Genomic DNA, 72,089 nt, shown 5'->3' with positions numbered 1-72,089 from the left:
TAAAAAAAAAAAAATCTTTTTATATTAACACTAAAATGTTTACTGTTTACAGTCCTAAAAGTCAGTAAACAGTAATCAATAAGCAACAAACTGCATGAAAATTATCTCTGTTCTTACACCTCATTCAAAACTCATCTGATAAAAGAAGAGCAAAAATATGTGATGTTAAATTTCAACACAAGCATTAAATCATTAAAGTTGGAGTGGCATGATATGTACTGCTTCTCTACAGATGGTACTGGGGCAAAACATGCCATTAACAAGTTTAAAGCCAAAAATTATATTCTGAACCTTAAGGAATTCAAGACTGCACAGCAAATTAAAACAGACATACACCGATCAGACATAACATTATGACCACCTCCTTTTTTCTACACTCACTGTCCATTTTATCAGCTCCACTTACCATATAGAAGCACTTTGTAGTTCTACAATTGATGGTCAGGACCCCCACAGGACCACTACAGAGCAGGTATTATTTAGGTGATGGATCATTCTCAGCACTGCAGTGACACTGACATGGTGGTGGTGTGTTAGTATGGTATGAGTGGATCAGACACAGCAGCGCTGATAGAGTTTTTAAACACCTCACTGTCCCTGCTGGACTGAGAATAGTCCACCAACCAAAAATATCCAGCCAACAGCGCTTAATGGGCAGCATCCTGTGACCACTGATGAAGGTCTAGAAGATGACCAACTCAAACAGCAGCAATAGATGAGCGATCGTCTTTGACTTTACATCTACAAGGTGGACCAACTAGGTAGGAGTGTCTAATAAAGTGGACAGTGAGTGGACACAGTATTTAAAAACTCCAGCAGCGCTGCTGTGTCTAATTCACTCATACCAGCACAACACACACTAACACACCACCACCATGTCATTGTCACTGCAGTGCTGAGAATGATCCACCACCTAAATAATACCTGCTCTGTGGTGGTCCTGTGGGGGTCCTGACCATTGACAGGGGGCTAAAAAAGTATGCAGAGAAACAGATGGACTACAGTCAGTAGAACTACAAAGTGCTTCTATATGGTAAGTGGAGCTGATAAAATGGACAATGAGTGTAGAAACCAGAAGAAGGTTTTAATGTTGTGGCTGATCGGTGTAAATTTATAATTTCTGTTTAGTTAAATATATTCAACTTAATGGCTAATTGTTTGTTAAGAAACAAATTGCTTAGTTGCAGCCATTACAATTTATTATGCAAAACTTAACATTTTAAGTGTCAGAACTTAAGGAAACGGACAGTTAAGTAGAAAAACAACAAAAAAGTTTGAGTTGGTAAATGTAATTGCTATAACACATTAAATAATTCATTAACTTCATATGCTGAAGGTAAAACAGTATTTTATTTGTAGTCTGTTTCTGTAAAGAGACTCCAACAGCCTGATACAGCATAACACCTTTTATTCTTAATCAAATTAACTATATTGTTACAGGTAACCTTTATGGACAACAGCACTGGGACACCCTTTCTAATTATTAAATTCATGTGTTTCTGCCACAACACTTGCTTACAGGTGTAATACATTCAAAGCAACCTTTATAAAGACATTATAAAGTCCTGACCTCAAGCCCACTAAACAACTTTGGAATGAACTGAAACATCAATTGAGGCTTTCTTGACCAACATCAGTGCCCAGCCGCACAAATGCTCTTTTGACTGAATGGGCACAAATTCCCAAACACACACTTCAAAGTCTTATGAGAAGACATAGGGGGCACTTTAATACCATTTGTTTTTTAAATGGGATGTCCAACAAGCTCATGGTCAGATGTCCAAATATTTCGAACTAGAACAATGTTCCTCCACAACAATTACTAATAGATCACTTCAAGTTTTTGCAAATGTTTTATTGCAGATTTTAGTTACAAGAACGGCACAACAAATTATTAGGTTTAGCGGAACAATTGCTATTTTACACAAATATTTTTTTAATACTTTTCTTTAATTTAAATAGAATGTTTATTTAAAAAAAATGATTGGGTGGTGGAGTGGTAAATTACAGTAGCCCACAACTGCTGGGACTGGAAAAATGAGATATTATGTTTGCTATCACCTGAATATTAGTATTTTGCTGCTTGTGCATTTGTTAAATCCTTATGTGGTTGCTTGAAGTAAGGCTAGGAGTCTAAAGTACAGAGATAAGCAATGTCTGTCATTAAGCTGTCATAAAGCTGTTGCAACTAGATAAGAAACCACACTTAACACAGAATGGAGGTTCCAAAGTCTTACACCCAATGTCATGTGACTAGAGCAGTATAAAGAGATGGCCATAGTATCTGTTCCTGGTTCTTCTCCAGATACACTGCTGTAAGAACCCACGATCGTGCCAATAAATTCTCAACAGTAATCTTTGTTTTCATTCATCATCTCACCTTATTTTTCCACGACAGGACCAAGGGTTTGAACCCTTAGCAGTGCTCTTATGTCTGCATACAAATATGACTGGCTAGGTCTGAGGGGTGGCCGAGGTCCTATGTATTGGCGTCCTGCCCCGTGTATCCTTGACCAGGATAAAGTGGTGGTAAAAACATGAAGATTAAATAAAATCAAATAGAAAAAAAGAAAATGTTCTCAAATTTTCTACATTTCACTTTTCATCCATCATCCACAATGGGCATGAGATAGTAAAGGTTTACATGATTTTGTGCAGTTTGATTAAGCTAATCAGTTCAAGCCCTGGGTGGTATACCCTATGTGGTATAGTCTGCTAGTCCCAGATAACTGCAGTGTGTGTTTTTAAATCTCTGTGTTTAAAATTAATGTGAGGGCTTGCAAACCAAAACAAACCAGTGAAGTGTGAAGTGATTTCTATGTGTTGTGAAAAGAGAATTATTCACACAGCAATGCTGTTTACAAAATTATACACAAGATGGCGACTCCATCTAAATCTTACTAAACACTGAAACAGCTGCACAGTTTAAACAGGAAGTCAAGTTCAGTGGTTCAAATTAAAAAGAAATGATTGCAGGCTGAGCAAAGTCATACTGAGGTTCAGTCATGACACTGTTTGCATATCTTTGGCTTCTTCATATTCTGTTAGGTGAGAAATAACTTTAACTTGTGTTTTTTTCTTTTTTTATATTTTTACACTATACTTAAAAGAAAAAAAGATTAAACTGATTTATCCTGTTCTCTTTTAAACAGGTTATTATTCAGCAGTGGAAATTAAATCAGTCTCTATAAGTGAAAATGTCTTGGAGAAAACATCTGTTACTCTGTCCTGTAATTACAAAGGAAATAATGTAAACGATTATCTGTTCTGGTATCGTCAGTACTTAACATCCAGACCAGAATTCATCTGATGTTCGAGTGGATCTGAACATCTCCTCTGCTGCAGTATCAGATTATGCTCTCTACTACTGTGCTCTGCAGCCCACAGTGACAGGAACTCATACTATTCTGTACAAAAACTAAACACCTAAATTAAATGTTTTTGCTGGTGCAAATACATAGCAAATACATAACCAAAATAGCATTACTGGTGCAATTATAGTCCTTTATTATTTCTCTAGGTTTGTTTTATTATACAGTACAGGCTAGTTCTCTATTTTCATGAGTCAAAAATTATTTCTGGGAATGTCCTATTCTTCAATCTAAGTTTGTTAGTCTTGCTTAGATTACGGTATATTAATAATCTATATGTAATATGGTTTCATATCATTTGTATATTTTGCAATACAGTGCATCTGGAAAGTATTCACAGCACTTCACTTTTTCCACATTTTGTTATGTTACAGCCTTATTCCAAAATGGATTAAATTTACCCTACCAGGACTCTTCCTAGACCTGGCCGCCTGGCCAATCTGAACTCTGACAGAGCTCCAGCGTATCCTTGTGGAGATGGGAGAACCTATCAGAAGATCAACCATCCAGGCAGCACTACACAAATCACTCCTTTATGGTAGAGTGGCCAGACAGAAGCCACTCCTCAGTAAAAGGCACATGACAGCCCGCTTGGAGTTTGCCAAAAGGCACCTGAAGGACTCTCAGACCATGAGAAACAAGATTCTCTGGTCTGATGAAACCCAAATTGAATTTTTTGGCCTGAATACCAAGCGTCACGTCTGGAGGAAAACAGGCACCATCACCTGGCTAATGCCATCCCTACAGTGAAGCACGGCGGTGGCAGCATCATGAAGTGGAGATGTTTTTCAGTAGCTGGACCGGGACGACTAGTCCTGATAGAGGGAAAGATGGATGCAGCTAAGTACACTGAGATCCTTGAAGAAAACCTGCTCCAGAGCGCTCTGAACCTCAGACTGGGGTGAAGGTTTACCTTCCAACATGAAAATGACTCGAAGCACACAGCCAAGAGAACAAAGGAGTGACTTTAGGACAACGCTGTGAATGTCCTCAAGTGGCCCAGCCACAGCCCAGACTTTAACCTGATTGGACAGTTCTGGAGAGATCAATGCAACAAATGGGTACTGCACATCAACTGGCAAACACCATCACTACAGTGAAATTTAGTTGTGCAAGCATCATGAAGAAAACCTTCTCCAACTCATAAGCAAACCTAAAATGGGGTGACAGTGGATTTGATTCTCCAGCTGGGTGGCTGTGGTCCTCTCGGTGTGGAGTTTGCATGTTCTCATTGTGCCTGCATGGGTTTATCTCCAGGTGCTCCGGTGAATCAGACCCACTGCAACCAGGACAAAGACAAAGTGGTTGTACAACAAAGAATGAATAAATGACAGATCTGAAACCTATAAATGTGACAAATATGCACAAATATAAGACATTGGGAGGGGGCAAATACTTTTACAGCACTGTATTTAGGAGTACCTTCAGTCACCAAAACTAACCACCAAGAAGCTCTAAGAGGTGCTTGTAAAGATATTTTCTGCCAGTTGTTATTTTCTGTTCAGCAACATAATGATTACCCTAACTGATGGAATTTTCTCTGTGTAAATGTTTTAATATGTTTAGTACATATGAGAAGTGACACTGTGTACAAAAATTGAATACACCTAATATTTTATAATGTTTGCACTTTAATATCCTGGGGGGGGGGGCTAAAGTACAAAATCTATTCCTTTAGTTGGTATTTAATATGTAAAATGCAAAATATTAATAAAGTTTTGAAAAGATTGGAAAAATCTGGAGAAATCTCAGTCTGTATAGGGAAACGCTGAAAACACCAATTCATGATTGTTTATTGTTTATTAGGATTTTAATGTCATGTTTTACACTTTGGTGACATTCATAACAGGAAACTGTAATACATTTTATTTATATAGCGCTTTTCAAGATACTCAAAGACGCTTTACATAAGACAAATAATCAAAACAAATACGTACATACACCATACAAATCATAGTACAAAATCAAAATAGTACATCAACATCAAGAATAATTAAGATAAAAACAAAGAGAGCAGCATAAGACAGTTCATTAAAAATTAGCTAAATTATGAGAGAGAACAACAAATATAGAACAATTTCTTAAAATTAGACAGAAGCAGGACAGATTTACATGCAATCAGGAAACTGAAAACTTTACAAGTTTTAGGATCTAGGACTTCACATTTCTGTCGTGATCTAAGTATAAAAACTATTAAAAAGAATAGCAAAAATAAAAGCATTTATTTTGTGTTGTTACAAGTTAAATGCCACTCTGAATAGATGAGTTTTGAGAAGTGACTTGAATTTGGACAGGTCAGGACAATCTCGTAGGTGTTTGGGGAGAGCATTCCATAAAGATGGAGCAGCTATGGAAAAGGCCCTGTCACCCCAGGTCCGGTGCTTGGTCCTAGAGGGTATGGACAGTAGGTTAGCCTCAGAAGAGCGAAGGCTACGGGAGGGAATGTGCTGATGGAGCAGGTCGGTGAGGTAGGATGGGGCCTGATTATGGAGAGCTTTGTGAGTGAATAGAAGAATTTTGAATTGAATGCGTTGAGCAACGGGAAGCCAATGAAGTTTTTGTAGAACAGGTGTAATATGATCACGGGAGCGAGTATGAGTAAGGAGGCGAGCAGCTGAATTCTGGATATACTGAAGTTTTTTTAGGATTTTGTTAGATGTACCATAAAGGATGCTATTGCAATAATCAATTCTGGATGTAATAAAAGCATGAATCAAGGTTTCGGCGGCAGAAAAGGAGAGTGATGGACGTAGACGTGCTATGTTTTTTAGATGAAAGAAAGCAGTTTTGGTGATGTGATTTACATGGCGGTCAAAAGAGAGGTTGCTATCAAAAATTACACCAAGATTTCGGATGTTAGAAGACGGAGACAAAGTGTCATTATCAATGGTAATTTGAAAATTTTTTGTGGTTTTTGCCAGGGTTGTAGGACCTACGATGATCATATCTGATTTTTCAGATTTTTCTGATTTTTCATGTAGTTACTCATTACACAAGATACATCAGTTCACAAGGTTATATCAAACACAGTCATGGACAATTTTGTACAACCCCAATTCCAATGAAGTTGGGACGTTGTGTAAAACATAAATAAAAACAGAATACGATTATTTGCAAATCCTTTTCAACCCATATTCAATTGAATACACTACAAAGACAAGATATTTAATGTTCAAACGGATAAACTTTATTGTTTTTTACAAATATTCACTCATTTTGAATTTGATGCCTGCAACACGTTCCAAAGAAGTTGGGATAGGGGCATGTTTACCACTGTGTTACATCACTTTTCCTTTTAACAACACTCAATAAGCGTTTGGGAACTGAGGACACTAATTGTTGAAGCTTTGTAGGTGGAATTCTTTCCCATTCTTGCTTGATGTAGAACTTCAGTTGCTCAACAGTTCGGGGTCTCCGTTGTCGTATTTTGTGCTTCATAATGCGCCACACATTTTTTATGGGAAACAGGTCTGGACTGCAGGCAGGCCAGTCTAGTACCCGCACTCTTTTACTACGAAGCCACGCTGTTGTAACACGTGCAGAAGGTGGCTTGGCATTGTCTTGCTGAAATAAGCAGGGACGTCCCTGAAAAAGACGTTGCTTGAATGGCAGCATATGTTGCTCCAAATCCTGTATGTACCTTTCAGCATTAATGGTGCTTTCACAGATGTGCAAGTTACCCATGCCATGGGCACTAACACACCCCCATACCATCAGAGATGCTAGCTTTTGAACTGCGCTGATAACAATCCGGACAGTCCTTTTCCTCTTTGGCCCGGAGGACACGGCGTCCATGATTTGAAATGTGGACTCGTCAGACCACAGGACACTTTTCCACTTTGCGTCAGTCCATCTCAGATGAGCTCGGGAACAGAGAAGCCGGCGGCGTTTCTGGGTGTTGTTGATATATGGCTTTCACTTTGCATGGTAGAGTTTTAACTTGCACTTGTAGATGGAGCGACGAACTGTGTTCACTGACAATGGTTTTCTGAAATGTTCCTGAGCCCATGTGGTAATATCCGTTACAGAATGATGTCGGTTTTTAATGCAGTGCCGCCTGAGGGATCGAAGGTCACAGGCATTCAATGTTGGTTTTCGGGCTTGCCGCTTACTTGCTCAGATTTCTCCAGATTCTCTGAATCTTTTGATGATATTATGGACTGTAGATGATAAAATCCCTAAATTCCTTGCAATTACATATTGAGAAACGTTGTTCTTAAACTGTTGGACTATTTGCTCATGCAGTTGTTCACAAAGTGGTGAACCTTGCTTGTGAACGACTGAGCCTTTCGGGGATGCTCCCTTTATACCCAATCATGACACTCACCTGTTTCCAATTAACCTGTTCACCTGTGGAATGTTCCAAACAGGTGTTTTTTGAGTATTCCTCAACTTTTCCAGTCTTTTGTTGCCCCTGTCCCAACTTCTTTGGAACGTGTTGCAGGCATCAAATTCAAAATGAGTGAATATTTGCAAAAAAAATAATAAAATTAAGTTTATCCGTTTGAACATTAAATATTTTGTCTTTGTAGTGTATTCAATTGAATATGGGTTGAAAAGGATTTGCAAATCATCGTATTCTGTTTTTATTTATGTTTTACACAACGTCCCAACTTCATTGGAATTGGGGTTGTATCTCCAATTCACCTCACTTGCATGTCTTTGGACTGTGGGAGGAAACCGGAGCACCCAGAGTAAACCCACGCAGACACGGGGATGCAAACTCCACACAGAAAGGACCCGGACCGCCCCACCTGGGGATCAAACCCAGGACCTTCTTGCTGTGAGGCGACAGTGCTACCCACTTAGCCACCGTGCCACCCCCAATTCATGAGAAACCCTCATACCGCTGTCATAAATATAGCCACATGTCCAACCATAAACTACAGTGACAATTGAATTACATAAAGCTTTAAAAGAACATCAAATAAAAACAGCAAATGAAGACTACACCAAATCAAACCTAACCTCTCACACAAAACTAAGATAACCAGACTAAAGCTCTCTTATTTTGGACAGATTGAGATTAGAAGAACCAATTCAGTAAAAAAAAAAATAATAATAAAAAAAACAATTATGCTTAGAAGAGTTGATAAAGGTAAAGGGGGATATTATTTTAATTACTAACTCACATCACAGCCCACTAACTCCAAAAGCCTACAGCAGTAATTTGGTGAACAATGGATTCTGTAAACTAATGATGTGTGTAGTTATGCTGCAGCATCTGCACTTCCTGTATGTGGCTTTCTAGATACTTGTCTGCTGAGTTTAATACAGAGTGCTCACAAAGCTGTGTTCAGAAATGTCTCAACAACGCAACTTAGTGCACATTGGGAGATACATAACACTGATTCTTACTGTAGCATCAGGTAATAATAAATCTATTTATTATTAAATAATAGTTATTACTTTATCTGTACCATTTTATTTTAAAATGACACTTTTTTTTTCCCAACAGGTGGTTTTGCAGATGAAATTGGGCCAATAGATGCCAACATTGTTGCAAAAGAAACAGAGACTGTTACTCTAAAATGTTCATATCAGTCCAGCAGCAGCTACATTTTGCTTTACTGGTACAAACAAAATCCTAACAGCACACCACAGTTTTTACTTTTAAAAGGTGCCAAATCACGTAGTGGTGAGGAGCGCAAACCTACTGACTCTCGATTAGAGTCAAACACAGGCGATACATCTACTGTACTCACCATCAACAATGTAAAGCTGACAGATTCTGCTCTCTATCACTGTGCTCTTAGAGAAGCCCAGTGATACAAAGCTATTGAGATGCTGTACAAAAACTCACTTATATGAAGTTCCTCAAAGCTCAGAAGATCAAAGTTTATTTTTTCTTTTTACTTGTTATCAGTTAACCACACACACACACACACACACACAGAGAGTACAATATAAACAGCACCTGCTCTCTCTGATTGAGTGTTCGTATCTTGTATTATTTAACAAAACATGAAATGTAACACCAATAACAACCTTGTAAACAGTGATTGTTCTGTTAATTAACTTGTATTTAACATAGTAAACTACAGGGGTTGGACAATGAAACTGAAACACCTGGTTTTAGACCACAATAATTTATTAGTATGGTGTAGGGCCTCCTTTTGCAGCCAATACAGCATCAATTCGTCTTGGAAATGACATATACAAGTCCTGCACAGTGGTCAGAGGGATTTTAAGCCATTCTTCTTGCAGGATAGTGGCCAGGTGGAGGAAAACGTTTCCTGACTCGCTTCTCCAAAACACCCCAAAGTGGCTCAATAATATTTAGATCTGGTGACTGTGCAGGCCATGGGAGATGTTCAACTTCACTTTCATGTTCATCAAACCAATCTTTCACCAGTCTTGCTGTGTGTATTGGTGCATTGTCATCCTGATACACGGCACCGCCTTCAGGATACAATGTTTGAACCATTGGATGCACATGGTCCTCCAGAATGGTTCGGTAGTCCTTGGCAGTGACGCGCCCATCTAGCACAAGTATTGGGCCAAGGGAATGCCATGATATGGCAGCCCAAACCATCACTGATCCACCCCCATGCTTCACTCTGGGCATGCAACAGTCTGGGTGGTACGCTTCTTTGGGGCTTCTCCACACCGTAACTCTCCCGGATGTGGAGAAAACAGTAAAGGTGGACTCATCAGAGAACAATACATGTTTCACATTGTCCACAGCCCAAGATTTGCGCTCCTTGCACCATTGAAACCGACGTTTGGCATTGGCACGAGTGACCAAAGGTTTGGCTATAGCAGCCCGGCCGTGTATATTGACCCTGTGGAGCTCCCGACGGACAGTTCTGGTGGAAACAGGAGAGTCGAGGTGCACATTTAATTCTGCCGTGATTTGGGCAGCCGTGGTTTTATGTTTTTTGGATACAATCCGGGTTAGCACCCGAACATCCCTTTCAGACAGCTTTCTCTTGCGTCCACAGTTAATCCTGTTGGATGTGGTTTGTCCTTCTTGGTGGTATGCTGACATTACCCTGGATACCGTGGCTCTTGATACATCACAAAGACTTGCTGTCTTGGTCACAGATGCGCCAGCAAGACGTGCACCAACAATTTGTCCTCTTTTGAACTCTGGTATGTCACCCATAATGTTGTGTGCATTGCAATATTTTGAGCAAAACTGTGCTCTTACCCTGCTAATTGAACCTTCACACTCTGCTCTTACTGGTGCAATGTGCAATTAATGAAGATTGGCCACCAGACTGGTCCAATTTAGCCATGAAACCTCCCACACTAAAATGACAGGTGTTTCAGTTTCATTGTCCAACCCCTGTACTTTAGCTAATTATACACAACCAAGCACTGTGTCCCCTAGACCTTTAAAATAAAACTCTTAGTATATAAATAAATAAACTGTTGGAAAAGGAACTTCATAGAACTACTGAGTTATTATCTCTGAATAGAGAAAACTTAAGGATTAAAAAAAACTAGTCCAGGAAATCACAAAAGATACCAAAAAAACAACTATAAAACTGCAGGTGTCTCTAGTATCATCTAAAGTCAGGATTCATCTCAGATTGACTGAAAGACAGTGGAAACGTTTTCTTTGGTCAGCTGAGGATCATCTTGTTTCATCTTGTTTTCAAAAACAGAGATCCACTTCTCCCTGGCAAAAATGAAAAGGAAGATACACAGTGCTGCCAGCAAAAGGCGCAGAAGCCAACATCAGTCATGGTTTGGGAGTTCATCAGTGCTCACAGCATGGGTGACACATATAAAAGCATTATTGGAACAACTAATCACTGTTTTTCACTACAAACATGATCAGCTATTAGATACTCAACAATAATGATCAGTTCCTTTTCTCTTAATGTTCACTTTCTGTTTTTCAGCATCAGCACAGCAACAACAATAATGAATAACAGCTCAAATAAAATCTGTTACTGTAGTAAAAAGACTCCTAAGTGGTTATACTGGAGAACAATGATGTTCAGTAAGAAAACATAACATAGGTGTTGTTAGGGTACATGCGGCGTCTGGTGAACGCACCACCAGTTCCCAGCGTCGCAGGAATTACAGAAAGCCTCAAACTAAGGCCTCATGTAGGAGGCCTGCTAATGAGGGCTGACAACCTGCAGCTGCGCCTCGCCTATTTAAGTAGGCGTTGCACGGACGCAGGTTGTCGCACCTTTTGTTTGCTTTGCCGTGGGTTGTGTGTGCACTCACCTTTAGGGCAAGAAGGTAAACCCTGGCGTCTCCTAGGACGTTCGGGCTTGTAATCTGCAAGGCTGAGGTAGCAAGGGATTTTTGCTTCTCCTCTTTTAGGGAAAGTGGTGCGACATCGCGCAGCCCTCGCGCTGTTGTTTGTTTGCCGTCTTCACTAACCCTTCCCTGCTTTGTTAGCAGGTGGCTAGCCTTAGCAGTGCCTCTTATTAATACGGCGTTTATTAGCCGACCGTTTTCACGAGCATTCCTACTGACGGCGTAGCCGTGTGGGTTAAGTCATTGCCTCTGATCCCCCACTTCATCAGTTCAAATCGCCTCGTGACTAATGTGCTTTTTTCTCTTTATTCTTTTCTCACAGATCGGCTCTTCCCAGCACCAGTGACCAGTGTCTGGTGACACGACCGATCCAATTAACCCGAATCGCATTATAGCGAGTTTCGCTTTGCCCGGACTTGTGAGTCCGGCGCACAGTACTACCACGCTTTATAAGCGCGAAGTTCCTTTCACTCTTTTGTGCTGAAATAGCACAGTGGGGAACGCAACCGCCTCGCACACCGGGGTTCGCGACTCCACGCTAGTACGTTTTGTGTTTTCTTTCCCTTTTTTTGTTTCTCTCTCTCTTTTTGTTCTAGATTGCCTGCGGCTCCAATCGGGGTTCACCCGATTTGTTTTTTGTTTCTGTTTTTGCCTATTCTGTTGTAATTTATCTTTGAAAAATAAAACATTTAAGTTATTCTCTGCATTCTGGGTCCTGATCCTTTCTCCCCATAATAGGTGTAATGCCTAATTTACAAATGTGTGTGTGTGTCGGTGTGCAAATAAATGATGATGCGTACGATTAAACTGTACTTTTCATTTACACTTTACGCTTTGCCTTGTTAGTCTACAAAAGACATTTCCACTGCCCGTTGGTCTAGTGGTTAAATAAAGACATAAAAGCACGAGGCAAACATGCATACTTATGATTTTATTATTGATGCTGTTATTTCTTTTTGTATTGTACTGAATGTTTGTATTATTGTTATTGTTACTGGTCGCAAGGGCCTTAATCTTATGGCATATAAAGGTGTTCCATTAGTATCTACTCTACTACAGTATCTGACTCTTGTGCTACTGCACCCTGCAGCTCACAGTGCCACACTTTACAAAAACACAACTTTGACAGCACCTGCTTTACTCTGCTTTGTCTGTTTATAGTTCACCTCTAATCCACCTAGATAACAAGCTGTTAAAGTCCCAAGTTTTTGTAACACCAGTTGTCCAATTATACAGTACAATACAGTAATAAATAGAGATAAAAAATTATTGTTTACATGTACATCTCAAGCAACTTACAATTGTGACAACATACATTATACAATGTAAGCGATTGATGGTTAAGGGCTTCGTTTAAGGGCCCAACAGTGGTAACCTCACAGCAGTGGGGTTGAAACCCCTTCAATTACTTCAGATTACTAGACCAGCATCTTAACAACTAATGTACCACTGCCCCTATTTACATAAATTGCCATTTTACCTGAGTTAGTTAAGATCTATATCCTGGGAAGGTAGAAAAGAAAAAATAGGGTCAATTAATCATCAGCATTATTATGAATAAAGCAATAACACAATAAATAGCAGCATTTGAATGTACATGCTACTGATTAATCAGGCTTTTGCTACACCACTGTATTAACCACAGTACCTTTTTAACTACTACTTATAAATACAGTGTATCACAAAAGTGAGTACACCCCTAACATTTCTGCAGATATTTAAGTATATCTTTTCATGGGACAACACTGACAAAATGACACTTTGACACAATGAAAAGTAGTCTGTGTGCAGCTTATATAACAGTGTAAATTTATTCTTCCCTCAAAATAACTCAATATACAGCCATTAATGTCTAAACCACCGGCAACAAAAGTGAGTACACCCCTAAGAGACTACACCCCTAAATGTCCAAATTGAGCACTGCTTGTCATTTTCCCTCCAAAATGTCATGTGATTTGTTAGTGTTACTAGGTCTCAGGTGTGCATAGGGAGCAGGTGTGTTCAATTTAGTAGTACAGCTCTCACACTCTCTCATACTGGTCACTGAAAGTTCCAACATGGCACCTCATGGCAAAGAACTCTCTGAGGAGCTTAAAAGACGAATTGTTGCGCTACATGAAGATGGCCAAGGCTACAAGAAGATTGCCAACACCCTGAAACTGAGCTGCAGCACAGTGGCCAAGATCATCCAGCGTTTTAAAAGAGCAGGGTCCACTCAGAACAGACCTCGCGTTGGTCGTCCAAAGAAGCTGAGTGCACGTGCTCAGCGTCACATCCAACTGCTGTCTTTGAAAGATAGGCGCAGGAGTGCTGTCAGCATTGCTGCAGAGATTGAAAAGGTGGGGGGTCAGCCTGTCAGTGCTCAGACCATACGCCGCACACTACATCAAATTGGTCTGCATGGCTGTCACCCCAGAAGGAAGCCTCTTCTGAAGTCTCTACACAAGAAAGCCCGCAAACAGTTTACTGAAGACATGTCAACAAAGGACATGGATTACTGGAACCATGTCCTATGGTCTGATGAGACCAAGATTAATTTGTTTGGTTCAGATGGTCTCAAGCATGTGTGGCGGCAATCAGGTGAGGAGTACAAAGATAAGTGTGTCATGCCTACAGTCAAGCATGGTGGTGGGAATGCCATGGTCTGGGGCTGCATGAGTGCAGCAGGTGTTGGGGAGTTACATTTCATTGAGGGACACATGAACTCCAATATGTACTGTGAAATACTGAAGCAGAGCATGATCCCCTCCCTCCGGAAACTGGGTCGCAGGGCAGTGTTCCAGCATGATAATGACCCCAAACACACCTCTAAGACGACCACTGCTTTATTGAAGAGGCTGAGGGTAAAGGTGATGGACTGGTCAAGCATGTCTCCAGACCTAAACCCAATAGAACATATTTGGGGCATCCTCAAACGGAAGGTGGAGGAGCGCAAAGTCTCGAATATCCGCCAGCTCCGTGATGTCGTCATGGAGGAGTGGAAAAGCATTCCAGTGGCAACCTGTGAAGCTCTGGTAAACTCCATGCCCAGGAGAGTTAAGGCAGTTCTGGGAAATAATGGTGGCCACACAAAATATTGACACTTCAGGAACTTTCACTAAGGGGTGTACTCACTTTTGTTGTCAGTGGTTTAGACATTAATGGCTGTATATTGAGTTATTTTGAGGGAAGAATAAATTTACACTGTTATATAAGCTGCACACAGACTACTTTTCATTGTGTCAAAGTGTCATTTTGTCAGTGTTGTCCCATGAAAAGATATACTTAAATATCTGCAGAAATGTGAGGGGTGTACTCACTTTTGTGATACACTGTACATTACCATTAAACTCACCTGTAAACATACATCTTAAAACAGTCATCTAGAGATTCAGAATCAGTAATATAAAACGAACAGATGGATGGATGGTGATATGTCTAAAGTTCAATTAATTAATAGTGTTTCAGTAATGTGCCAATAGAAATATTAGTAACATCTGTATGCTGTTGAAGTGTAGCAACAAACACATCATAAACTGCACCTATACTTTATTATCTACATAAAGGTTTTGTTTTTATTTATATACAATGGTTTGTTAGTTTATCTTCACAATATCAGATAAAGGTTGACATGAGTTGACATGGATGTAACTGGATTGGGGGTGGGGAGCCAGATGTGGTTACATACAGCAGAGACACTTTCAACTCTGGATGCCAGATCTGAATCAGACACTCAGCACAATGATGTTACTCCTCTTCTTCATTTTCATTATTGTTGATGATAATGGTAAGTGATATACAATAGACATCATATTTAAATATGTCTGTATTAATTTTCTACTATTAGAATCATAAATTCTATATTTAGAAATAAAATGTGTTTAATATGGTATCAACTAAATGTATTAAATTGTTATAATGTTTTATATCAGAAGCTGCTGAGAGCATTAGACCAGATCAAACCAGCTATTCTTCAGCTGAAGGAAGCAACATCACACTGTCCTGTACAAATGATGGATCGGTTCGTAGTCTTCACTGGTATCAACAAAAACTTGGATCAAAACCAGAGTTTTTAGTGCTGATTATTGGAGATGGTGAAGATGATGAAACAGCTCAAGCCTCTGACCCAAGAATCTCAATGAAACGCTACAAAACAAAAACAAAAAAAACAATAGATCTGAAGATCGTCTCAGCTGCAGTATCTGATTCTGCACTGTACTACTGCGCTCTGCAGCCCACAGTGACAGGAAATACAGCTATACTGTACAAAAACCTGTTATCAGAGGAGGGAGCTATTGTCATGTTTACATTTTATCACTTGCTGCTTCTTGTATCCCAAGTCTGTTTATCTAATAAACAATCAGTGTTTTAGCTCAGTGGTTCTTAAACGATATTGTCTTTCTTCCTGCAGACACTTCTGAAGGTGTATAACAGCACAGGATGTTGTTCATTCTCTGCACATTTGATATTGGGGAAAGGTTAGGACTGCAGACAGGCTGCATGGATGTCCCTACACAAGATGTCCTCTTAAAGGCAGCAGATGTTGCTCTAAAATCTCAGTGTACTTTCCTGCATTAATGCTGCCATCAGAAAAGTGTAAATGATATTGTACTGACACAACACCATATCATGACAGATCCTGGCTTTTGGATTGTCCCAACTTTTTCTGATTTGGGGTTGTATTACGTTACGGACTTATTCCATATTAGATTGAGTTCTTTTTTTGCCTCAAACATCTAAACACAATCACCAATAATTACGAAATGAAAACATCTGTACCTGATATCTGTACACACACTTAGCCTAATACTTGGTTGATGCACCTTTAGCAGCAATTACAGCTTCAAGGCATCTTGGGAAAGAAGCTATGAGCTTGGTACACTTGTTTCTGGACATTTTTCTCATTCCTCTTGGCATATCCTTGCAAGCTCCATCAGGTTGGATGTGGAGCGTCGGTACACAGCCATTTTCAGCTTCTTCCACAGATGTTCGATTGGATTCAGGTCTGGGCTTTGGCTGGGCCACTCAAGGACATTCACAGACTTTTTCCAAAGCCACTCCTTTGTTATCTTGGCTGTGTGCTTCGGGTCGTTGTCATGTTGGAAGGTAAACCTTCACCCCAGTCTGAGGTCCAGAGTGCTCTCAGTGTACTTAGCTGCATTCATCTTCCGCTCAATCAGGACTAGTCGCCCCGGTCCCACTGCTGAAAAACATTCCCACATTATAATGCCTCCACCGCCATGCTTCACTGTAGGGATGGCATTAGCCAGGTGATGAGCGGTGCCTGGTTTCCTCCAGATGTGACGCTTGGTATTCAGGCCAAAAAGTTCAATTTTGGTTTAATCAGACCAGACAATCTTGTTTCTGATGGTTTGAGAGTCCTCTAGGTGCATTTTGGCAAACTCCAAGCGGGCTGTCATGTGCCTTTTACTGAGGTGTGGCTTCCGTCTGGCCACTCTACCATAAAGGCGTGATTTGTGAAGTGCTGCCTGGATGGTTGATCTTCTGATTGATCTTCAGCTCTGTCAGAGTGACCCTCGAGTTCCTGCTCACCTCCCTGGTCAAAGCCCGTCTTCCCCGATCGCTCAGTTTGGCCGGGTGGCCAGGTATAGGAAGATTTTTGGTGGTTCCAAACTTCTTTCATTTACGAATGATGGTGGCCACTGTGCTCTTATGGACCTGTAAAGCTGCAGCAAATCCTGTTTCTGAGATCTGCATATAATTCCTTTGACTCCATGGCTTGGAGTTTGCTCTGATATGCACTGGCAACTGTGGGACCTTATATAGGCAGGGGTTGGCAATCCCCAATCATGTCCAATCAATTGAATTTACCACAGGTGGACTCCAATTAAACTGTAGAAACATCTCAAGCAGTATCAGTGAAAACAAAATGCACCTCAGCTCACTTTTGGGTGTCATATCAAAGGGTGTGCACACTTGTGTACATATGATATTTTACATTTAGATTTTTTATTAAATTAGTACAAATGTCTAAAAACCTGCTTTTATTTTGTCATTGTGAGTTATTTTGTGTAGAATTTTGTGACAAAAAATGAACTCAATCTATTACAGAACGAGTCTGTAGAGAAGGTGAAAGGCGTGTGCAGACTTTCGGCTTGACTGTATATATATAATGTAACTTCAGTTACATTTACAGTAGAAATGCTTTGGTGTTTGTGTGTGTGTGTGTGTGATCTCTGGGAGTGTCCACATACTTTTGGCTATACAGATCTACACTGGGCGTGTCCACATCTGAAGTGAATGTTAAAGACACTGAGTGGTGCTGTGATCATCAGCTCTGCTCTCAGCTCCAGCAATTGTGACATCATGATGATGTCACAACATTCTACAAGCTCTGATCTGAGCTCCTGTGCTGGTGCTGCTTCACTTTGAGACGGAGCATCGAAGCAGCAGCAGCTAAAATGTTCTGGTTTAAGAAGTTGTGGTGTTGTAGCGCCCCGGCTAATGACGAGGAGCTGCGCAGCCTCAGACCCAAACCTGAGAAGAAGGAGAAGAAGAAATGGTGGCAGAGACGCAAAAAGAAAGAGCGGCAGGAGGAGTCGAACGTGGAGGAGAATCAAATTATGGGAAATGAGAAATATGCAGGGATGAGTACCCAGGTTCTACTGGACCAAGGGCAGGCACCAGAGGTACAGATGATACAGATAGAAGAGAAGAACCAGGTGGAGCAGAGCATGGAGGAGAAGAACCTGGAGGAGAAGAACCCAGAGGAGCAGAACCCCGTTGTACAAGGGATTGAAGGTACATCTTGAGGGAGTTTTTGAGCTGTGTGGTGTTTAATCCATCATGTTGCTGAATTGGGTTTCATTTCTCCAGCAGATCCATTTGAGGCTGTTCTGGAGAAGATCTTCAGGTCCTCATCTGATGAAGTGGTGCAGCAGCAGAACGTCCAGGACGAGCAAGTTCTGATTGCTCCCACATTCGTAATCCAACCTGAAGGGTGTGAGAGACTGATGGAGACCACGGTGGAGAATCAAGGTGGATTATTTTCAGATCTAGATCTTCATCCTAGTGAGCAGATGAAGGCTGTTGTGTTCCTGTAACGTGTGTGTGTGTGTGTGTGTGTTGTGTGTAGGCATGTCCATGCCCGCTGGTGCTCCCGTGCCCCCGGTCTACATGCTGAAGCTGAAGAGAACGAGCCGCTGGACCGTGCGCCCTGTACTGGCGCTGCCGTCCTCAAAATACGTCTCATCGGCTCTGCTGTGTTCTGCAGCGCTGTGGTGTCCTTCAGAACGTCCTCGCTCCACAGGGATCGTTCCTCCTGTTCATCTGGAGAACCTGAAGAAGATGGAATGAAGAACCTCTGAACAACACGATGAGCACCAGACACTTTTCCTTCATCAAAATAAAAATAAAAAAGCATTAAAAATAAACTGCTGGTTTAAGTTTAGTTGCTTATTAAAGGTGAAATGATGAATGTTTACTGGCTCCTGGGATCGTAAACAAGGTGGAAACATCTGAAGAACATGGAGGAACCAAACTGAACTGCCACCTTCAGATGTTCTTCTGCATTTTTCTCAGTGGTGCTTCCGTCTCGCGGCTCTGTATAAAGCTCGGATCTGTGAAGGCTGCAAAAATAAGCATCCGTTCAACAGGTTCTCCCATCTCAGGACCTTCAGAACTTTTTTAGAGGGACCGCTGGGTCCTTCTTTACCTCCCTGATTTAGGAGGGTTTAAAGTCGTGCTTGTAATGATTTTGGGGTAGACGGGACAAGAGGGGGGCATACACACAGAGATGTTTCAACGAAGAGTTTAATAATAATAAAATACCCAAGACAGGTTTAAACCAGACAAGACACATAAAACAAGACCTATGCTAAATGCTAATCTAAATGCTGAATGCTAACGCTAATCTAAACACATGAAACATGAACCTAACTAAACCTAAACCCTAAGCTAAGCTAAATGCTACACTAAACACACCTGAACAAAACTAAACAATAACTAGACTAAGACAAACAGAACATAACCATTTCCACCCCTACTTCCAAGGTATCTGTATAAGGTTCTTGCCTAGTCAAATATCCCAAAACTCTGTCCAAAACAGAGCATATGTTAGCCTGTTAGTGGAATGCAGATGCTGCCCGTGCAAAAAGCTGGAGAACATATTGAACACTGTATAAGAAAACATTCACATTTTCCCAGTGTGCAGCCTTATTTATTCAGAGGATTCCACCCCACCCCCACCCCCACCCCCACCCGAACCTGCTGATAGTAGTTATATAGTTTGGACACATACAGCAAACAAGTTCTGATAAACAGACCAAGGTCAAAACCCAAGCAGATCACGGTTAAAGCAAACAGTCCAAAGAGAGTTCCAAAAAATCAATCCACCTGTAACAGGTAACTTCCACCCACTTCCTCTCTCAGCAGGACTCATACATTTTCTGTCTGTAGTCCTAACAAGACTTAAAAGCCCAAAAGCTTCAGCTATGTCAGTAAAGTAGATGAAATCTCTCCCATTTAATCTACATTGACGTGCCAAAGCATCTTTTTAATCATGCTTTACACCTTATTTAAAGCCTTCACAAGAGAATCAATTGTTCACCTGATTCCTCATTCTTCATGTTGTCCTTTTTTTTGAAGCTAGGCAGAATGGGAACCTTGGAACCTTCATGAGCGGAGTCGACTCCATGATCTCATTCTGTTTTAACTAATAGTTCCGTTCTTTCACTCAGCTTTACAGGCAGCCAAATAACACAGGCTATAGAGTAGACATTTTTGTTTGCACATCCTTACTAGCACCTTTACAGTATAGGTTACTTACTCTAGTGTCATTTTGTTTGATTAAGTTAATCAGTACATGTTTTTGTGGTATAGTCCAGTAGCCCCAGCCCACTGCAGAGTGAGTTTAAATCTATGTTAAATATTTTAACATAGGCAGGAGAGAAGCCTTGTGTTGAAAATAAATATAAGGACTTACAAACCAACACAAACCACAAAAAGTAGTGAAGTGTTTCCATTCATGTTGTGTCAAGAGAATTATCCACACAGCAGCGTTGTTTACATAATTGTACACTAGAGGGCAGAATCATCTACATCTTACACAACACTGAAACAGCTGCACAGTTTACACAGGAAGTCAAGTTAAATGGTTCAAATGTAAAAGCAATGATTGCAGGCTGAGCAAAGTCATACTGCAGTTTAACCATGACACTGTTTGCTCATCTTTGTCTTTTTCATATTCTTTTAAGTAAGACATAAATTTAACCTGTCGTTCTTTTTTCTGCATCATTTTTACACTACAGTTCAGACTGAAACATTAAGAGATAGAAATAAGATTAAATTGATGAATATTTCTCTCTCAAACAGGTTATAATTCTGCAGCAGACATTCAGCCCGTCTCTCTAATTGAAAATGTCTTGGAGAAAACGTCTGTTACTTTATCCTGTAATTACAGTGATGTTAGTTCAGATGATGAACTATTGTGGTATCGTCAGTACTCAACATCCAGACCAGAATTCATTATTTTGATTAGTGAGAGAAATTTTGAAAGAAAAGCTGATCCTCCAGTTCCAGGGTTTTCTGCAAAGATAAATGAAGATAAAAATCGAGTGGATCTGAACATCTCCTCTGCTGCAGTATCAGATTCTGCTCTCTACTACTGTGCTCTGCGTCCCACAGTGACAGGAAATCATAACATACTGTACAAAAACCAAACACCTACATTTAATCTGTTTTGCTGTTATATGAAAAATGTTTAAATGTTTAAGTCATGAATATTACTGTCCTTTGTTCTTTCTCTCCCCACATGGATCCAATGCTCTGGTTCGTTGTGGAGTTGCGCAGCTGGACCCAGGCTGACGTGTCCCATTCATCCTTTCTGATACCAGCCTCCACACGGGACAGCGATTTATTGGTTACATACCTGTTGCAGAAATGACACAGATACAAAAAAAAAAAAACAATACGCCAACACCCCCACCCACAAAACAAAAAAACACTCAACAACAACACCAAACAGAATTTAACAACACCAATGAGAAAGTGCATCAGCCACTACGTTGTCACGTCCTCGCTTGTGCATAATCTCAATGTTATACCCCTGTAAAATTAGTGACCATCGCATGGCCATCCTATTTAGAAATAGCAACAGGTTGTGATCTGTATAAATGTGAATGGGGCAAACACTGCTCCCTAAATACACTCGAAGTGCAGTGTAGAAGTAATGCGAGTGCTTCCTTTTCTATGGTGCTGTATGCCAGCTGGTGTTTGAGGAATTTCTTGGAAAAATTAAAAACCAGATGATCAATTTGCAAATAATCCTCCTGAAGTAGGACAGCACCTGTATCAACAATGCATGCATCAACCTCCAATTTAAACGGTCAGTCAAAAACCGGGGCAGCTAGCACCGGGGATTCACTAAGCAGCTCCTTAACAGCTGAAAAGGCATTCTGCGCATCTGATGACCAAGCAAATTAACACGTAACAAATTCGTGAGAGGACTCACAAGCACGGACCAATTTTTACAAAAACATCGGTAATATCCCGCCATGCCTAAGAATCTCCGGAGTTCTGTATTGCACAGACTTTAGCATCGAGCGGTTTCAATTGCCCATTTCCCACCACTTTTCCAAGATAAGATATGACATCCGTACCGAATTTGCACTTGTCCAAATTTAACACAATATTCTTTTTTTAAACGATTAAACACAGCTTTTAGCACAGATAAATGTTGGTCCAAAGAATCTGTATAAATAACCACGTCATCCAGGTACGCAGTGACATCCAATTTCAGGGAAGAATACGTTGATATGTTTACCTAAATGACCTGGACATGGATGTTAATGAGCTAGATCGAGGACTTGCAACCGGTAGGACTGAGGCACCACCACATCAAAACAGTCAAATAGAGAAAATAGAAGGGGACCAATGTTTCATTAGCACATTATCTTTTCAAATAATATCCATGTCCATTTCAAAACAGATTTTACAGGTCGCCATTTCAAAACAATGTCTCAAAGTCACATGATCCTTCTGAGCCACCACCAGTTTTTCTCTATTGACATGTAAATCAACCCTTAACCCATCAGACAAGCTTCTTGGCATCTCTAAATTTCTGCTGATATACTTTCGGCACCAGTTCATATGGTCTTAATACTGCCACTTTCGAAATCTTGTACTCCATACACTCATCAAGAGATAAAGCAGAGCAAACGTCTTGAGCTCTACCGACCAACTTGCACTGGAGTAACAAAGCCCATAAGCTCCTTGGCCAATTTAAGGTAATAGCTATTTTCTTGAATGTTGGAAAATAAGCATCCACCTCATTCTCTTTGAACTGAGAAACCAGACCAATGTGCTTGCTCACGTCAGTGCTTCTGGACAATACCGGGAAAGCTTCTGGAGGCAATGCCAACAGGAATAAAGGGCACCATCTACTGGATTCTGGACCTGATCAGTCACCGCTTTGTCGGTTAAACTTGGTGCGATCTTCACCGCGTGAAGTTTTAACTCCCTGAAACGGATCTCTTTTTCAGTGTCCAGTTCCATTTTCTGTATTGCCAACCTCAACTTCCTTTCAACCTCTGATGCCCTAGAAGACGCTGAAGCAAGTGAGTCAAATATAGGCAAGGTTTGTTTCATCTGAGGTGAATCTTTAGCTTCATCAGCTGTAGAAGTATGCAACTCCATCTCCCTAGACCCCACTGTGGTGTCTGCCACAGTGTTTAATTGCAGAATATTTAACTTCAGCAACCTGTCCACAACTAATTACGACGGCCATATACCGACACTAATTAAAGTAAAATGTCTTACTTTTTATAATTTCAACTTCCAAGAAAACATGTTTACCATGGTCTTTCATCCTCTCATTCACAAACCGCTGCTTGAATCTCTAACATTTCTTTACAGTACTGGTAACTTTACTGTTATTATTGTTATTCTAAGATTTCTGAATCTCACAGTTCAGTGTCAGTCTCAGAGGAGGTTTGGGTTCCTCTTGTGAGCTTGGTTACTATCAAGATTTCAAATTTGTTAGGATTTCACAATGTCTATTGTTAAAAATCTTACACAAATAAAACTAATATTAACTGTATTACTTATTGCAGTGCAACAAATTCATAACCTAAACACAGAGAGTTTAATATACACTAATCTTTAAATAATGACTAATAACAAGGCACATAAACTTTATACAGAAAACACTCCACCAGTGTTTTGGTAAATAATAAATAGTTTAAAATGACACACCTGCACTTCCTGTGTGTGGCTTCCTAGAAACTTGATTCTTCATGTGATGAAATCAACACATACAGCACTATTATACAGAGTCATCACAAAGCTGTGTACAGAAATGGCTCCACTATGTAACTTACTGCACATTGGGAGATACACAGCACTGATTCTCACTATATCATCAGGTAATTTATTAACATTCTAATTAATGCCATGTTATTAAAAGTCAAGATTCTACTTTAGTTTTCTTACAACATTTTTTGTCTTTTAACAGGTGGTTTTGCAGCTAGAATTGGTCCAACAGACAACGATTCCAACATTGTTTCAAAGGAAACAGAGACTGTTACTCTAAAATGTTCATATGAAACAAGCAGCAGCTACATTCGGCTTTACTGGTACAAACAAAATCCTAACAGTGCACCACAGTATTTACTGTATAAAGGTGCAAAAAGTCTTTCAGCCCAGAGCACTCCTGATGACCCTCGATTAAAAATAGAAACAACCGGGGACTCAACTGTACTGACCATCAACAATCTAAAGCTGACAGATTCTGCTCTCTATCACTGTGCTCTTAGAGAAACAGCCCAGTGATACAAAGCAGTGTATGAGCATGTGTCATTTTTGTTTGATCATTAGATTTTAACGGAACACTTGATAAGTTTTTTGTATAGTTCAACGAAGCATTCGACTAAACAAGGGCTCGTCCGGGATTTGAACCCGGGACCTCTCGCATCCTAAGCGAGAATCATACCCCTAGACCAGTGATTCTCAAACTTTTTAGACCAAGTACCACCCATTATCAAACCAAAAGTTCCAAGTACCACCTATGTTTCTCATCACAGAACCACATATGGCACACATTAATTAGGTGTGTGTGTGTATATATTAGTGATGGGAATTATGGCTTCTTGAAGGGAGTCGGATCTTTTGGCTCGGTTCCTTTTAAAGAGCCGTTCAAAAAAATGGCTCTTCGTTCTTCGGGAGGCGCTACTAGGTAAACTATAAGACAGCCCCGATATTAATATCAAATTTTGCTACCTTGCCTTAAATGTATTCCTAATTCAAACAACACTCAAATGAGAAAAAAAGATTTATTTCAAAAGGAAAAAAAAACCACAGGGAAGAGACAAACTGTGGTTGCATTTCATTAAGTTTCAGAAAAATCCCCTTTTGTGCAGAGATGCGACTGTTTGTTTCTGCTTTAAAACATAAGCACGATGAAATAACCATTATATGTCATTATACTACTAGCTCTAACTCTGTGTGTCTGTGTGTGTGTGTTTGTGTGTGGTGTTAGTGTATGTGAATGTGTGTATGTGTGTGTGTGTGTGTGTGTGTGTGTGCGAATATTTTTAAAAACACATTCGTTTTAATTAAACTGATTTTATTAAAACAGAATTATAAGAACTTTGAAACAGATTTTATTAGTAATTTACACATTTTGTTTTATATATTTTTTTATTTATACAGTGGGGTCAAAAAGTATTTAGTCAGCCACTGATTGTGCAGGTTCTCCTACTTAGAAAGATGAGAGAGGTCTGTAATTTTCCTCATAGGTACACTTCAACTATGAGAGACAAAATGAGAAAAAAAAATCCAGGAAATCACATTGTAGGATTTTTAAAGAATTTATTTGTAAATTATGGTGGAAAATAAGTATTTGGTCACCCACAAACAAGCAAGATTTCTGGCTCTCACAGACCTGTAACTTCTTCTTTAAGAAGCTCTTCTGTCCTCCACTCGTTACCTGTATTAATGGCACCTGTTTGACCTCGTTATCTGTATAAAAGACACCTGTCCACAGCCTCAAACAGTCAGACTCCAAACTCAACCATGGCCAAGACCAAAGAGCTGTCGAAGGACACCAGGAAGAAAATTGTAGACCTGCACCAGGCTGGGAAGAGTGAATCTACAATAGGCAAGCAGGTTGGTGTGAATAAATCAACTGTGGGAGCAATTGTAAGAAAATGGAAGACATACAAGACCATTGATAATCTCCCTTGGGGTCAAGATCTCATCCTGTGGGGTCAAAATGATCATGAGAACGGTGAGCAAAAATCCTAGAACTACACGGAGGGACCTGATGAATGACCTGCAGAGAGCTGGGACCAAAGTAACAAAGGCTACCATCAGTAACACACTACGCCGAGAGGGACTCAAATCCTGCAGTGCCAGGCGTGTCCCCCTGCTTAAGCCAGTACATGTCCAGGCCCGTCTGAAGTTTGCCAGAGAGCATATGGATGATCCAGAAGAGGATTGGGAGAATATCATGTGGTCAGATGAAACCAAAATGGAACTTTTTGGTAAAAACTCAACTCGTCGTGTTTGGAGGAAGAAGAAGAACCCAAGAACACCATACCTACTGTGAAGCATGGGGGTGGAAACATCATGCTTTGGGGCTGTTTTTCTGCAAAGGGGACAGGATGACTGATCCGTGTTAAGGGAAGAATGAACGGGGCCATGTATCGTGAGATTTTAAGCCAAAACCTCCTTCCATCAGTGAGAGCATTGAAGATGGAACGTGGCTGGGTCTTCCAGCATGACAATGATCCCAAACACACCGCTCGGGCAACGAAGGAGTGGCTCCGTAAAAAGCATTCCAAGGTCCTGGAGTGGCCTAGCCAGTCTCCAGACCTCAACCCCATAGAAAATTTGTGGAGGGAGTTGAAAGTCCGTGTTGCCCAGCGACAGCCCCAAAACATCACTGCTCTAGAGGAGATCTGCATGGAGGAATGGGCCAAAATACCAGCTACAGTGTGTGCAAACCTGGTGAAGACTTACAGGAAACGTTTCACCTCTGTCATTGCCAACAAAGGTTATGTTACAAGTATTGAGTTGAACTTTTGTTATTGACCAAATACTTATTTTCCACCATAATTTACAAATAAATTCTTTAAAAATCCTACAATGTGATTTCCTGGATTTTTTTTTTCTCATTTTGTCTCTCATAGTTAAAGTGTACCTATGATGAAAATTACAGACCTCTCTCATCTTTCTAAGTAGGAGAACTTGCACAATCAGTGGCTGACTAAATACTTTTTGACCCCACTGTAATTATTAAATTATTTATTTTTTCGGTGCATGTAATTACTTTTCAGAGATTATCTGGCGTACCGCCTCGTGCTGCTTCACGTACCACCAGTTTGAGAAACACTGCCCTAGACCAACGAGCCAGTGGGAACAAGAGGCTTTTTGACAAGTCAACATTCTTTAGTGAAATAGCAGGGAATTGTGGGTCTAGCTGGACAATCTGGAGGTAGTATGTGAGAGGAGAACAAAGGACAAAATTAGGGCCATCCTGGATAATCCTTCTCACCCTCTCAATGAGGAACTATGGCGGCTGGGCAGTTCTTTCAGTCATAGACATAGTCCACCGAAGAGCAAGATGGAGCGCTTCAGACGTTCTTTATGTTTATATTCAACATCAGCTAAATACACACTAATATTTTACATTCATTTTACATTTATATCTGATAGAAATAAAGAAAAGAAAGAAATCTGATTTATCTCTTTCCTTTTATACAGGTTATAATTCTGCAATGTCCTGGAGAAAACTTCTGTTACTTTATCCTATAATTACAGTGGTGATGGTGCTGATGATGGACTGTTGTGGTATCGTCAGTACTCAACATTCAGACCAGAATTCCTCATTTTGATTACTGAACTAAAAACTGAAGTAAAAGCTGATCCTCCAGTTCCAGGAATATCTGTAAAGATAAATGAAGATAAAGATCGAGTGGATCTGAACATCTTCTCTGCTGCAGTATCAGATTCTGCTCTCTACTACTGTGCTCTGCAGCCCACAGTGACAGGAAATCTTTCTATACTGTACAAAAACCAAACATGTAAATAAACTTTGTCATTTCATTAAGGGTATTCTCTTTTGTCTGAGTTTCAATACAAGCTTAAACTTCCACAACAAAACAAAACATTTCTTCTATTGATGCTTCACTCTTTCTTCTGAATTTGTCACTTTTCTTCTTTTAGTGGTATTCTTTAGATAATAGTAAGGCAATGGTAAAATCATGGTAAAATCATGTATTATTTAAGCATTTAGCCATACGTACATTTGGAATACATTCTTTGTGGTAATACTGAACAATTAACAACACTTAAATACTTTTAACAGAATAATGACAATATACAAATCAGCAAAATATTTTAATTTTATGTTCATAGACCAAGTCTGATAAGTCTTGTGGTTTGTGACATGGTGCATTACAATGCAGTAGTCATTATACACACAATACATTAGCAAAAATATCATTAGGGTTCCACATTGTATTCTAAGCTAAACCGACTAAGAAATAATTATAGATTCTTTATATGGTCATTGTACTTTTGTATTTTTTGTTTTAAAATTCTCCACACATTCTCTATTGGGGACAGGTCAGGCCTACAGACAGGCCAGTCCAGTACCTGTACCCTCTTCTTCCACAGCCATGCGTTTGTAATGTGTGCATCATGTGGTTTTGCAGCGTATGTTGCTGTAGTTATACTTATCTGCATCAAAGCTGCCATCACAGAAGTGTAAATTACCTTTGCCAAGAGCACTGAGACAGCCTCATACCATGATAGAACCTACCATTTGAACTTGTTGCCGATATCAGTGTTTTTTGTAAATGTAACTCTGGATTGTACGGAAGCGTATTGCTGCCACACAGATAAGTATGTTGTTATAACGAGAAAGTATGTTATAACGAGAAAGAATGTCGTTATAATGAGAAAGTATGTCGTTATAAAAAGGGGAAAGTATGTTGTTATAACGAGAAAGTATGTCATTATAACGAGAAAAGATGTTGTTATAATGAGAAAGTATGTCGTTATAATGAGAAAGTATGTCGTTATAACAAGAAAAGATGTCGTTATGAAAAAGTATGTCGTTATAATGAGAAAGTATGTCGTTATAATGAGAAAGTATGTTGTTATAATGAGAAAGTATGTTGTTATAACGAGAAAAGATGTTGTTATAACGAGAAAGGATGTTGTTATAATGAGAAAGTATGTTGTTATAACGAGAAAAGATGTCGTTATAATGAGAAAGTATGTCGTTATAATGAGAAAGTATGTCGTTATAACGAGAAAGTATGTCGTTATAATGAGAAAGTATGTCGTTATAACGAGAAAGTATGTCGTTATAACGAGAAAGTATGTTGTTATAACGAGAAAGTATGTCGTTATAATGAGAAAGTATGTCGTTATAAAAAGGGGAAAGTATGTTGTTTTAACGAGAAAGTATGTCATTATAACGAGAAAAGATGTTGTTATAATGAGAAAGTATGTCGTTATAATGAGAAAGTATGTCGTTATAACAAGAAAAGATGTCGTTATGAAAAAGTATGTCGTTATAATGAGAAAGTATGTCGTTATAATGAGAAAGTATGTCGTTATAATGAGAAAGTATGTCGTTATAACGAGAAAAGATGTTGTTATAACGAGAAAGGATGTTGTTATAATGAGAAAGTATGTCGTTATAACGAGAAAAGATGTCGTTATAATGAGAAAGTATGTCGTTATAATGAGAAAGTATGTCGTTATAACGAGAAAAGATGTCGTTATAATGAGAAAGTATGTCGTTATAATGAGAAAGTATGTCGTTATAATGAGAAAGTATGTCGTTATAGCGAGAAAAGATGTCGTTATAATGAGAAAGTATGTCGTTATAATGAGAAAGTATGTCGTTATAATGAGAAAGTATGTCGTTATAACGAGAAAATATGTCGTTATAATGAGAAAGTATGTCGTTATAATGAGAAAGTATGTCGCTATAACGAGAAAAGATGTCGTTATAATGAGAAAGTATGTCGTTATAATGAGAAAGTATGTCGTTATAATGAGAAAGTATGTCATTATAACGAGAAAGCATGTCATTATAACGAGAAAGTATGTCATTATAACGAGAAAATTGTTGTTATAACGAGAAAGGATGTCGTTATAATGAGAAAAGGATGTCGTTAAAACGAGAAAAAGATGTCGTTATAACGAGAAAAGTTCATTACCTCAGATGCTGCATAGCTGATGGAAGAGTATCTGCTGATGGAGAGACAGTTTGCACACATGCATGATGCTGTAGTTTGTGTAACCTGCAGCTTGCCGTGCCGATCAAGATTCTCCTTTAGGAACAACAATGTCTAAACTTACTTCATTATTCAACATTTGTCTGACATTCGGCATTCCGATCTAAATAAGTGCTTCAAAAAACACCTCAGACCTTTTTTTATGATTTCTTACACGAATGAAAATAGTCAACATACTACAAAAACAATTTTATGCTAATTTTAAGATTACGTCTATTTATCTAAAGAAAGGTCATAATGAAACCGTTTATCAAGCTCCCACTTCATCTAATGAGTTAGGGACCGTCATGAAACTAACGGTGAAACGTAGGAGACATGAACTCTGCACTTATCCAGACTAATAAATCAATTTAAATCTTGTATGAATTGATGAATTAATGTCAAACAATTTTTACACAAACACATCAATGTTTCTCACCTACTACACACACCTTATTTTTTGAAATAACATAGTATTTATTTTACATTACATTTAAATAAAGATAAATACATTTGTAATAAATTTATATTTCAAATATACAAATTATATTTCCAAAAATACAATTCATACAAGATTTAAATGGATTTATTAGTCTGGATAAGTGCAGAGTAAATGTCTCCTACGTTTCACCGTTAGTTTTATGACGGTCCCTAACTCATTAGATGAAGTGGGAGCTTGATAAACGGTTTCATTATAACCTTTCTTTAGATAAATAGACATAATCTTAAAATTAACATAAAATTGTTTTTGTAGTATGTTGACTATTTTCATTCGTTTAAGAAATCATAAAATAAAAAGCTACAGCATCACGCATGTGTGCAAACTGTCTCTCCATCAGCAGATACGCTTCCATCAGCTATGCAGCATCTGAGGTAATGAACTTTTCTCATTATAACGACATCCTTTTCTCGTTATAACGACATACTGACGGTATTTTTTTTTTTATCTGTGTGGCAGCAATACGCTTCCGTAGGATTGTAGGACTGGACAAAGGTTTGCCAAAGTAATCCCTTGCCCATAAAGTGTACATGAACTATTGATCAATAACAGTTCTTGATACAGTGTCGCCTGAGAGATTGGACATTACAGGTGTTCATCCTAGGCGTGCGCTCTTGCTCTTTACGCACTAAAATTCCTCCAAATTCTGCCAACCTTACACTGTAAAAAATGAGGTGTTGAAATTACTTAAAAAAATTAAGGCAAGTGTTTGCATGGATCTTTTTGAGTTGAATTAACTTTCTGTTCTATTAAGTAAATGAAACCTATCTATGCCACTATGCCATAAAATATACTTAAATAAATTATCACAGTATAACTAAAATCACTATGTTGAGTCAACTTAAATATTTTGAGTTGATTTTTAAGTTGAATCTACTCAGGTTTTGTAATAAATACAACTAAATAAAGTCAAAATGAAGGACTACAAATTCAAGTTGTACCAACTCATTTTTTAAAGTTCTCCCAACATAGAAAGATCCATGCAAACTATTGCCTTAATTTTTTTGCTTTTGTATTACTTAAAATACAAGCACACTTAACTACCACTCAAATAAATCAATTTCCAGACATCAAATACAATATCTGCATTTATTAAAAGTGCAAACAATTAACAAGCAGCAAAAGGGCTTGCACACACACACACACACACATATATATATATACAGTGTATCACAAAAGTGAGTACACCCCTCACATTTCTGCAAATATTTCATTATATCTTTTCATGGGACAACACTATAGACATGAAACTTGGATATAACTTAGAGTAGTCAGTGTACAGCTTGTATAGCAGTGTAGATTTACTGTCTTCTGAAAATAACTTAACACACAGCCATTAATGTCTAAATAGCTGGCAACATAAGTGAGTACACCCCACAGTGAACATGTCCAAATTGTGCCCAAATGTGTCGTTGTCCCTCCCTGGTGTCATGTGTCAAGGTCCCAGGTGTAAATGGGGAGCAGGGCTGGTAAATTTGGTGTTTTGGGTACAATTCTCTCATACTGGCCACTGGATATTCAACATGGCACCTCATGGCAAAGAACTCTCTGAGGATGTGAGAAATAGAATTGTTGCTCACCACAAAGATGGCCTGGGCTATAAGAAGATTGCTAACACCCTGAAACTGAGCTACAGCATGGTGGCCAAGGTCATACAGCGGTTTTCCAGGACAGGTTCCACTCGGAACAGGCTTCGCCAGGGTCGACCAAAGAAGTTGAGTCCACGTGTTCGGCGTCATATCCAGAGGTTGGCTTTAAAAAATAGACACATGAGTGCTGCCAGCATTGCTGCAGAGGTTGAAGACGTGGGAGGTCAGCCTGTCAGTGCTCAGACCATACGCCGCACACTGCATCAACTCGGTCTGCATGGTCGTCATCCCAGAAGGAAGCTGACGCACAAGAAAGCCCGCAAACAGTTTGCTGAAGACAAGCAGTCCAAGAACATGGATTACTGGAATGCCCTGTGGTCTGACGAGACCAAGATAAACTTGTTTGGCTCAGATGGTGTCCAGCATGTGTGGCGGCGCCCTGGTGAGAAGTACCAAGACAACTGTATCTTGCCTACAGTCAAGCATGGTGGTGGTAGCATCATGGTCTTGGACTGCATGAGTGTTGCTGGCACTGGGGAGCTGCAGTTCATTGAGGGAAACATGAATTCCAACATGTACTGTGACATTCTGAAACAGAGCATGATTTCCTCCCTTCGAAAACTGGGCCTCATGGCAGTTTTCCAACAGGATAACGACCCCAAACACAACCTCCAAGATGACAACTGCCTTGCTGAGGAAGCTGAAGGTAAAGGTGATGGACTAAACCCAATTGAGCACCTGTGGCGCATCCTCAAGTGGAAGGTGGAGGAGTTCAAGGTGTCTAACATCCACCAGCTCCGTGATGTCATCATGGAGGAGTGGAAGAGGATTCCAGTAGCAACCTGTGCAGCTCTGGTGAATTCCATGCCCAGGAGGGTTAAGGCAGTGCTGGATAATAATGGTGGTCACACAAAATATTGACACTTTGGGCACAATTTGGACATGTTCACTGTGGGGTGTACTCACTTATGTTGCCAGCCATTTAGACATTAATGGCTGTGTGTTGAGTTATTTTCAGAAGACAGTAAATCTACACTGCTATACAAGCTGTACACTGACTACTCTAAGTTATATCCAAGTTTTATTTCTATAGTGTTGTCCCATGAAAAGATATAATAAAATATTTGCAGAAATGTGAGGGGTGTACTCACTTTTGTGATACACTGTATATATATATATATATATATATATATATATATATATACTGTATATAACCACCATATATATTTCAACACCATCAAGCTTAATTAATCTGAATCTATTATGCTGAATATTATGAAGCTTAGTTAATTTGGACCTAGTTAACAATTTAAATCGTTCTAACATTAAATTGTATTTCTGTTCTACTTAAAACTGTATATGTAACCTTTTTTATTAATTATATGACAGTTCAGTTAAAGAAAATGAAAGGCACCTTTGGAAATTCCATGTTTTGTTATGCAACAACAAATTAAAGCATCTGCTTTGGCAACCAGCTGCCTCACTTTTCTGAGTTTTCTCAACTTCAGGCATTCGTACTTATTTTCTTTAGTTTCCCTATAAGTTCACTTAAAATAATTTTTTTTCAGAGTACAATCAAATAGTAATTGTAATTTTGTCCAACTTTAAATAGTGATTTGAGTGAACTAACAACCTAACTTAGCAAAGCAAGTTGCACAACTGCTTGGGCTCCTGAAGTTGAGAAAACTCAAAAAGGTGAGGCAGCCGGTTGCCTTAGTCAGCTTAACCTTTAGATTTTTAAGGTTGACTAAACATTTTACTTTTAGTTTACTAAACTGTGTTTTTTTTAACTAAAAAAAAAAGCAGTTACTAAAATGTTTTTTACAGGCAAAAGTTTTTTTTTTACATATCTGAACTGGCAGTTGGTAGCTCAGTGGTTAAGGTACTGGTCTAGTATTCAGTGGGATGCTGGTTCAAGCCCCACCACCACTAAGTTGCCACTGTTGGGGCCCTGAGCAAGGCCCTTAAACCTCAATTGCTTGCATTGTATTCAGCCACAATTGTAAGTCTCTTTGAGTAAAAGCATCTGCAAAATGACAAAAATGTAAATTAATATGTTACGCTCTTAACAAGTAGCTATGAAAGAAATTTAAGACAATTTAAGAAAATGTTATTAAAATGTTTATTTGACTTTCACAACATACATGTATTTTAAGCCATAAACCTGTGCCACTCCAGCAAAAGTATAATTAGCATCAATAAACAAACTGGATTTCCAGGTAAGCACAGTCAGGATACAAACAGGGCAATGGCCAGGAGCGCCCTTGGTAATGACACAATCTGTAATGTTTCAGTAGTACTTCTGGACTGGGATTGCATTGCATATCAATCTGCAAAAATAACACAAACAATTTTAAAATAATATATTTAAATTTAAACAATATGATGATTTAGCTCTCGTTTAATAATCAATTAAGACATGCACAGTAAATCAGCTAAAGTTCAAGTATGTACAAAATTCCAATAAATTGACAATAAGCATATTAATGTTTAAGTTTGCAACTATAGCTAACTATGAATACCATGAATGAGGCCTTACCTAATTCACAGCCATTAAAATCACATCAAATGAGCCGCTTACTTACAATCATACTGCATCATAATTAAGTGTAACAGACTGTTTTCTGGTGTGCTGTACCACAGACAAGTTTAGCTTACTAAGCTAACACAGTTAGCCCCAGGCCATTCAAACCAATGGGCATCATAACTCGCTAGCATGTCAGCTAACAGCTCTCTCTGTGTACCGAAAATGGTTAAATTGTCACCGACAAGCCCAAATTTGCAAATAGTTTACACTTGTACACCTTTATATAAATTAAAATTTTGAAAAGAACTAGCACTCGTCTGCCATACAATATTTGAAATCTTTGGTTGAGAAAATACGTGAAACTAAAATGCTAGTCATTCCCCTCGTTATTCAGTCAGTTTATAATTTATGCATTTGTTAAGTTTGAAACATAACTTGTATTATGTTGAATAGTTGAATACCTACCTCAGGGCAGGTCAGGGCAAAATCCAAAACTTCAGCGCGTTCTCAGGGTCGTCCTCAGAGTCGTCCTCGACCGTTACAACTCAACTCGGAGAAGTGCGCATGCGCGGTGACAGAAAGTAGAGCTTCTGATGCTCTTCTCCTCTTTGCTTCGTTCAGACAACTCTGATATTTTAGTTGGCTCAACTCAAAATTGGTATGATGTTGTACTAAAGCAAAAATAATGCGTTGAAAAAGTTTACAATTTTGAGTTTGTCTAAAATAATGTCTTTTTAAGTTGCCCAAACTCAAACATTTGAACAAATGTAACAACCTTAATTTTTTTTTGTTGAACTGACTTATTATATTACGTTTAATTTACTAATGTGCTGAATCATTTTTTAGAGTGTACATAAATGGCCAGACAGTGGATCTTTACTGCTGTATCTTTCTTTGCAAGATACACCTGCACACTGCAGTCTATAGTGACAGTGTCACGCTTGGAGCCTCAGGGTGATCCTGTGCTCCAGTGTGCCACGCCCTTCTCTCCCCAGTCTCCGGCCAGCCTCCCTCTCCTGATTGGTTAGCTGGGGCTAATTAGCCCCAGCTGCTACTATTTAGGAGAGGCTCAGGGAAAGGCTGGTTGGAGACTATTTTCATGGTAACTCTGTTTGCGTCTGTTTTCTCTGCTCCTGGTACTCTGTCCGTTTGCTCTGTTTGCTCTGTTTGCTCTGTTTGCTCTGTTTGCTCTGTTTGCTCTGTTTGCTCTGTCTGACCTGTCTGACCTGTTTCGTCGGTTTAGCCTGTCCGTTAGCCTGTTTAGCCCCGTTAGCCTGTTTAGCCTGTCCGTTAACCTGTTTAGTCTGTTTAGCCTGTTTGTTTGCCCCGTTAGCCTGTTTAGCCCCGTTAGCCTGTTTAGCCTGTTTGTTTGCCCCGTTAGCCTGTTTAGCCCCGTTAGCCTGTTTAGCCTGTCCGTTAGCCTGTTTAGCCCCGTTAGCCTGTTTAGCCTGTCCGTTAGCCTGTTTAGTCTGTTTAGCCGGTTTAGTCTTTGTTTCGCCTGTCCGTTAGTCCTGTTCAGTCCTGTTCTGTCAGTTTACCCTGTCTTGTCTTTATTATTATTAAATATAGTTTCTATTCCACATCTCCGCGTTTGTGTCCGCCCCTCCTGTCCGTCTAGCCCACAAACCGTTACAGAATAGTCTCCCTTATAGGACACAGCGAGATGTTACTGGTTCATACTTTCCCAGACTTTGGCTCTATGAGGTTTCCTCAAGTCTTCCCGCTTAGTAGGCCGGCTCCTTATGATGGAAGCAACCATAGGGTTGAAGGCTTCCTTCTACAGAGCCAGCTCTACCTGCAGAACCTTCTGGACCCCCAGCCAACTGAAATCGACAAGGTTCGATTTATGATGTCTCGGCTGAGGGGTGCTGCTCGTGAGTGGGCTAAGCAGCTTTGGTCTGACAGGGGAGTTGAGCTGAACTCGGTGAAGGATTTCGAGGGCCTCATGAGAACCAAATGTTCATGCAGCAAAGCGCCCACTGCTAATGTGGTCCGGGTTCCAGTGTCTCCAGGGTCCAAACAGCTGACTTCTGACGCATATCCAGGGTCCAAGCAGCTGATTCCGGACGCCTCTCCAGTGTTTTCGCAGCTGACTCCAGTGTCTCCAGGGTCCAAACAGCTGACTTCTGACGCATATCCAGGGTCCAAGCAGCTGATTTCGGACGCCTCTCCAGTGTTTTCGCAGCTGAGTCCAGTTTCTCCAGGGTCCAAACAGCTGACTTCTGACGCATATCCAGGGTCCAAGCAGCTGATTTCGGACGCCTCTCCAGTGTTTTCGCAGCTGAGTCCAGTTTCTCCAGGGTCCAAACAACTGGCTTCTGACGCATATCCAGGGTCCAAGCAGCTGATTTCGGACGCCTCTCCAGTGTTTTCGCAGTTGAGTCCAGTTTCTCCAGGGTCCAAACAGCTGGCTTCTGACGCATATCCAGGGTCCAAGCAGCTGATTTCGGACGCCTCTCCAGTGTTTTCGCAGCTGAGTCCAGTTTCTCCAGGGTCCAAACAGCTGGCTTCTGACGCATATCCAGGGTCCAAGCAGCTGATTTCGGACGCCTCTCCAGTGTTTTCGCAGCTGAGTCCAGTTTCTCCAGGGTCCAAACAGCTGGCTTCTGACGCATATCCAGGGTCCAAGCAGCTGACTTTGGACGCCTCTCTAGTGTTTTCGCAGCTGACTTTGGACGCCTCTCCAGGGTCCTCGCAGCTGTATGACGTTTCTCCAGTGTTTTCGCAGCTGATTTCGGACGCCTCTCCAGGGTCCTCGCAGCTGAATGACGTTTCTCCAGTGTTTTCTCAAGTGACTTCGGACGCTTCTCAAGGGTCCTCGCAGCTGACTCCGGACGCCTCTTCGCCAGGGTCCTCGCAGCTGACTCCGGACGCCTCTTCACCAGGGTCCTCGCAGCTGACTCCGGACGCCTCTTCGCCAGGGTCCTCGCAGCTGACTCCGGACGCCTCTTCTCCAGGGTCCTCGCAGCTGAATGACGTTTCTCCAGTGTTTTCGCAGCTAACTTCGGACGCCTCTCCAGGGTCCACGCAGCTGAATGTTTCTCCAGTGTTTTCCCAAGTGACTTCGGACGCCTCTCCAGGGTCCTCGCAGCTGAATGATGTTTCTCCAGTGTTTTCGCAAGTGACTTTGGATACCTCCCCAGGGTTCTCACAGCTGAATCAAGTAGATTCTCAAGGATTTGTGCAGCTGATTAATGACGTTTCTCCAGTGTTTTTGCAGCTGACTCCGGACGCCTCTTCTCAAGGGTCCACGCAGCTGACTCCGGACGCCTCTTCTCAAGGGTCCACGCAGCTGACTCCGGACGCCTCTTCTCAAGGGTCCACGCAGCTGACTCCGGACGCCTCTTCTCAAGGGTCCACGCAGCTGACTCCGGACGCCTCTTGTCAAGGGTCCACGCAGCTGACTTCGGACGCCTCTTCTCAAGGGTCCACGCAGCTGACTCCGGATGCTTCTTCTCAAGGGTCCTCGCAGCTGGCTCCCGAAGCCTCTTCGCCAGGCTCACCGCAGCTGACTCCCGAAGCGTCTTCGCCAGGCTCACCGCAGCTGACTCCCGAAGCCTCTTCGCCAGGCTCACCGCAGCTGACTCCCGAAGCCTCTTCGCCAGGCTCACCGCAGCTGACTCCCGAAGCCTCTTCGCCAGGCTCACCGCAGCTGACTCCCGAAGCCTCTTCGCCAGGCTCACCGCAGCGGACTCCCGAAGCCTCTTCGCCAGGCTCACCGCAGCTGACTCCCGAAGCCTCTTCGCCAGGCTCACCGCAGCTGACTCCCGAAGCCTCTTCGCCAGGCTCACCGCAGCTGACTCCCGAAGCCTCTTCGCCAGGCTCACCGCAGTTGATTTCTGTTCCTGAGTTGGCGCATCCCGATGGCGCTCCTGTTCCTGAGTTGGTGTCCTCCGACGGCACTTCTGTTCCTGAGTTGGTGTCCTCCGACGGCACTTCTGTTCCTGAGTTGGTGTCCTCCGACGGCACTTCTGTTCCCGAGTTGGTGTCCTCCGACGGCACTTCTGTTCCCGAGTTGGTGTCCTCCGACGGCACTTCTGTTCCCGAGTTGGTGTCCTCCGACGGCACTTCTGTTCCCGAGTTGGTGTCCTCCGACGGCACTTCTGTTCCCGAGTTGGTGTCCTCCGACGGCACTTCTGTTCCCGAGTTGGTGTCCTCCGACGGCACTTCTGTTCCTGAGTTGGTGTCCTCCGACGGCACTTCTGTTCCTGAGTTGGTGCCCCCTGATGGCGCTCCTGTTCCAGAGTTGGTGTCCTTCGAAGGTGCTTCTGTTTCCTCATCGGCACCCACCGACGGCGTTCCTGTTTCCTCGTCGGCACTCCCAGATGGCGCTCCTGTTTCCGAGATGACGCCCCCAGATGGCGCTTCTGTTTCCGTGTTGGCGCCCCCCGATGGTGCTTTTGTTCCCACGTTGGCGCCCCCCGACGGTGCTTTTGAACTCTCGTCGGCGCTCCCCGACAGCGCTTCTGGTCTCCTATCATGCCTACCGCAAGGCATATTGAATGACTTCGAATTTGCCCCTCAAGGTCCAGGACCTCCTTTTTTGTTTTTGTATTTGGGCACGCCAGGAGTCGTGCCTTCGGGGAGGGGCCTACTGTCACGCTTGGAGCCTCAGGGTGATCCTGTGCTCCAGTGTGCCACGCCCTTCTCTCCCCAGTCTCCGGCCAGCCTCCCTCTCCTGATTGGTTAGCTGGGGCTAATTAGCCCCAGCTGCTACTATTTAGGAGAGGCTCAGGGAAAGGCTGGTTGGAGACTATTTTCATGGTAACTCTGTTTGCGTCTGTTTTCTCTGCTCCTGGTACTCTGTCCGTTTGCTCTGTTTGCTCTGTTTGCTCTGTTTGCTCTGTTTGCTCTGTCTGACCTGTCTGACCTGTCTGACCTGTTTCGTCGGTTTAGCCTGTCCGTTAGCCTGTTTAGCCCCGTTAGCCTGTTTAGCCTGTCCGTTAACCTGTTTAGTCTGTTTAGCCTGTTTGTTTGCCCCGTTAGCCTGTTTAGCCCCGTTAGCCTGTTTAGCCTGTTTGTTTGCCCCGTTAGCCTGTTTAGCCCCGTTAGCCTGTTTAGCCTGTCCGTTAGCCTGTTTAGCCCCGTTAGCCTGTTTAGCCTGTCCGTTAACCTGTTTAGTCTGTTTAGCCTGTTTGTTTGCCCCGTTAGCCTGTTTAGCCCCGTTAGCCTGTTTAGCCTGTTTGTTTGCCCCGTTAGCCTGTTTAGCCCCGTTAGCCTGTTTAGCCTGTCCGTTAGCCTGTTTAGCCCCGTTAGCCTGTTTAGCCTGTCCGTTAGCCTGTTTAGTCTGTTTAGCCGGTTTAGTCTTTGTTTCGCCTGTCCGTTAGTCCTGTTCAGTCCTGTTCTGTCAGTTTACCCTGTCTTGTCTTTATTATTATTAAATATAGTTTCTATTCCACATCTCCGCGTTTGTGTCCGCCCCTCCTGTCCGTCTAGCCCACAAACCGTTACAGACAGGAAATCCGAAACACTGTAGAAAAAGCAACTGGCAGATCCTGCTTTTGTCAAAAGAGGGAGCTATCTGTCTATATTTTACATGTTTAATAATAAAAAAGATTTAAAGCTGTTTTAAATTTGAAAGCTTCTGTTACGCCAGGATTTACAATACAGCATAAATAAGAAATATTATTGATACTTTAATTGTTGAAGGTCTGTGCACTGGTGACTTTGTAAATCATTCATTGTCTCTTTTATCACCACTTTATCCTATTCAGGGTTGTGATGGGTCTGATTCAGTGGGCGAAAGGTAGGAAACATCGTGGACAGGTTGCCAGTCCATCACAGGGCACACACACACACACAGGGCAATTTTCATAAGTTCAATTAACCTGACCCTCAAACAGATAAGGACAGAACTGTCTGGGAGAGCATGGAAACTCCACACAGAAAGGACCTGGACCTGGGAATCAAACCCAGGAGCTTTGGTCTATGTGAGGTGACGGTGCACCATCTAAAATGCTAATGATGAATGAAGACTTTTATTTACCGGTTGTATTAACAATATTTATTTTAATTAATTACCATCAAATTTTACATCAATCTTTTCACTAAATCTTGCACAATCAATTACTGTAAACTTCACTTTGAACCAACCAATAATCGACAGATCTAGGATCTACAATCCAAAACAAATGAGCCAATAGAAATATTAGTGGCATTTAATTGTGTTTAATTAATTCAGAGCTAATTAATTCTGTATGCTGTTTAACTGTGTAACAACACATACCAGATGATGGCAGAGTTAACATGAATGTAACTGGATTGGGGGTGGGGATCTAAATGTGGTTATATACAGTGAAAACAATTCTATTCTACATAGATCTGAATCTGACACTCAGCACAATGTTACTCCTCTTCTTCATTTTCATCATTGCTGATAATAATGGTGAGTGTTATATAATAAGCATCATGTTTTACTGGTTCTTCGCTATAACTAAACTATTGCACAACTTTTTATTAGTATTTAGTATTAACTAAATGTTATAAATTGCTAAATGTTTTTATAGCAGAAGCTGCTGAGAGCATTACACCAAACCAAACCAGCGTATCTTCAGCTGAAGGCAGCAACATCACACTGTCCTGTACATATAATTATCTCAGTGTCAGTAATCTTCAGTGGTATCAACAAAAGCTTGGATCCACACCAGAGTTTCAGCTGCTGATTGTTGAAGGTATTAAAGATGTTGCTACAGTTCAAGCTCCAGACCAAAGAATGTCCATGATACTCTACAATAAGGAAAAGAAAATGGATCTGAAGATCGTCTCTGCTGCAGTATCTGACTCTGCGCTGTATTACTGCGCCCTGGAGCCCACAGTGACAGGAAATCCAACTTTGCTGTACAAAATGCCATTTTTAAAGGAGTTGGCTATTACACTTACATTTACAATTTCCAGTCTATAATGTCAATGTATTGTGTACATTAAAAAGGCCTTTGTGAAATAACTTCTGAATAATCCCAATTAACATCTTAAAACAACCAGTCCAATTATAAATAGTTTATCTAATACACAACCACTTTGTGTCAAACTTTGTAAAGGATTGCTAATCAGTGTAAGAACACATTTCTCAACAGATTGCAATATTTTAGGTTTTAACATAAATTCTGCAAACTGAATAAAATCTCAATCAATGCGGAGCAATTCATGTGCCCTCAGCGCTGCATAAAATATATTGTATAATAATTAGGGCTGTCAAACGATTAAAAATTTTTATCGCGATTAATCTCAGAATTTCATATAGTTAATCGCGATTAATCGCATTTTTTTTTTTTTTTTTAAAGGAGGTGGTTTTAATGTTATGGCTGATCGGTGTACATACACTAACACACAAAAACTTATTCACAATCAACACAGTCTTGTTCCCTGGGTTCTGACAACTCATACTAGTGACTATATTACTTGCATCTTTGCACAATATTGCATTGTTTTTGCACCTTATTCTCACCTTATTCTACCTGCTGCTATATAAACCATACGCTGCTAACTGGATATCAGAATACGTTTTTATTAGGGCTGTCGAAGTTAACGCGATAATAATAACGCGTTCCAGTGTTGCCAGATTGGGCGGTTATCCGCCAAATTGGGCGGATTTTGTTGGAAAACAATTTAATAGCATTTAAATAACACTTCTGTTTAAAAGAAAATATTCAGTTTTAAGAAGCACCAGCATTGTAGAAGGCTATTAAAAGTAAAGTCAATTTTCAATGCTGATTTGGCTTAATAGTGTTGGTCAGTCTGTTTCATATTCTTAAAATGATAAAGTATTGCAAAGGAATATCTTTGAAATTCTTCCTCATAATGTTAAGGTTGCTATATTTTGGTTTTTCACTTGTGAGGGAAAATTAAGAGAGAAAAAAGCTTATTATTATCATGCGTGTGATATATATCATTTACGTGATCTGCGTATCACGTTACCACTGTACGTCACTGAGCTGATATGTGTATCAGGTGACCAGCGGGTAACGGTGTGTTATGTTTAAGTGTGATGCTCCAAGTTGTGGATTAAGCAATAAAGACAAACTCGTTCTCCACATAACTAGTGTCATTTGTATTTCGTGGTTAAGTACAAAACATAACAATGCGGGTCTTCGTGATGTAATTCTACATGGCACTCACTGCCTGTATAAGTAAATTTTTAATCGCGTTAAATTGAGTTCGCGTTAATGTGTTATTATCGCGTTAACTTCGACAGCCCTAATAATAATGTTTCTTAAAGACCCATTACGCTGCCATCAAGGCAACATCTTTTCCAGAGAAGTCTCCTATTGTAAATAAATGCTGCATCATGAAGAGGTTGATTAACGTAGCACAATCTGGTGTCCTTAATTAAACCCCCATCTACATTTCATGCTTTTTTACAGTACAGTCGACCCTTGAGTTATGAACGGTTTACCATATGAACATTTTGGGTTACGAACGATCTTTTTCAACTTAGCATACGAACAAATTTCGGATTACGAACAGAAATTCGCCACGTCACGAACAAGTTCACTCCAACCATCTCTCTCTCTCTATATATATATACAGTGTATCACAAAAGTGAGTACACCCCTCACATTTCTGCAGATATTTAAGTATATCTTTTCATGGGACAACACTGACAAAATGACACTTTGACACAATGAAAAGTAGTCTGTGTGCAGCTTATATAACAGTGTAAATTTATTCTTCCCTTCAAATAACTCAATATACAGCCATTAATGTCTAAACCACCGGCAACAAAAGTGAGTACACCCCTTAGTGAAAGTTCCTGAAGTGTCAATATTTTGTGTGGCCACCATTATTTCCCAGAACTGCCTTAACTCTCCTGGGCATGGAGTTTACCAGAGCTTCACAGGTTGCCACTGGAATGCTTTTCCACTCCTCCATGACGACATCACGGAGCTGGCGGATTTTCGAGACTTTGCGCTCCTCCACCTTCCGCTTGAGGATGCCCCAAAGATGTTCTATTGGGTTTAGGTCTGGAGACATGCTTGGCCAGTCCATCACTTTTACCCTCAGCCTCTTCAATAAAGCAGTGGTCGTCTTAGAGGTGTGTTTGGGGTCATTATCATGCTGGAACACTGCCCTGCGACCCAGTTTCTGGAGGGAGGGGATCATGCTCTGCTTCAGTATTTCACAGTACATATTGGAGTTCATGTGTCCCTCAATGAAATGTAACTCCCCAACACCTGCTGCACTCATGCAGCCCCAGACCATGGCATTCCCACCACCATGCTTGACTGTAGGCATGACACACTTATCTTTGTACTCCTCACCTGATTGCCGCCACACATGCTCGAGACCATCTGAACCAAACAAATTAATCTTGGTCTCATCAGACCATAGGACATGGTTCCAGTAATCCATGTCCTTTGTTGACATGTCTTCAGCAAACTGTTTGCGGGCTTTCTTGTGTAGAGACTTCAGAAGAGGCTTCCTTCTGGGGTGACAGCCATGCAGACCAATTTGATGTAGTGTGCGGCGTATGGTCTGAGCACTGACAGGCTGACCCCCCACCTTTTCAATCTCTGCAGCAATGCTGACAGCACTCCTGCGCCTATCTTTCAAAGACAGCAGTTGGATGTGACGCTGAGCACGTGCACTCAGCTTCTTTGGACGACCAACGCGAGGTCTGTTCTGAGTGGACCCTGCTCTTTTAAAACGCTGGATGATCTTGGCCACTGTGCTGCAGCTCAGTTTCAGGGTGTTGGCAATCTTCTTGTAGCCTTGGCCATCTTCATGTAGCGCAACAATTCGTCTTCTAAGATCCTCAGAGAGTTCTTTGCCATGAGGTGCCATGTTGGAACTTTCAGTGACCAGTATGAGAGAGTGTGAGAGCTGTACTACTAAATTGAACACACCTGCTCCCTATGCACACCTGAGACCTAGTAACACTAACAAATCACATGACATTTTGGAGGGAAAATGACAAGCAGTGCTCAATTTGGACATTTAGGGGTGTAGTCTCTTAGGGGTGTACTCACTTTTGTTGCCGGTGGTTTAGACATTAATGGCTGTATATTGAGTTATTTTGAGGGAAGAATAAATTTACACTGTTATATAAGCTGCACACAGACTACTTTTCATTGTGTCAAAGTGTCATTTTGTCAGTGTTGTCCCATGAAAAGATATACTTAAATATCTGCAGAAATGTGAGGGGTGTACTCACTTTTGTGATACACTGTATATACAGTGAGCAAACATTCGGACAGCAGACGGTGTTTTTCCAGTGTTTTCTTTATATTTTGTAAAATTCTGTATTAAAATGTCCCCAAAGAATGTGCAAAAGAAGCACAGTGCTGAGAAACAGCCCTTTGGAACCAATTAAATTCATAAGTCAAGGGTCTACTGTATATGGGATTTTAAATATATGGTTACTAAATTATTGTTTTGAAGTAAAAAAAACATAAGCTGTTATACTGAAAGCTTGTATTGTTTACATTACTGAGACAGCCTTGTTTCAATACTTAAACATAAAACACAACAATACAACATATGGCCTTGTCCTACCCACCAGACATACCCAATCATGTCTGCATGTGGACCTGTGAGTTTATCAAAATAAACAGAATTATGTTTTTTTCAAGTCCTGACTTGACTTCAGCAAGATGTTGTGGAGTTTCTGTGCTGAGTTTGCGTTGAGTTTCTGCACTCGGTCTCACTGATCTCATTTGCAACATTTTCTCTTGATAAACATAAAACTAATATTCACTGTGTTGTTTATTATGGTGCATCTACTGAATGACCCAAAGAAGATTTTGTCACATACAGTTATTTAAATCATGACTAATAACAGCATAATAACAACATTAAAGTTCCCAGCAGTGTTTTGATAAAGAATAGATACTTTACAATAATGATGTGTATAAAGTTGCTGCAGCACCTGCACTTCCTGTGTGTGACTTCCTAGAGTCTTGTTTCCTCATGTGGTGAGTTCAGCACTATTATACAGAGTCCTCACAAAGCTGTGATCAGAAATGGCTCCACTATGTAACTTACTGCAGATTGGGAGATACACAGCACTGATTCTTACTGTAGCATCAGGTAATTCATTATCATTCTAAATAAAGCCTGTGGTATTACGATGTAAAATCTTAGTTTATCATTACAACATTTTTATATTATTTTAAACAGTTTCTCTTTTTATTTTCTCTTTGATAGGTGGTTTTGCAGATAAAATCTGGCCAGTAAGTTCCAACGTTATTGCAAAAGACACAGAGACTGTTACACTAAAATGTTCATATGAGTCAAGCAGCAGCAGTATTGTGCTTTTCTGGTACAAACAAAATCCTAACAGCGCACCACAGTTTTTACTGTATAAAGTTGCAAAAGGTGGTTCAGCTCAGAGCACTCCTGATGACCCTCGATTAAAGATAGAAACAACCGGGGACTCAACTGTACTGACCATCAACAATCTAAAGCTGACAGATTCTGCTCTCTATCACTGTGCTCTTAGAGAAGCCCAGTGATACAAAGCTATTGAGATGCTGTACAAAAACTCACATACATGAAAGCTTAGAAGATCAAAGTTGTTTATTCCCACAGCTTGTTATCAGTTAACCACATACACACACACACACACACACACACAGTACAATATAAATAGCACCTGCTCTCTCTGAGTGATTGTTAGTATCTTTTTTTGTAATCATGCTCCTGTATTCTCTTCTACTTTTCTCAGCTATACAATGTAAGTCCATCTCATTATACTTCATGCAATCACAGAACGTGTTGTGTAAGAGTGTGAGCATAACTTCGTTTTATTTATCTTACATAAAACATTCTGTTTATCTGATTTGCAGGGAAGAGTTTGGCACAGTCAATAACACCACTGAGCGCCACCTGAGCGCTTTTTACATTTTTAATAGCAAAAAATTATCCATCATTAACTGGCTGGGTGTCTCACAACAGGGGACACATGAACCCAATACACTGTGGTGGGCATGAATATAGTTTCAAAGGGGACACTACCAACATCAGGATCCTGCTGCTGAGCCTCACAAACAGATTCCTTGGTGTCCCCATGGAAGGGCTTTGTGATCCCAGGATGATGGGTACATGTGCATTTACTAACCATAGAAATGAGTTACATTGTCATGGATCAAAACACAGCAAAAAAGGTTTAGAAGCAATTCACAATTAGTAATTAGTACAAAATTGAACAAAAATATTTATTTCTGTTTCTACATGAAAAAATAACACAACACAGAGGAAAGATACCACCGATAGGGGGCAGCATGACACCTTGCACTGAACTTGGGTTACAGTAAGATAATGGTAAAGTAATTGTACAATCATATATCATTTAAGTATTTTTCCACATATGAATTTGGACTAGATTCTTCCACTTACACTTCTGATCTTCTCTGATAAAAAATGCTAATGCTAAACAGATGTGTGTATGTATACAGTACCAGTCAAAAGTTCATGAATTAATCTACATTGTGTAATTATGTTGCAAACAAAAATGTATATAATGTAATTAGATAGAATGTTTTTATCTATGTGAAAAAATACAGTGTATTCAGTTAAAATATTTAGTATGGCTGTGAGTGATTAATGTAAAGTTCTGATTTCATTCCCCACTCATATCAACTAAATATAGGAGGAGTTTGTATAGAACTGTAAAGTAGTACAATCACCCCGTCCTTCCTTCACTTCTCACAATACAAACATGATGTTCCTGTGTTCTCTTCTTCTCTTCTCAACTATACAATGTAAGTGCATCTCATTATTAATGTCACAGTACACAATGTGTTTTAGTTTTGCTGTTTGACTATTTATTTATTACATCACATAAAACATATTTATCTGATTTGCAGGGAAGAGTTTGGCACAGTCAATAACATCACTGAATGATACATTAAATGCAGCAGTGGGTCACAGCATTGTTCTGTCTTGTGAATATCAGAGTGCAACTAATCTGCAGTGGTATCGTCAGTATCCTGGATCTACACCAGAGTTTATTGTTCTTATCGGTGCATTTGGATCACAGCAGAATTCTAGCATTTCTCGTTTATCAGCTACAGTTGATGGAACAAAAAACCTTGTGAATCTGGAGATCTCCTCTGCTGCAGTATCAGATTCTGCTCTGTACTACTGTGCCATGCAGCCCACAGTAACAGGAAACTCCACAATGCTGTACAAAAACCAGTGTATACAGATCACAGACTGAGTATCACATGGTTTCGTTTTTTAGATTCACGACAGACTTATAAAGTCATATTATTTATATTAAATACAAAGATACTGACAAACTTTATAGCATAAAGTATAAAAATAATAAAATTCTGCATCAAAAAATGGGACACTTTATACATTTTATACACTAATACTAATACTAATTGTTGCAGTTTTGCTAATTAATTTTTGCCCATTCTTGCTTGATATAAAAGCTTCATCTGGAATAAAAGCCGGCCAGTCAAACACAAGCACTCAGAGTCTACAAACCTACACTGTTGTAGCACATACAGAATGAGGCCTGGGATTGTCTTAGTGAAATAACCATGAACCTGCTGGGAAATGATATTACCTTGATGGCAGCACGTGTCTCTCTAAAACCTCAACATACACTTATGCATCAGTGGTACACCACTCAATGTGTGGTATGAAAGCACAATGCTATGGGTACAGATGCACCCCCATAACATCACATTTTTATTTATAACATTTAATAGCGGAGCAACACTTATGTTATGCCTGATCGGGGTATTTTGCCACTTAACACAGCCAACCACTGCATTAAGAAATGATGAATTAAACTCACATCAGTTTTATGCAGTAGCAATTCCATTTGCTAAACTGCACCAGTTAAACTATTGTTAAAACAGAGGTTGTGCGTTAAAAATAAACGTAAGGACTTGCATGCCAACGCGAACTACAAGTAGTAGTGAAGTAAAGTGTTTTCCAGTGTTTTTATAGTTTTTACAGTGTTGTCACAAGAGAAATTATACACCAGATGGCAGAATCCATCTACATCTTACAAACCACTGAAACATCTGCACAGTTTAAACAGGAACTACGCTGTACAAAAAGCCACTAAGACTCACTCTGCTTTTCTCAGAAGAGGGAGCTATTTGCCTTTCTTTTACAGTTTTTCTCAATCGCTAAAACACTAAACCCCATTCTTGAAACACATCTGTCAACTGCTAAAACTTGTCTATTGAATTAATTACTCTTTTCACAAAACCTTAAACTATTTTATCCTAGACAGTTTTCATATCTGATTCAACCTTTTTGCAAAACTCTAAACACATTCTCACTGACAAACAGGCATTCTGCATGGTAGTGCACTTTAATGCAAAATTCTTCTCAGCATACCATATCTACTCCAGTCAATGGATGCAGCATGTGATGACATTAAAGTGGATTCTTTTCAAGCTTGAATTCTGCATGCATCCTGTTGTCTAGATAGGGAGAATATTGCCTGTGATGTAGATGAAGTCCTGTGCCTTGACCCAGCCCAGAGACATGATCCTGAGGGAGAATAAACAAATGATTTTGCAAACTGTATATACAATAAATAAATATACTACAGTTCATATACTGTATGTCTTTGTTGGTTATCTAGTATATAAATATATAAACACATCGGTAAATATGTTTTCATGTATACAAAAAAAATTCCTGAATAAAGATGGCTTTGCTATAATAAAGGCACAGCGTTTTGTATTGTTTTAAGTAGTGTAATGACTGTTGTGTAGTGTTCATGTACCATTTTATGTAGTGTGTAATAACTGCTGTGTAGTGTTTATGTATTGGCTGGATTTGTGTGTATTTTGACAAGCAGCGTTTTATTTTGAGCAAAGATAAAATAGTTGATTGTTTGATATTGCAAGACAAGTCAGATGTAGCTTACATTTTGGGTTTTGTGTTTAATGTTTTGAGAAAAGTAGAGTAAATTTCAATTGTGACCATATACATTTTACAATGCAAGCGATTGATGGTTAATGGCTTAATTTAAGGGCCCAACAGTGGCAACCTCGCAGCAGTGGGGTTTAAACCCCTTCAATTACCTCAAATTACTAGTCCAGCATCTTAACAACTAAAGTACCTCTGCCCCTATTAATATCTATTGACATTTTACCTGAGTTAGTTATGGTCTATAAACTGGGGTAGGTAAATTAAATGATGATTCAATTAATCATCAGCATTGTTATGAATAAATCTGTAACACAATATACCATTAAACTCACCTGTAAACATACACCTTAAACAGTCATCCAAAGATTCAAAATCAATAATATAAAACTAACGGATTGATGGATGGTGATATTTGTAAAGTGCAATTAATGTATATAGTATTTCAGTAATGTGCCAATAGAAATATTAGTATCATCTGTATGCTGTTGAAGTGTAGCAACAAACACATCATAAACTGCAGCTATACTTTATTATCTACATAAAGGTTTTGTTTTTATTTATATACAATGGTTTGTTAGTCTATTTTCACAATATCAGATAAAGGTTGACATGAGTTGACATGTATGTAACTGGATTGGGGGTGGGGAGCCAGATGTGGTTACATACAGCAGAGACACTTTCAACTCTGGATGCCAGATCTGAATCTGACACTCAGCACAATGATGTTCCTCCTCTTCTTCATTTTCATTATTGTTGATGATAATGGTAAGTGATATACAAGAGGCATCATATTTAAATAAGTTTGTATTAATTTTCTACTATTAGAAGCATAAATTCTATATTTAGAAATAAAATGTGTTTAATATAGTATCAACTAAATGTTATAAATTGTTATAATGTTTTATATCAGAAGCTGCTGAGAGCATTAAACCAGATCAAAACAGCTCATCTTCAACTGAAGGAAGCAACATCACACTGTCCTGTACATATGATGTATCGGTTGATAGTCTTCACTGGTATCAACAAAAACTTGGATCAAAACCAGAGTTTTTAGTGCTGATTATTGGAGATGGTGAAGAAGTTAAAACAGCTCAAGCCTCTGACCCAAGAATCTCAATGAAACGCTACAAAACAAAAACAAAAAAAACAATAGAACTGGAGATCGTCTCTGCTGCAGTATCTGATTCTGCACTGTACTACTGCGCTCTGCAGCCCACAGTGACAATACAGCTATACTGTACAAAAACCTGTTATTAGAGGAGGGAGCTATTGTCATGTTTACATTTTATCACTTGCTGCTTCTTGTATTCCAAGTCTGTTTATCTAATAACAATCAGTGATTAACTCAGTGGTTCTTAAATGATTTTGTCTCATTCTTCCTGCAGACACTTCTGAAGGGGTACAACAGCACAGGATGTAATTCATTCTCTGCACATTTGATATTGGTGAAAGGTTAGGACTACAGACAGGCTGCATGGACGTCCCTGCAAAAGACGTCCTCTTAAAGGCAGCAGATGTTGCTCTAAAATCTCAATGAACTTTCCTGCATTAATGCTGCCATCAGGGAAGTGTAAATGATATTGTACTGACACAACACCATGTCATTACAGCTCCTGGCTTTTGGATTGTCCCATGTTTTTCTGATTTGGGGTTATATTAGATGTTATATTAGTTATATTAGATATTTATATTAGGGGCTATATTAGATTAAGTTCTTTTTTCGCCTCAAACATCTAAACACAACCACCAATAATTATGAAATGAAAACATCTGTATCTGATATCTGTACACACCCTTAGCCTAATACTTGGTTTGGCAGTAATTACAGCTTCAAGGCGTCTTGGTAAAGAAGCTACGAGCTTGGCACACTTGTTTCTGGACATTTTTGCTCGTTCCTCTTGGCATATCCTTGCAAGCTCTGTCAGGTTGGTTGGAGAGCGTCGGTACACAGTCATTTTCAGCTCCTTTCACAGATGTTTGATTGGATTCAGGTCTGGGCTCTGGCTGGGCCACTCAAAGACATTCACAGACTTTTTCTGAAGCCACTCCATTGTTCTCTTGGCTGTGTGCTCTGGGTCTTTGTCATGTTAGAAGGTAAACCTTCACCCAAGTCTGAGGTCCAGAGTGCTCTGGAGCAGGTTTTCTTCAAGTATCTCAGTGTACTTAGCTGCATTCATCTTTCCCTCTATCAGGACTAGTCGCCCCGGTCCCACTGCTGAAAAACATCCCCCCATCATGATGCTTCACTGTAGGGATGGCATTAGCCAGGTGATGAGCGGTGCCTGGTTTCCTCCCGACATGAATCTTGGTATTCAGGCCAAAAATGTGAATTTTGGTTCATCAGACCAGATAATCTTGTTTATCATGGTTTGAGAGTCCCCTAGGTGTCTTTGGGCAAACTCCAAGTGGGCTGTCATGTGCCTAAGGAGTGGCTTCCATCTGACCACCATGAAAGTGACTTGTGGAGTGCTGCCTGGATGGTTGATCTTCTTATAGGTTCTCCCATCTTCACAAGGATACGCTGGAGTTCTATGAGAGTGATCCTCCGGTTCATGTTCACCTCCCTGGCCAAAGCCTGTCTTCCCCGATCGCTCAGTTTGGCCAGGCGTTCAGGTCTAGGAAGATTTTTGGTGGCTCTTTGGGACCTGTAAAGCTGCAGCAATTTTTCTGTACCCTTCTCCAGATCAATGTCCTGACACAATCCTGTTTCTGAGGTCTGCAGATAATTTCTGTGACCCCATGGCTTGGAGTTTGCTCTGATATACACTGTCAACTGTGGGACCTTATATAGGCAGGTGTTGGTAATCCCCAATCACGTCCAATCAATTGAATTTTGCACAGGTGAACTCCAATTAAACTGTAGAAATTTCTCGAGCAGTATCAGTGAAAACAAACTGCACCTCAGCTCACTTTTTTAAATTTAATATACTTCTCAAAAACTTGTTTTCAAAAAGATGTTTAGTATATTTTTGCAAAGTATGTTAAACAATTGCTGAAGTAATTTACTTAAAGCACACTTTAAATACCATATACAAAGGTTTACTTAAGTGTGTTTTTCATAAAGCTATAAAGTAGACTTAAGTATACTAATCTTCAATATGCTACAGTGCACTAAAGTGTATTTTTGTCACACTAGTGATCAATACACTTAAAGAGTGCTAATTATACTGTAACTGTACAAAAATAATACAAAAGCTCCATAGGGTAGGTGTTATTACATGTGTGGTTAAGGTGCTTCGGTGGCACAGCAGTAAAACATGCTAAGATGCATCTGCTAAAAGTCTCCAAACTACCTCAAAACATAAAAGTTTTTACCCTCACTGGTTGATAGTTACAATTTAAGTAACAGAGATCAGTACGTGGCTGATAAATCTGGCTATGAACTACAAAGAATCGGAAAGTCTACAACTGGATGAACAAGGCAAAGGATGGATAATTCATTGTGCTCTGCACGCATGGTTTCGAATTCCATCCTCGTCGAAGTAAACACTTTTAAAAACCCTCGTAAATAACCTCAGTCTGCTTTGAAAACATTGGAAATAACTAACACGTACTGAATTGCTACTCCTACGTCTATTTGTTCTTCCTTATATGGTCAATAGGCAGCAGTGTTTTCAAAGCAGACCAAAGTAATTCAAGAGAGCTTTTAAAAGTGCAGGCAAATCCCATCCTCGTGGGGCTGAAAGTACTTTTAAAAACTCTCTCAAATGACCTCAGTGTGCTTTGAAAACATTGCAGCCTATTGACCATATGTGGAAAAGCAAACGGACATAAGAGTAGTAGTTTAGATCGTCTGTGTTGCCCTTTTTCCACCCATTTTCAGGCCAATCCAGCCCTCTGAAGCTCCTCCTGCCACACTTGATTACAAATGACACACCTGCAATCAGACCAGAAGAGCATTCCTCATAGCTTGACCAGGCGAGGTGGCCGAGTGGTTAAGGCGATGGACTGCTAATCCATTGTGCTCTGCACGCGTGGGTTCAAATCCCACCCTCGTCGAAAACAACACCTTTTAAACTCTTAATGCATGCTCCACAAATCCACAAAGTGGAGACCGTTAAACAATGTGTGGTTACTAATCTGTATGTCATTAACATTATATTAAAAGAACGGCTGTATGAGATGAACTGTTTCTATTTGGTGTTACAGTTGTGATTTTTTTTCTTATACCATCTTATACAGCCGTTCTTTTAATACAATGTTAATGACATACAGATTAGTAACCACACGTTGTTTAAAGGTCTCTACTTTGTGGATTTGTGGAGCTGGATTTTTGTGCATGCATTAAGAGTTTAAAAGGTGTTGTGTTTGACGAGAATGGGACTCAAACCTACACGTGCAGAGCACAATGGATTAGCAGTCCATCACGTCCACTGCTTCCTGATAGACTGCAGTCATAGTCCCAACAGAACAAGCCTCTTCAGAAACAGAATCAGCTTTATTCGCCAAGTATGTTTACACACACAAGGAATTTGTTTCAGGCTGTTGTTAGCTCTCTACAATTTACAACAATACAATATACAGACAAGACTATGTAGACTCTTTACAATTTACAAACAATACAATATACAGACAAGACTATGTAGACTCTCTACAATTTACAAACAATACAATATACATACAAGACTATGTAGACAGTGTAAAAATTTACATGTTCAGCAGAATTTGCATATGTACAGAAAATATAAAAATAGTGTAAGATAAATAGTTGAGTAAGGTAAGATGCAGTTACGGTATTATACAGCATGTATAAAGTGCAGTGTGGCATGTAAACAACAGTAAACAGTAGTTCAGTTTTTGTTATTAATGAGTTTGATGGCATTTGGAAAGAAACTGTTACAGTGTCTGTTTGATTTAGTGTTCAGGGCTCTGTAGCACCTGCCAGAGGGTAGGAGGTTAAAGAGTTCGTGTCCAGGGTGTGCAGAGTCTGTGATAATTTTTTCTGCCCGGTTTCTTGTCCTTGTTGTGTATAAGTCCTGGAGGGTAGGCAAAGGAGCACCGATGATTTTTGCTGCTCTATCCACCACTCTTTGCAATCTGCATCTGTCCTGTTTTGTGGCTGAACCGAACCACACTGTGATGGAAGTGCACAGGACAGATTCAATGACTGCGGTGTAGAACTGTTTCAACAGCTCCTGTGGCAGACCGTGTTTCCTCAGTTGACGCAGAAAGTACATCCTTTGCTGGGCCTTTTTGAGGATGGAGTTGGTGTTGGCCTCCCACTTTAGGTAATTGGAAATAGTAGTTCCCAAGAACCTGAAGGTCTCCACGGTAGACACAGTGCTGTTGAATATGGTGATGGGGAGCAGTGTCGAAGGTTTCCTTTTAAAATCCACTGTCATCTCTACAGTCTTTAGTGTGTTCAGCTCTAGGTTGTTCTGACTGCACCAGAGCACCAGCCGATCAATCTCCTGCCGATATGCAGACTCATCTCCATCCTGGATTAGTCCAATGATCGTAGTGTCGTCTGCAAACTTTAGAAGTTTCACTGTTGGGTCTGTAGAGGTACAGTCATTAGAGTAGAGAGAAAATAGCAGTGGAGAGAGGACACAGCCCTGTGGTGCACCAGTGCTGACTGTTCTTATGTCAGAGGTAATATCCCCCAGCCTCACCTGTTGTGTCCGGTCTGTCAGAAAGCTGGTGATCCACTGACAGATGGCGAGGGACACACTGAGCTGAGACAGTTTGAAGTCAAGGAGTTCTGGTATGATGGTGTTAAATGCAGAAGTAAAATCCACAAAAAGGATTCTTACATAAGTCCGTAGGCTGTCCAGATGTTCTAAGATGTAGTGCAATCCCATGTTGACTGCATCATCCACCGACCTGTTTGACCGGTAGGCAAACTGGAGAGGGTCCAGCAGGGGGCCAGTGATGTTCTTCAGATGTGTCATAACCAGTCGTTCGAAGGATTTCATGACCACAGATGTTAAGGCAACCGGTCTGTAGTCATTAAGTCCTGTGATGGAGGGTTTCTTGGGGATTGGGATGATGGTGGAGCGTTTGAAGCAGGATGGGACTTCACACAGCTCCAGTGACTCGTTGAAGATCTTTGTAAAAATAGGAGCCAGTTGGTCCGCACAGGCTTTGAGACATGACGGTGAGACTCCATCTGGGCCTGGTGCCTTCCTGGTTTTTTGTCTTTGGAAGAGTCGTCTCACGTCCATCTCACCTATTTGTAATGCAGATTGTGTATCCATGGAAGAATGTGTGGTGATAGCTGAAGGTGTGATATGGGCTGTTGATGTGCAGGGGTGAAGGGTGGGTGTGAATGTTTCCTTATCAAACCTACAATAGAAAACATTGAGGCAAACAAAGTCTCAAAAACACTCCAATCAGTACAGTCAAAACAGTCCTGTAGTTCCTGCTTTGCCTCACTGGTCCATTTCTTCACAGTTTTAACCACAGGCTTAGCTGATTTTAGTTTCTGCCTGTATGTCGAAACAAGATGAACCAAGCAGTGATCAGAATGTCCCAGAGCTGCATGGGGCACAGAGCGGTACGCATCTTTAATTACAGTGTAGCAGTGGTCCAATGTATTATTGCCCCTGGTGGGACAATTAATGTGTTGTCTGTATTTTGGAAGTTCGTGGTTCAGTTTTCCCTGTTAAAGTCCCCAAGTATGATAAAAAGTGAGTCCACATATTTCTGCTCCAAACAGGTTATCTGGTCAGCCAGGCTTTTCTGTGCAGCATCCACATTAGCCTGAGGTGGGATGTAAACACCGACCAAGATAAAGGAGGAGAACTCCCGCGGTGAATAAAACGGCTTGCAGTTAATAAACAATGTTTCTAAATGCGGGCTGCAGTGTTTGTTTAATACTGTGACATCTGTGCACCAGTTTTCATTGATGTAAAAACATATTCCACCGCCTTTAGTTTTACCTGAGAGTCCCGTTACGCGATCCGCTCGGTGTAGATGAAAGCCCGGCAGAAGTAATCCACTGTCAGGAACGGATTCGCTGAGCCAAGTTTCAGTAAAACAAAGTGCAGCGGAATGTGCAAAGTCTCTTTTAATTTTGTTCAGGAGAAGCAGCTCATCCATTTTGTTGTTTAGAGAGCGGAGGTTCACCAAGTGAATCGATGGAAGCGCAGTTCGAAATCCTCGCTGTCTGAGTTTCACTAGCGCACCGGCACGCTTTCCCCGTCTGCGTCTCCTCCATTCCACACAGAGAGCCGCTGCTCCACAAACAAAAATGTCCATAAAACTATCCGAGTTTGTAAATATTGGCGAGAAACTGTTAGCGGTAAGCTGCCCGATGTTAAGCAGCTCTTCCCTGGTGTATGTTATCGGGTTTGCATGACAAAACACACATAAAATAAACAAAAACAAAGAAAAAAGCAGAGAGCGCTGTGCCGAGGCTGCCATCTGCGGCGCCATCGTTAACGTTAATCGCAACATGGCACAGGTGAACTAATAGGCAAAGTTTTGCTCGAGTCCTATCATAATGATGAGTTCCCATACCGGGAGTCGAATCTGGGCCACCTGGGTGAAAACCAGGAATCCTGACCGCTAGACCATATGGGAAACTGAAGATCTTGCCATCGGCTGACGCCAGCATCAGTCACTTCTTTCCACTTTGACAAGAGCTGCATTGTTGGATCTGAGGTACCGAGAACCATACACAAGGAGTTAGAAAGACAAAATAGGCACAAGGTAAACGAGCCAGCCAGGAGTCGAACCTAGAATCTTCTGATCCGTAGTCAGACGTGTTATCCATTGCACCACTGGCCCCTGTGGGACCAAAAACTCACTTATATGAAGTTTCCCCAAGTTCAGAAGATCAAAGTTTGTTTTGTCTTTTTACTTGTTATCAGTTAACCACACACACACACACACACACACACACACAATACAAATAGCACCTGCTCTCTGTGACAAGGATGTTTATTAATAAATGATATGAAGTTAAGCAGATAAAACATGAAATATCTCAGGTTCATCCTGTCTGCAATCAAATAAAAGTCAAAGTAAATGTATTTGCATTTTCCATGCTGTCTTAACTTTTTCTGATTTGGGGTTGTATGAAAATAACCATATAGTATATTAAAATTAAGGTAGGATGAATTAAAATTGTAAATACGTTATAACACAAGCTCCATTTCTATAAAAGTTGGGACATTTTGTAAAATGTAACAAAACAAGAATCTGTGATTTGGTGATGGATCTTTATTTAAATGACAAAAGTGCAAATAAATGACTCTCATTGGTTGATTCAATTGTATAAATATTAACAAATGTTGAATTTAGTGCTAGCAACACTATAATAAAGTTGGGACAAAAACAAAAACACTGTGAAAATTTTCAAAAATATTTAAGTGACACTGTGTTAATAAATTCACAATAAGCAGAGTAACTGGTATCAGGTAAGGATATCATTATGATGTACGTATATCCACCAAAGTCACCAAGTTTTTACAAGCAGAGATGGGTCATGGATTACCACTTTGTGCCAAACTTTGCAAATGATTGTTAATCAGTATAAAAATAACATTTCTCAACACCAGAAAAATAATCTTTTTCAGATGTGTCCTATTGTAAATACATGCTGCATCATGAAGAGGTTGATCCGTCTACACTGACCACAGACTGAAGTCTTGTATTAAGCAAACATTTCACTTCAAAACTTCATGAATTAGTATCCTTAGTTTCCAATCAATTACATAATAAGTGAAAATACAGTGTTACCTTGAAACTCGACGTCAGTTGGTGCTGGGAGTGACATAGAGTTTAGGCATTGAGTTTCAAGGTATTTCTTTCCATAAGGATGTATGGGAAACCTGTTAATGTGTTCTGTGGTCCCGTAGAACTGCATATATTTTAGTCTAATGTAAAATAATGGGGTTGTTTTTGACACTTATACCCTGAACAGTTAAAAATCAATAACAAAATACAATAAAACCTCTTTACCTTTACTTCTATATTGTTTCCTTAGGCTTCTTAATCGTGGAGATGCTTGATCTTGGAATATCGTATTCCATTCAGTAAAGGCGCATTCACATGAGAAGCGGCAAAACCGTTTTTGCGCCGGCTGTGCCGTTATTCCCTATGAAGTGTGCCAGTGCACAAAGATTAACGTGACCTATTGTACCAAAACAACGAGTGATGAATTTCATTAGTGGAGAGAACCTATGAGCAGTAATTATTAAGAGAGGTTTTGTGTTCCTATGTCGGTTCTTTTAATACATTGTCACATTCATTTTTTTTTAACGATAAGCGTATTAGACTCTCTTGGAAAAGCTGATTCTCACAGTTTCTCAGTGCTGAATACAGCAGCAGTCACACACGTCGAGTTTAAGAGAAAAACGTTGAGTTGAAGGGTACAAATTTCTCGACGGAGGGTGTCAAGATTCAAAGATTTTTAATTTTGGGGATGTCGAGTTACAAGGTAGCACTGTAATTGGAATAGTAATGTAACACAGTGCTAAACATGCATTTGTGTTATGTGTGTTGCAGACATCAAATTTTAGATTTTATTACATGGGTCAATGAAATAATCTTTTGTCACTTGAATAAATGTTTAAGAATATGAACAAATTACAGAGTTACAATTGCCATTTAAATTAATATGATAAGCAAATGATTTTCCTACTTTTGCAATCTGAGACATGATCTGCACTGCTTTTCTTTTTAATGTATTTTATAGTGATGATGTTTTTTTTCTTGCTGTAGGCATGGAATGGCACAGGGAAAACTGCTCTGTGTTGGTTTTGTAGATGATGTGTATCTGTTTTATTTTACTTTCTTATATATTTATTTGTTTCTTTGTTAAATTATTATTTAAATATTATGTGATGAGTAACAAATTATCTGCAGTCCATTTTTTTCAATTTTTGCTGTGGGTGTACAGTGACATACTAAGAATTGATCTGTATTGGTTTTGTACTGGCAATTTGATTTCACCAATTTATGGTGTTTTAATTGTGCTTTTTATATACAGTGTATCACAAAAGTGAGTACACCCCTCACATTTCTGCAAATATTTCATTATATCTTTTCATGGGACAACACTATAGACATGAAACTTGAATATAACTTAGAGTAGTCAGTGTACAACTTGTATAGCAGTGTAGATTTACTGTCTTCTGAAAATAACTCAACACACAGCCATTAATGTCTAAACAGCTGGCAACATAAGTGAGTACACCCCACAGTGAACATGTCCAAATTGTGCCCAAATGTGTCGTTGTCCCTCCCTGGTGTCATGTGTCAAGGTCCCAGGTGTAAATGGGGAGCAGGGCTGTTAAATTTGGTGTTTTGGGTACAATTCTCTCATACTGGCCACTGGATATTCAACATGGCACCTCATGGCAAAGAACTCTCTGAGGATGTGAGAAATAGAATTGTTGCTCTCCACAAAGATGGCCTGGGCTATAAGAAGATTGCTAACACCCTGAAACTGAGCTACAGCATGGTGGCCAAGGTCATACAGCGGTTTTCCAGGACAGGTTCCACTCGGAACAGGCTTCGCCAGGGTCGACCAAAGAAGTTGAGTCCACGTGTTCGGCGTCATATCCAGAGGTTGGCTTTAAAAAATAGACACATGAGTGCTGCCAGCATTGCTGCAGAGGTTGAAGATGAGGGAGGTCAGCCTGTCAGTGCTCAGACCATACGCCGCACACTGCATCAACTCGGTCTGCATGGTCGTCATCCCAGAAGGAAGCTGACGCATAAGAAAGCCCGCAAACAGTTTGCTGAAGACAAGCAGTCCAAGAACATGGATTACTGGAATGCCCTGTGGTCTGACGAGACCAAGATAAACTTGTTTGGCTCAGATGGTGTCCAGCATGTGTGGCGGCGCCCTGGTGAGAAGTACCAAGACAACTGTATCTTGCCTACAGTCAAGCATGGTGGTGGTAGCATCATGGTCTTGGGCTGCATGAGTGTTGCTGGCACTGGGGAGCTGCAGTTCATTGAGGGAAACATGAATTCCAACATGTACTGTGACATTCTGAAACAGAGCATGATCCCATCCCTTCGAAAACTGGGCCTCATGGCAGTTTTCCAACAGGATAACGACCCCAAACACAACCTCCAAGATGACAACTGCCTTGCTGAGGAAGCTGAAGGTAAAGGTGATGGACTAAACCCAATTGAGCACCTGTGGCGCATCCTCAAGTGGAAGGTGGAGGAGTTCAAGGTGTCTAACATCCACCAGCTCCGTGATGTCATCATGGAGGAGTGGAAGAGGATTCCAGTAGCAACCTGTGCAGCTCTGGTGAATTCCATGCCCAGGAGGGTTAAGGCAGTGCTGGATAATAATGGTGGTCACACAAAATATTGACACTTTGGGCACAATTTGGACATGTTCACTGTGGGGTGTACTCACTTATGTTGCCAGCTATTTAGACATTAATGGCTGTGTGTTGAGTTATTTTCAGAAGACAGTAAATCTACACTGCTATACAAGTTGTACACTGACTACTCTAAGTTATATCCAAGTTTCATGTCTATAGTGTTGTCCCATGAAAAGATATAATAAAATATTTGCAGAAATGTGAGGGGTGTACTCACTTTTGTGATACACTGTATGATAAAAGAAGCTAGGGCATGAGATCATTAATTACTTAACAACTCAACTGAGAAATCTGGCATAATAATAAGTGATCATAATACTACCAGGTGTACTCAATTATGTTTTGTAATGTAGAAAATTGTAATCTATAAAAATGCAATTAAATTGCATGACTTGTGGGTGACTTCTGTCTTCTGGAAAAAAAAAAGTTGTTTCATACCATCTTCTGTAACTGCAGTCTTTGTAAGTAGCCTAGCACTGTATACTAAAACACTTACATATAAGTCAGCACAGGCAGAAAAGTATTAAGGAAGTTTCTTCTAGATTTAGACCTTATGATTGACTATGACTGTGGGGGGAGCTAGATGTGAGAACAAATGTAAAAACTTGCATTTTCTTTAAAGCTGGTTATTTGAACTGACACAACAACCATGTTACTCCTCCTCTCAGTATTTATTATTGTTGCCCACACTGGTAAATATATATTATTTATTCTTTGTTAATTACATATTATTATTATTAGTAGTAGTATTTTTATTGTTGTTATTATAATTGATTTATTTTAATACACTTTATTTGATATTGGTTTGCGTAAATTATTTAATGACAGCATTAAACCAGACCAAACCAGTTCATCTTCAACAGAAGGAAGCAGCATCACACTGTCCTGTACATATACAGGATCACCATATAATCTCCACTGGTATCATCAAACACCTGGATCAAAACCAGAGTTTCTGGGGCTGATTAGACGATCCACAAAAGATGTCACATATGCTGAACCAGCTGATCCACGACTGTCTATAAATCTTAATACAGAAGATATGAAAGTGGAGCTGAAGATCTCCTCTGCTGCTGTAACAGATTCTGCACTGTGTTACTGCACCATGCAGCCCACAGTAACAGCAACTCCAGTCATGCTGCACAAAAAGTCCTTCATGTGAGAAGTGTTTTATTCTCACTAGGTGGAGCTGTTTGCTTTTTAAACAGATTCACTTTATCTGGTAACGTTTACCAAGTAAAACAAGTTTTTTTTTTATTTTACTCGTTTTTGTTAGGCTCTGTGGCGTCAGGGGAATGTGCCATCTCTCCCTGACGCCACAGGCCTTACAGAGCAGAGACGAGCTGTGCATTTAATTACCTGGCCAGCTCGTTAGGGCGAACGGGCTGCACCTGTGCTTTCCCTTATTTAAGGGATAGGTGCAGAGCTGTAGCCGTCGCACCTTCTGCTCCTGTTGGCTGTTTCTTTTTTTGTTCTTTCAGTTTGTTTGGCACTGCGGTGTCCTTTTATGTTTGTTTATTTTTTATCTCTAAGGTTGTGCCGCCGCACTGTGCCGCCGCCGCCGTGCCGCCGCCGCCGGGCCACCGCTATTGGGGCGCCACCAGGCCGCCGTCGCCGCCAAGCTGCCGCCATTGTGCCGCCGCTGTCGAGCCGCCGCCGCCGCCTGGTCGCCGCCTTCAGGTCGCCGTCAGGCCGCTGCCGCCGAGCCGTCGAGCCGCCGTGCCGCCGCCACCGTGAGATCCTGTTATCGCGCCCAGAGGAACGCGACCCCCTCCCAGCGTAAACCGCTGGTGACAGCGTCACGTTCCGCCCTCTGGAGCGCTTGCGCAAATGGCCACTTCCCAGCCACCCTGGCTGGTGACAGCGCCTTTGCTTTTAACTTTTGAAGTCCGTAAATAAATCACACCCGGTAGCTGGCATGGCTCTAGCCAGCATAAGCTGCTGGAAAGCGCCGTGCCATCCAGCTATTGGCGGTGTTACCCCCCCTTCTTCGGCCAACAGCGCGAGGTGTTCCATCTCGCGAACCCACTCTTTGCCTCAATAGCGCCGGGAGCGAGTCTACCACTAGCGCCGCTGTGGCAGGCTGTTAAAGCTCCCGGTCAGGAGGCAAGAGTCCTGGGTTCGTGCCTCGTGCTTCCCCTTTTCTTTTGTATGCCTTTTTGTTCCTTTTCAGCCCTTGACGTCCGGCTGCCTTCGGGATTCCCCGAAGTGTTTTTTGTTGTTGTTATTCCTTTTATTTTTATGTATATTATGTTTATGATTTGGTAAATAAAACCCTTTTTAGTTAACCCTCCGCATCCTTGGGTCCTTCCTCCCCACCTCATAACAGTTTTACTATATTTCAAAGATGTAGTTATGTATTATAAGGCTTTTGAAATAAGTTATCACTTTGTGGTACTTTCAGACATAACTGTAAACTGCTGTTTGAAAGGTGCTAAACTCTGATGGAAAGGGTACAGCAAGACCATACTTTACACCAAGTGACCAAGGCTAGTTATGCACATTTATTGTCTCACATACTGTATATGTTCCAGATTTTACACCACACCTCTTAATATCCATCAATAACAGCTTTGCTTTGCCACTTGCTAGCTGGATGTAGTTACCATTTCTATAGAAGCTCAAGAAGCCAGGATCAAAAACAGAATATTGACTATAACCCCTGTCACATGTGCCCTTTCACCCGGTATGTATTTTCAATTTAGTGATCATACCTGGTATTTTTGATAGCTAGCTGTATGTGAGAAGACATAGCAAACATTATTATTATTTGGCTTAGTGAGGCTCCTTAACTACTTACCTCTCCTACTGACCCACAGAACCAGTAGTGTAACTAACCAACCTGCCATGCCCACTCTGAACAGCAAATGTTGTGACACGCTAACACAAGTGTATTAACTTGGAAACTACAATGGCCAGCATTATTTAGGCTCATTAGCACTCATCGTTTTTCTGCATGAGTAAGTACAATGTACAACTTTCAGCAAGACAGGAAGTGTCAGTGACATACTTGGTTAGTTTGCAAGAATACAATCAAACATCCCCCACAAAAATAGTGCTGGATAAGACCTGAAACAATAATACATATTAAGGGCAGAGTGTTTTGCATGGTAATACAACAAATAAGTTACATAAATGAATCTGGATAAATGAAAAACATGTCAGAAACAAAGAAAGGTAAAATAGAAGTATGTTAATTTATAAAATATAAGTATATATTAGAACTTTGTATTATGCACACACTGCAATATACACAGATTACTCAAAGATGGACAGCGCAGGAGCAGCTTTTTACAGTGGAGCACTATAACAGATCAATGTACATTAATGACAGGTGCATTGGGATAGATAGAAACAGTGGCTATACTACAGCTTCTGATGGGTTCATCTTGGTTCTTTTTATGATTTTTTCTGTATGTGGGAGATGTTTGCTTACTTAGGATCTTGACCCACATCTCTGTAAAGCTGTTGTGCAACAATCTCTATTGTTTAATGCCTTTTGGAAATACAAATAAAGCTGGTATTAATTGAATTATTACCTGCAGTGTCATTATTGAACCCCAAACATGAAGAAAGTATTTTACAAAATACAAATATTTCAATATTGTCTTACACCAAAGCTCAGAAACACCAAAAGTCTCCAGCAGTATTTTGGTAAGGAATAGATAATATCTTATGATGATGTGTGTACAGTGTTGCTGCAGCACCTGCACTTCCTGTGTGTGACTTCCTAGAGACTTGTTTCCTCATGTGATGAGTTCAGCACTATTATACAGAGTCCTCACAAAGCTGTGATCAGAAATGGCTCCACTATGTAACTTACTGCACATTGGGAGATACACAGCACTGATTCTTACTATAGCATCGGGTAATTTACTAACATTTTAATTAATGCACGTTTTTAAAACGTTTAATTCCTTTACAATTTTTAGTATTATTTAACATATTTTCTTTTCTTTTAACAGGTGGTTTTGCAGGTAGAATTTGGCCAATAAATTCTGACATTGTTGCTAAAGAAACAGAAACTGTTACTCTACAATGTTCATATGAGTCAAGCAGCAGCTACACTTATCTTTACTGGTACAAACAAAGTCCTAACAGTGCACCCCAATATTTACAGCATAAACAAGAATCATCAGGTTCTACTGAATTTACTATCAACAATCTAAAGCTGACAGATTCTGCTCTCTATCACTGTGCACTAAGAGAAGCCCAGTGATACAAAGCTATTGAGATGCTGTACAAAAACTCTCTCATATGAAGTTAAAAGATCAAAGTTATTTTCACACCTTATCAGTTAACCACACACACACACACACACACACACACACACACACACACACACAGAGAGAGAGAGAGAGAGAGAGAGAGAGAGAGAGAGAGAGAGAGAGTGTAGGTATAAACACTGACAGGTGAAGTGAATAACACTGATTATCTCTTCATCACGGCACCTGTTAGTGGGTGGGATATATTAAGCAGAAAGTGAACATTTTATTCTCAAAGTTAATGTGTTAAAAGCAGGAAAATGAGAAAGCGTAAGGATTTGAGCGTGTTTGACAAATCGAGCATCTGTGGGATGTTCTGGACAAACAAGTCAGATTGATGAAGGCCCCACCTCACAACTTACAGGAGTTAAAGGATCTGCTGCCAACATCTTGGTGCCAGATACCCCAGCACACCTTCAGGGTTCTAGTGGAGTCTATGCCTCGATGGGTCAGGGCTGTTTTGGCAGCAAAAGGGGGACCAACACAATATTAGGATGGTGGTCATACCCGATTAGTGTATTATCAAGATTAAAGTGTAACCAGCAACCTTTTTTTCTCCTCTGTCAACTGGATGCACATCTGAAATAAGGACTGGAGAAAAAATGTGGTGCTCAATAAGTTCTCTGATACTAAATTGGTAGAACATTTCTGGATGTGTCAGAGAGCATTTATAAAGCTCTGCAGACTAATGAAGGACGTCATGTACACTGAAAAGGTGACAGTTCATCCAGCTGTACCACTGGAGTTGTGTGTGGTAATAATGCTACATAATCTCTGTTTAATACTGTGTAAACGTCAAAGCAAAACAAAACGTTCATTATTGATATGTATGTACAATTAAAAACAGCGTTGAATGAACTGTGTGAATGTTATTACCCACAATTAGTCAAGTTATACTCAAACAATTACTTACAGACAATAAGCAGTACATCTTGATTTTTAAATCTAAACTGCAGTCTTGCTCTCCTAACAGGTAAATATAAAACATTATTTTTACAGTATGTAGGTATTTCTCATAGCCCCTGACTTGGCTGGAACACACATCAGGGCCGGTATTCCTTGGTCTGATCACGACCGCCTCGGCGATCTGGACTTTGCCCATGACATCGCTCTACTCGAGGAGAACGAGCCAAATCTACAGCAGTCGACCACTGACCTTAGAAGAGAAGCAGGCAAAATTGGCCTCAGGATTAGCACCTAGAAGTGGAAGATCATGCATGTGAGCGCTTAGGGCCAAACATGGGGGATTATGATTGAGACGCAGCGATTGTAGGAAGTAGAACAGTTCATATCCCTGGGCAGTGTGATCTCCCAGAATGGCGATGCGGAGGTGGATGTCAGATGCCGCACTGGGAAGGCAGTGGCTGTCTTCTGAAGAATGAACAAGATCTGGGCCTCACCGTCCATCTCCCTGAAGACCAAATTCTGCCTCTTCACCTCCATCATGATACCAACAGCCATATACGCCAGCGGGGCTCTCAAGTCTCACGCATTGAGCATGAGACACACGCATTTCAACAAGCTCACACACTCACACGCCAAACATAGCTCACGCTGAGAAATGATTAACTTCGGCGCACAGAAATTACTATAGCCTATCCTACAAAGGAGTCAAAGGCAGACTACTCTGCACAGCTGTCTTGAATTAGCGACCTATTGGCCAATCAGAAAAATAGAATTTCTCAGCCAATCAGAAAATAGAATTTCTTGTTGCTGGGTGAGGTCTGAAATAGGTTTCAGCTGCAAGCATGCATTCCATGAATGCGCAGCGGACGTAACCTATGCTCTGAATGCGTGCACATAGTTGTAGACGAGCTGGAGGTGGAAGAGAACAGTCAGGATCATCAGGTAATATCTTCATTTATTTTAATCTTTCATTAGTTACTATAGTTTTCCTACTCTTTGTATAAGACCTATACCTGCAGGTTAAAGTGTTCGTTTGAATAGTAGGCCTAAAAAGGATGAACAGAGGAACGTTTGCCTATTTTTTACCGTTTGTGTCGTTTATTCAGATTTCGAGATGTCAGGGAAGAAACAAAAGAGTATTCTTTCGTTTTGGGCGGCTCAGCCATCAAAAAAGGTTTCCAGGTCAGATGAGGTAGGCCTACCGGTGGAAGATGCAGTGATTGAGACAGCAATGAGAGACATTAGGGGAGATAGTGACAGTGGAGACTGAAGAAGTGACAGTGGAAGTGACAGAAGAAGAGAGTAAGGAGGTGACCGACGAAGAGAGTGTGGAGGTCAGAGAAATAACAGTGAAAAAAATGGCCTTAACTGGAGCTGCCACCTATAGGAGCACTTTTAAAAGTGAGTGGACAGCAAAATGGCCATTCATTAGTGTAGGCACCACCAGCTCCTACTATTGGTGCTCAATCTGCAGACAGGAAAACTCATGTGCCCATCAAGGTGTAGCAGATGTGCAGCGAGCAAAGGACACCAGTCTAAAGAGCAGGCACTGCAGTCCACAAGCGGGATTGCTCAGTTTTATCCCCCAGTTACTGTTGGTGGCATGACTACACAAGAGGCCAAGGTATAGTCCTGATCAAAAGGAGCACATGCAGCTGAGATGCTTACTAACCATATGAAATTAGCTATACAAATAAATTTGACTTGAATGTCCCCTCTGCTGATATCATGGTTATCATCGTTTTCTGTTAGACAAGAAGAGCTGAAGTTAAAGTGGCTGTGGTCATGGTGCAGCACAATGTGCCATTTGCCATCGTTGAACATTTCAGTCCATTGTTCAGGGATTGCTTCAAGGACTCTGTCACAGCACAGCATTACAAATGTGCCAGCACAAAAACAATGTGCATAATAAATAAAGCCGTGGCTCCGCATTTTAGGGAGGAGCTGGTCACCAAGATGAAGACCAATCCCTTCACTCTAATAACAGATGGATCAAATGATACAGGTGTTATTTTAACAGCCAGTTGACACTTCCTCATTTTCCAGTACTCATTTATTTACACAACATTTCAGTGTGGGGTGTATGTAATGCTTGTAACGAGAGAAAATGAACCCCCTCACGGTCAGAGTGTTTGACGGCAATCTGTTGTTTACAGATTTCTGGACATGTGCACAACAAGTGGGCAACGCTGCGGCACGGCCAAAGTCATTTTCCAGAAAATGAACGACATCCTCCAGAAACACTCGCGGGGTAATTGTGTTTCTCTCTCTATCGACAATGCCCCTGTCAATACAGGGGCAAAAAACTCCATTTCCTCAAGGATACTCACAGAGAATCCCAATGTGTACATCCATGAGTGTCCATGCCATATTCTTCATAATACTGCGAAACATGCTGGGCAGAGGTTTTTGAAGTAAGTTTGTATCCTTTCAATAACCTATATGTTAAACCTAATGTAAGATTTAAATAGCTTGTTATGCTGTATTGTAATGAATCTGTGACCAAAATGCAGTGATTATGAAACATAATGTATTGTAGGTGACTGGATTTGACTCCGAAGATCTTGCAGTGGATGTTGGGCACTGGTTTAGAGGCAGTTCGAACTGTAAAGGTTACCTAACAGGTTTGTGATTTAATCAGCGGCAGTATAGTGTGAATGGCATGCAGAAGACTTTCAGTAGACTGAAACTTGATGTTACATTCTCATCACAGAATTCTGTGAGTTGCACGAATACGACTATATGGAGATACTTCAGCATATTTCCATTTGTTGGCTGAGCTTGGAGCAGTGTTTGACACGCATTCTACAGCAATACGAGCCACTCACCAGCTATTTCAAGTCATCAAGTAGGTTGCATATTTCATTGACATGGAATGCAAGATTATTCAGGAGATTGCTATGTAAACGTATACTATGTACAATGTGTGCTTTTTAATTTTCAGATGAGAAACAACCAAGATTCAGAAGGCTGGTGGATGCATTCTGTAACCCACTAACAGAGGTCTACCTGCTCTTCTATCATGCAGCGTTGCCAGCCTTCTCCTCCCTAAACCTCCTCCTTCAGAGAGAGAAATCCTCAATCTTCCTTCTCTATGAAGATTGGGTTGAGCTGTGTTTCTGCCAGTAATGGCCATTGGTCATTTTTCATTTGCTGATATTATTTTGTGCAAATTTAATTCAAAATCTTTACTGAATTGCAACTTTGTAGATGACCAAGTTCATTCGCAAGTTGTGCAGAAGGTTTTTGAAAGTTGAAGCACTGCAGAGCCGAGCGGTGGATGAGATCCACTACAAGGATCCATCCAACCAACTACCAGGTAATGCTCCCCAAGTTTCCCATAAGCAAATACATAAACTCTCCACCCACTGACCACAAATGGCTCATTCAGTTATGACATTGATGATGTCACTGATGTGAAGGGATATAGTATATACTTTAGAAGGAGTATGAAAATTGGAAAATGTGGGAGTTGTCCATGACTATTATTGTGAACTTACCTTCCTGAGGTTTAAGTCTTTGATTTATGTCTCTGGTAGGACAAAAGCAGAATATTGGGTTTAAACCTGAGCAACACTCAACAGGCTCCTTGATGCAGGAGATATCACACCACAGCAAGTGGAGAGGTTCCATCAGGCTTCCTTGGTTAATTTTTTTTTTAAGGTGACTGGTATGAGCAGATTTCCGAGGCTGTCTACGATTGCCAAACTGGTATAAGTTCTGCCACACTCAAATGCAGATGCAGAGAGGGTTTTTTCCACGGTGGGGCTTAATAAAACCAAAACCACGAACGTGTTGGCTCTGGATGGAGCTTCGGAGCCCATGACAGTTGAATTACTTTTGTAAGTGCATAAGTGGAAAGTTGCTGGGTTGCTCTTGTTAATAAAGAAACAGAGAGCTATTGTTGGATTACCATCCATTGCCTGCTAATGCCCTTTGTGGAACTAGAGTAATTTCTCTCAAACATAACATAGTAGATACTGAGTACAAAATTACAATGGCTGGTAAGTTGTGACTGTACGAGCATCAGATAATGTAGGGATGATTACACTATACAGACTATGCAAGGCTTGAGTATGTTGAACATGGAACAAGAGCTTGTTAAATGTTTGACCTTTTTTTTGGATATACTGTTGGAGTACTATTGTTAAAACAAAAATGGAGAACTATTATTGGATTACTATTACTATTGGATTATGTGCAGTGTGTGCTTTTTACCTAACACCATTGGTGCCAGGTATCCTTCCTTGCTCAGCCAATCAGAATTTGTTTGACGCACTGTACTTACAACATGTTATTAAGATTCTGGAGGTGTCCATTGGCCCCTTAGCAACATACAGTTACCCAGAAACCCCTGTTTTGCAGAGCTCTGCAAAGATGCAGACACATACCCAAGCATAAAACAAACATAGTCTGGACTAGCACTGGAGTATGATGTTTGTCCTTTTTTAAATTTCTTAAGTGTTGAGTCATGGATGATGTAGACAATGATCTTTCTGGCATCATTGGCTCTGTGCTGCCTAACTCAAGTGCAAATGAACTCATATTGGAGGCTTTCCAGACATTGGGCGTGGAAACCCTGGAAGATCTGAATTATGTCCAGGAGGCAGATCTCGTCAATGTCCTGAGGCCAATCGAAGCTAGAAAACTGATTGCACTTGTTAAAGCTTTATGTAAGTATAATGTTTGTGAGTTAGAAAAATTTTGTCTCCCGTAAGTGTGGAAAATAAACACTATCCTACATACAGTGGTGCTTGAAAGTTTGTGAACCCTTTAGAATTTTCTATATTTCTGCATAAATATGACCTAAAACATTATCAGATTTTCACACATTTTCAAGTCCTAAAAATAGATAAAGAGAACCCAGTTAAACAAATGAGACAAAAATATTGTACTTGGTCATTTATTTATTGAGAAAAATGATCCAATATTACATATTTGTGAGTGGCAAAAGTATGTGAACCTTTGCTTTCAGTATCTGGTGTGACCCCCCTTTGCAGCAATAACTGCAACTAAACGTTTCCGGTAACTGTTGATCAGTCCTGCACACCGGCTTGGAGGAATTTTAGCCCATTCCTCCGTACAGAACAGCTTCAACTCTGGGATGTTGGTGGGTTTCCTCACATTAACTGCTAGCTTCAGGTCCTTCCACAACATTTCGATTGGATTAAGGTCAGGACTTTGACTTGGCCATTCCAAAACATTAACTTTATTCTTCTTCAACCATTCTTTGTAGAACGACTTGTGTGCTTAGGGTCGTTGTCTTGCTGCATGACCCACCTTCTCTTGAGATTCAGTTCATGGACAGATGTCCTGACATTTTCCTTTAGAATTCTCTGATATAATTCGGAATTCATTGTTCCATCAATGATGGCAAGCCGTCCTGGCCCAGATGCAGCAAAACAGGCCCAAACCATGATACTACCACCACCATGTTTCACAGATGGGATAAGGTTCTTATGTTGGAATGCAGTGTTTTCCTTTCTCCAAACATAACGCTTTTCATTTAAACCAAAAAGTTCTATTTTGGTCTCATCCGTCCACAAAACATTCTTCCAATAGCCTTCTGGCTTGTCCACGTGATCTGTAGCAAACTGCAGACGAACAGCAATGTTCTTTTTGGAGAGCAGTGGCTTTCTCCTTGCAACCCTGCCATGCACACCATTGTTGTTCAGTGTTCTCCTGATGGTGGACTCATGAACATTAACATTAGCCAATGTGAGAGAGGCCTTCAGTTGCTTAGAAGACCTCGCCGACTATTACACGCCTTGCTCTTGGTGTGATCTTTGTTGGTCGACCACTCCTGGGCAGGTTAACAATGGTCTTGAATTTCTTCCATTTGTACACAATCTGTCTGACTGTGGATTGGTGGAGTCCAAACTCTTTAGAGATGGTTTTGTAACCTTTTCCAGCCTGATGAGCGTCAACAACTCTTTTTCTGTGGTCCTCAGAAATCTCCTTTGTGCGTGCCATGATACACTACCACAAACATGTGTTGTGAAGAGCGGACTTTGATAGATCCCTGTTCTTTAAATAAAACAGGGTGCCCACTCACACCTGATTGTCATCCCATTGATTGAAAACACCTGACTCTAATTTCACCTTCAAATTAACTGCTAATCCTAGAGGTTCACATACTTTTGCCACTCACAAATATGTAATATTGGATCATTTTCCTCAATAAATAAATGACCAAGTACAATATTTTTGTCTCATTTGTTTAACTGGGTTCTCTTTATCTACTTTTAGGACTTGTGAGAAAATCTGATGATGTTTTAGGTCATATTTATGCAGAAATATAGAAAATTTTAAGGGGTTCACAAACTTTTCACAAAAGT

General features: G+C 40.5%; 1 protein-coding gene and 3 non-coding genes across 4 annotated transcripts; 2 read left to right on the top strand and 2 right to left on the bottom strand.

The window, feature by feature from the left end:
• Positions 1–17,946: 17,946 nt before the first annotated feature.
• On the top strand, positions 17,947–18,967 carry LOC134311394 (uncharacterized). Its single transcript, XM_062993036.1, has 3 exons — positions 17,947–18,335; positions 18,414–18,572; positions 18,670–18,967. Exons 1-3 carry the CDS (start codon positions 17,996–17,998, stop codon positions 18,888–18,890), a joined length of 720 nt encoding a protein of 239 aa, XP_062849106.1. The 5' UTR covers positions 17,947–17,995; the 3' UTR covers positions 18,891–18,967.
• A 34,236-nt stretch (positions 18,968–53,203) lies between these two features.
• trnas-gcu (transfer RNA serine (anticodon GCU)) lies at positions 53,204–53,285 on the top strand. The gene has a single exon. It is a non-coding gene; the product is annotated as a tRNA-Ser (tRNA).
• Positions 53,286–56,738: 3,453 nt separating this feature from the next.
• trnae-uuc (transfer RNA glutamic acid (anticodon UUC)) lies at positions 56,739–56,810 on the bottom strand. Its single transcript has one exon. It is a non-coding gene; the product is annotated as a tRNA-Glu (tRNA).
• A 134-nt stretch (positions 56,811–56,944) lies between these two features.
• trnar-acg (transfer RNA arginine (anticodon ACG)) lies at positions 56,945–57,017 on the bottom strand. Its single transcript has one exon. It is a non-coding gene; the product is annotated as a tRNA-Arg (tRNA).
• Between the last annotated feature and the right edge of the window lie 15,072 nt (positions 57,018–72,089).

The sequence above is a fragment of the Trichomycterus rosablanca genome, chromosome 4 (genome assembly GCF_030014385.1).
Source record: "Trichomycterus rosablanca isolate fTriRos1 chromosome 4, fTriRos1.hap1, whole genome shotgun sequence".
Lineage (NCBI taxonomy): Eukaryota > Metazoa > Chordata > Actinopteri > Siluriformes > Trichomycteridae > Trichomycterus > Trichomycterus rosablanca.
The sequence above is the reverse complement of the archived record's forward strand: the minus strand, read 5'-3'. Positions and strand labels throughout refer to the sequence as shown.

Bases quoted from the DNA above. Each gene is read 5' to 3' on its own strand.
- LOC134311394 (XM_062993036.1), top strand. From the start codon at position 17,996: ATGTTCTGGTTTAAGAAGTTGTGGTGTTGTAGCGCCCCGGCTAATGAC. The intron at 18,336-18,413 runs GTACATCTTGAG...TTTCTCCAGCAG, and splicing joins CGTTGTACAAGGGATTGAAG to ATCCATTTGAGGCTGTTCTG. The intron at 18,573-18,669 runs GTGGATTATTTT...TGTTGTGTGTAG, and splicing joins GACCACGGTGGAGAATCAAG to GCATGTCCATGCCCGCTGGT.